The 69,732-nt window shown below is 48.7% G+C and overlaps 4 protein-coding genes across 6 annotated transcripts in view; all 4 read right to left on the minus strand.

The window, feature by feature from the left end:
• Window positions 1-5,298: 5,298 nt before the first annotated feature.
• GPR174 (G protein-coupled receptor 174) lies at window positions 5,299-6,279 on the minus strand. The gene has a single exon (XM_030967747.1). The coding sequence runs from the start codon at window positions 6,274-6,276 to the stop codon at window positions 5,299-5,301; it is 978 nt and encodes a 325-aa protein (XP_030823607.1). The 5' UTR covers window positions 6,277-6,279.
• Window positions 6,280-15,949: 9,670 nt separating this feature from the next.
• Window positions 15,950-21,475, minus strand: LOC115914821 (putative P2Y purinoceptor 10). Of its 2 annotated transcripts, none has more exons than XM_030967600.1 (2): window positions 21,241-21,475; window positions 15,950-18,096 (listed from the first exon to the last, which is right to left on the minus strand). In XM_030967600.1, exon 2 carries the CDS (start codon window positions 18,044-18,046, stop codon window positions 16,931-16,933), a length of 1,116 nt encoding a protein of 371 aa, XP_030823460.1. In that variant the 5' UTR covers window positions 18,047-18,096; window positions 21,241-21,475; the 3' UTR covers window positions 15,950-16,930. The 2 variants fall into 2 exon arrangements, with proteins under 2 accessions (XP_030823460.1, XP_030823461.1); XM_030967601.1 differs by having other exon boundaries at window positions 15,950-18,151; window positions 21,241-21,273.
• A 5,642-nt stretch (window positions 21,476-27,117) lies between these two features.
• LOC115914906 (putative P2Y purinoceptor 10) lies at window positions 27,118-28,140 on the minus strand. Its single transcript, XM_030967752.1, has one exon. The coding sequence runs from the start codon at window positions 28,138-28,140 to the stop codon at window positions 27,118-27,120; it is 1,023 nt and encodes a 340-aa protein (XP_030823612.1).
• Window positions 28,141-57,875: 29,735 nt separating this feature from the next.
• Window positions 57,876-69,732, minus strand: part of LPAR4 (lysophosphatidic acid receptor 4) — a 16,954-nt gene continuing 5,097 nt past the window's right edge. For both annotated transcript variants that reach the window (XM_030967707.1, XM_030967708.1), the window contains exon 2: window positions 57,876-64,674. In XM_030967707.1, the coding sequence (XP_030823567.1) occupies window positions 63,475-64,521 (1,047 nt within the window). In that variant the 5' untranslated portion in view covers window positions 64,522-64,674 and the 3' untranslated portion in view covers window positions 57,876-63,474. The remainder of the gene's footprint in view (window positions 64,675-69,732) is intronic.

The raw sequence follows: 69,732 nt of genomic DNA on the forward strand, positions 1-69,732 counted from the left end.
TACAATATGGATAATTACAGTAACATTATTGCATTAACATTATTTCTTCATTATGAGTATATATTTGTGATATTACCTAGGCAATAGGATGGGTGTATTTCCTGTCTTGAGAATAATTAGAGGCTCTCCACCTCCCACTCCACCTCCCAAGGAAATTATTTCTTATAGTTTAACTATTCTGTTTACTTGAATGTATTTTCTCTCTTTTTGTGCTGTGACAGCCCTGAATTCCACCTTAACAGATGTGAGAGTGAATTTCCTGTTCTGCAGATTCATTCTCACTGTGCGTGGTGGTTTGTGTCTTGCAGAAATGTTTGGGCTCTCTTGAGCTGTTCCATTTTAGGGCTTGTTGATGTTTGGAGCTGTTGTGGGCTAAATCCATGGGTGGACACCTGATTCTGGAACAAGGAACTTCCTTCCCACAAACCTAATCCCTTGTTGGTGTGGAACCCAGAGCTTTTATTCTGGACTGAAAACATCAGCATATGGGATTCATCAGGAATGGATCCATGGATGGAGGAGGTTTAGATGGGATGTTGGGAAGAAATCCTGCCCTGTGAGGGTTGTGAGGCCCTGGCACAGGGTGCCCAGTGAAGCTGTGGCTGCCCCTGGATCCCTGGAAATGTCCAAGGCCAGGCTGGATGGGACTTGGAGCAGCCTGGGACAGTGGAAGGTGTCCCTGCCCATGACAGGAGGTGGAATGAGATCACCTTAAAGGTCCCTTCCCACCCAAGGCATTCCATGGTTCTATGGACAAACCCACACCTTCCACCTGATGCCCCAAAATCCCTTGGGAGGGAAGGGCTGTGGAGGCTCTTTGGTTCTGTGGGTGATGATCTCAGTGCTCACTTGGTGATAAGTAATTCACTCCTTTGGATTCTCTGCCCTTGGTTGTTGTCGCTTCTGTCATCTCATGTTCTCAGCCCCTTGCACTAATTAATCCTTAATTTTTTTAAAAAATAAGAGTGAGGTAGAAGCCCCACTTCAGACCACACTTCCCTTACCGGTGTGTGTTGTCACCCAGCCTGAAGCTGGAAGCAGTTACAGCTTTGCCTCCTCATCTCATGACCAAAAAAACCCCAAACAGGCGGGAGGATCAGACTTTCACACACCCGGGGCCGACACTTCCGTGTGAGCTGAGCAGAGCTGCTGCTGCTCCCTCCCGTGAGCAGCCCGGGGGCACAGGAAGGGCTCTGTGCTCATCAGATCCGTCTGTGAGCTGCCTTCCCTCAGCTCCCTCAGCTCCCTGCTGCTCAGGGGTCACAGGGCACTGCTGCATCCCTGGAAGATGCTCCAAAGCCACCATGTGCTGCTCAGGGCTCACAGGGCACTGCTGCATCCCTGGAGGATGCTCCAAAGCCACGGCTCCTCCTTTCCCCCCATCTCCAAGGGTTTGCCCTGGTGAGGCTGTGCTGGTGCAGGTGCTGAGCACAGCCTGCCCTGCATTGCTGCCTGCTGGGGCATTTCTCAGGCCCTGTTTTTCTCCTTGATTGAGGGAAAACCAAATTTGTGACTGCCTGAGGAAAAAGTGAGCTGCCCTCTGAGGCAATGACATTACTGCATTTTTTTCTCTATTATTTTGTTCTCATGGTTTTACATAACCAGATCTTTTTTCTAAATCAGATATTTGGCCACAGCTGTAGATGGTGTCGATCAAATTCTCAGAGTTTATCACCCCAAAGGCTGCAGCTCCTCTGCCCTGATTTAACTGGCAGCATGTACCAGGCACTGCCCTGATGGATTTAGCTTATTTTTGGTCATGATGTTTATCAAAACATCTCTGACAAGATTTTAGCTTTTTTTTTTTTTGTGCTGGATGGGGTGGGCTCATATTTGGGTCACTCTCTGGAGGTTGTTTTTAATTATTGAGGTCTGAGGAACAGAGTCCAGCAGTGCCAGGGGTGCTCTGTGTGTGCCTTTACACCCCATGAGCTGGGGCTGAGGCTCATTTTTAACAGCAAAGTGAAAAAGGAAGTTAAAAGTGCAGTAAAATGTGTCAAAGCTGCCTTAACCCCAGCAGGAAAATCTAACGAGTTACAGAGAAACGGGGACTCTGCTCAGGATGTTGAGCAACCATGTGACAAAACAGCAAATAAAACAGTGCTGGTAAAGGAGAAGATGTGTGAGAGGACAAAAATTCTGCTTCGGAAGGAGAAGCTGTAAATCAGCCCTTTCCATGGCAAAAGGAGATCTCTGGGATTCCATGGATGGCTCATGGTGGCGGCAGAGGATGAGGAGGGTGCTGGAAATGTTGGAGGACACAGGGCAGGAGGTGGCTGGGGGCTCTGAGCTCTGTGAGATGTCACCTGCCCCGAGGCTGGGGCACAAATCCTGCAGAGGAGGAGGAGGAAAGGGCAGGAGGGAGGGACACCCAAAGGTGCCACCATGGGGTGGCTCAAAGCAGCAATGACATGGAGCTAAACCAGGGAATTCATCAGCACCAGAACTCGGGGGCTGTTGGGGGTTCAGGCTGGTGGGAAGGGAAGGGAAGGGAAGGGAAGGGAAGGGAAGGGAAGGGAAGGGAAGGGAAGGGAAGGGAAGGGAAGGGAAGGGAAGGGAAGGGAAGGGAAGGGAAGGGAAGGGAAGGGAAGGGAAGGGAAGGGAAGGGAAGGGAAGGGAAGGGAAGGGAAGGGGAAGGGGGGGGGCTGTGCCAGCTGTGACATGCGAGGGCAGCTCTGAGTCTCAGCATGCGCAGAAAAAGCCCCAGGGCAGCCGCTGGGTCTCTTTTCACGGTGCCCAGGGGGGATGAGAGGTTTTGATGAGAGGTTTTGATGAGAGGTTTTGATGAGAGGTTTTGATGAGAGGTTTTGCAGCTGCTGCTGGGCAGGGAGCCCGGGGGAGGCGATGGAAACGGGGCAGGGTTGGAGCAGACCCAGAACTCTGCTCCCCCGACCCTGCACCCTCAGCCACCTTGTGCCAGGTGTGAGGAAGGCTCCCAAAACGCTCACTGCTCATTCTGAACAGATCAAGCTCCCTCAAAGCGCCCCCGAGGCTGCACTCTTGCCACAATGGCTTTCCTTTGGCCCAAGGGAATTAAAGCTGATTCTGTGCCCAAAAGCCACTGGCACTTCAGCCCAGAGCCAGCCTGGTGAGGGCATGGGCAGAGAGCTCAGGGCTTTGCTGCTCAGTGATAACAACCAGAGGAAACCCTTCCTGCAGAATAAAGGGGATATTCTGGGGTTTGGGCACTTTTGTTCTCAGTTACTTTCTCATTCAGATTCCCATTCCAGTGCTGCCGACCAGATTATTCAGATTATTTTAGAATATTCTGAGCTGGAAGGGACTCCTAAGGATCATTGAGTCCAGCTTGTGGATCCTGAGACACTAAAAATACAGGGGCATGGCAAAAATACCCACGGCATGAAAATCCACCTCCTGCTAATCTAAGGAACATCTTCATTGTGCAGTTGTTGGTGGCAGCATCCCCAGGGGCTGTGAGATCTCAGTGTGGCCCCAGCAGAGGCCACCTGGAGCAGAGGTGCCCTGGGGGAGGGCAGGAGGTGTCCCCTGAATTGATCTCGTGTCCCCAACCCCGACCATTGCACTTCCTGTAAAAAGAGATAATGAACACTCATTTGAATAAGGGGCAGGGGGGAAGGTGCTGCTGCACCCCACAGGATTTTCTGGGTGGAAAACTTCAGCTGCTTGAGGTTTCTGAGTCTGAACAATTTCTGAACTTCTGACACCACTTTATGTAACAACTTTTTCCCCTCAGGGGCTAAAAGTGACTCTGGGGGGGTTGGACAGGGCCACCCTGGTCCCTTCTCATGGTGGCCAGAAGGGACAGGGATGGGCTGGATTCCTGCAGCTGGAGGAATTCCCATTATCCTGGGAAGCCTGGCCCTTGACTTTCCTCCCCAGTGCAACAAGAAGAGTCAAATAATTTCAGAAAACCATCTAAAATGTTCTGCAGGTGCTCAAGAGGCATCAAATCCAGGTGCTGCCACATGTTCATGCGTGATGGTGATGCAGGGGAGAGAAGGAGTCAGGAATTACATGTTAAAAAATTTTTAGAAATGATTGTTTTATTATATACAACAGGAAATATAAAAATAAATAATTTTTTTGTCACTGTGAATGTGGTTTCCACGAATTATCAGTGCTTGCTCAGCCACCAGGCACTGGCTCAGATTCCTGTAGGGAAGAGGTGGTGGAGTTTTCTTTTATTATATGAAAAAGTTTTTGAAAAGAAAACAAACTTGTGTTCTGACACTCTCTGGGCTTCACATCATTTTCCTACAATGTGTATTTCCCTTATATAAATTATAAAACAACATTTGCATAAATAAAAAATGATACTGTCACAGAAAAATAACATTTTACAAGAAGGTGCAAATGAAGCCTGAAGTCACTTTGGTTTGAATTTAAAGCAAATATTAAAACAACATCCACCTTTGAGCCTTTATTAAAAATCTCTCATGGCACCTTTGACTTTGCTTCCAAGGAGTTCCCATTACAGCAAACTTTGGAAAGGTTTGGATCCTCTGTTGGAATCCTTCTGCTGTTAATGGGGAGTGGATGTGATGCCTGTGGGTCTGTTATCAGTGAAAGGGAAATAATTTGCCCCATTTTTGGTGAAAAGAGGACCTGAAAGGCTTGATGGACACCTGGTTTGAATAAATTCCCTCCAAGCACAGCCGCATGGTTCAAACCCGAGGCATGGCTCTAACCCTTGTTTTGCACCCAAAGATGGGAACTGATGGCAGAAAAATAGTGTGTGGAAGCTTCCCTGGCTGTGTGATTTGGGGTGATGGCATCTGCTACTCCCCCAAATGAGGCTTCATTAATTATTTAAATGGGAAGTCCTTTGGGGCCACCTTCTGCTACTCACTCCATGCTCAGCATGGCTGGAGCAGGCTCTGGGCACTCTCTGGAGGATCAGCCTCTGATGAATTGTCTTGTGCTTCAGAAACAGAGGATATTGTGGCATCCAGTGATTTTTAGGATCAAATTCTTTCTGCACAGCAAGACCCGAGAATCTTTGCTGTTTCTTGCTGACCAGGACGTGGCTGGGTGATGCCATGGGGGACAGAGGGGCACGGGGCACCTCTCCCATGGGTCCATGACCTCCTGCTGCCCAGCTGAGGAATGGAAATGCTCCTATTTCTATTCAGTGAAAATGTGCACCTGAAGTATTAAATCAACACATTTGTGGTCAGGTTTGTGTATTTTTGAGGGTGGGAGTTTGTTTATTCCAACCCTCAGCGAAAGCAGAAGTTTGAGTTGTTGTTCTCAGTGTCCTGAGGGAAAAACTTGTGGCAAAGGCCGAAATGTAACGAATATTGGGAGTGCTGGGAATCAGTATTCTGTGGTGTCCTCCCCAAGCACATCCCTGGAGTGCCTCCTGCTGTAGCTGAGGTGCTGGAGCTGGATGCTGTCCTGCAGGTCCTGCCTGGAGAGGCGTCTCCTGAACTCATCTGTGGTGAAGTAGTAGATGATGGGATCCACGCAGGAGTTGAGGCTGGCGAGGCACAAAGCCACGGCGTGGAACACCGAGATGTGCACGCAGCCCTCCTGGATCTGCCCCGTTTTCACAAAGAAATCCAGAGGGAAGCTGATGTGGTAAGGTCCAAAGCAGATCAGGAACACCAGGGCGCAGGTGAGGATCATCTTTAAAGCCTTCTTCTTCTCGCCCAGGTCCCGGGAAGCAGAGTGCCTCTCTTTTAGTGATAAGATTGTCTTCCAGGAGCAGTACAGGATGATGAGCAGGGGGGTCACAAACCCCACCAACTCCCCTATGGTCATCAGCGTGATGGAAGTGGGGAGGTCGAGTTTCTTGATGGGAAGATCCACAAAACAGGCGTTTTTATCCTCCTGGTGCTGCATCCTGAGGAGAGGGAAAGGCAGGCAGCCCACGCAGACCACGACCCAGCCCACGATGCTGATGTAGACATCACAGACACGCCTGCAGTCACTGAATTTGAAGGGGTGCATGAGGAACAGGTACCTCCTCACGCTGATGCACACCAAGAAGTAGATGCTGGCGTACATATTGACGTACTTCAGGTAGAAGCAGAGCATGCAGAGACCTCCTCCAAACTCCCACGTGCCCGTCAGGTAGTAAAAAATCCTCAGGGGCAAGGACAGCACCTGTGACAAGTCAGCAATGGCTAAATTGATCATGAATATCACGGCCCTTTTAGTCTCTTTCATGTAGCCATAGAAGACCCACAAGGCCAGGGTGTTCCCGATGAGCCCGGGGATCAGGATCACCGTGTAGGTGACGGCGTAGTAGGGCTTGAGGTCTGTCTCACTGCAGTTGGAGCTGCTGTTCATGGTTGTGCTCCGGCTCCGTGCTCAGCCCCGGCATCATCACGCGTCCATCCCGCCTGTCCTGCAGCCAGGGGGGCTCAGGATCCAAAGGGAACAGCCCAGCCCTGGAACCCCTGGGGGAGGCTGCGCTCACCGGCTCATCATGGGGAGTTTGGCACGGGGGGAGTTAATTCCAGTGCCCTGCTCATTGGTCAGAGCTCGCTGGGGTCACCTGCGGGGTGGGCAGGAGGGATCCACACCGGGAAAAGCATCGCTGTGCCCAAGTGGACGATTCCTCACCAGAGCTGGGTGTCTGTCACCTTTTGGGAGGCATTTCAGCCTCTTCTCTCAGCGCAGGAGTTCAACAGCTGATGTGGCCCCACGGCTGGAAGACAGAAAGGTGCAGTTGGAGTGTGACGCTGTTCACAGGGGTTTTTGGATGAGGGAAGAGACGAGGAACTGACTCCATGTTTCAGAAGGCTTGATTTATTATTTTATGATATCTATTACATTAAAACTATACTAAAATAATAGAAGAAAGGATTTCATCAGAAGGCTAGCTAAGAATAGAATAGGCAAGAATGATAACAAAGGTTCTGTCTCGGACTCTCTGTCCGAGCCAGCTGGGCTGTGATTGTCCATTAATTAGAAACATCCAGCATGGGCCAATCAAAGATCCACCTGTTGCATTCCACAGCAGCAGATAATCAATGTTTACATTTTGTTCCTGAGGCCTCTCAGCTTCTCAGGAGGAAAAATCCTAAGGAAAGGATTTTTCATAAAAGATGTCTACGACAGCTGGAGCATTGCTGGAACACAGGGGAGGAACAGAGCAAGAGTTATGGGAAAAGCTGGAGCATCTCTCCAGCAGAAACCTGTGTGGCTTTGCTCTTGTGCTGCCCAGCAAGCACCATGCCCTGTCCAGTGGAGGTGCAGAACCACCAAGGAATAAATAGAAATTGTGTTCATTTTCTGCTACAAACCTGGGGGTGTTGCTCCTCCTGTGTCCCAGCACATGGTCAGTGCCAGACCTGCCTCCTTCCCTGGGGATATTCTCACCTCCCAAAAACTCCTGAGGGGAACACTCCCCTGGCTTCCCAGGAAAGCCCTCAGAACATTCCCACCCTCCCCAGCTGCAGGTGCAGAAGGAAATCTGCTCCTGGTGTAACCCACGTGCTCACAAACTTCTCCCTTAGTGCAGCCACCGCCGCTGTGTCATGGGGTGGAAGTGCCAGGTCAGTGGCTTTCACCAAACCAGGGCCAACTTTTAAAAATAGGGTCAAAACCAGGTTCATGTTTTTAAAAATAGGACATAAACCATCCTTTGCAGAACTACCTGCATTTGATCCCATTTGACTTCCTCACAGCTGCTTTTTCTAAGCCTGTCCTTACCCATTGTGCACATTGGGGGCTGTTGGTAACACCAGAGCTGGTACTAAGGAGGCTGGAGGTGGATTTTATTTAAAATTGCAAGCCAAACAAGCGATGTTATCTGAATGTGTCAGACACAAAAAACCTCAGCCAGATCTGATAAATCTAGAGGAAATTCGGATCTCTGCCCAAACTGTCTCAGGTTTGCCTTTGGCTTCCACATGAAGAATTATCCTGCAGGTCTAAGTGGGAGAAGTTTGTAGGTACCAACCCAGATGCCAAAGGCACATTTACTTAATTTAAAATGTTTGAATGTTTTTAATTTAATTTTTTTAATTTTTAATTTTAAAGGTTAAATGACATTTGCTGCAGTACCTGCTGGTTTTTTTCCAGTGCTTAGGTAAAAAATGTGAACACCTATTTAATAATGGTCAACACTTGCTGGTGTGATGATACTGAAACTTTGAAGTAGTTTTGGGTGGAAGCAGAAAATCTGCCATAAAAGGAAACATGCCTATTTTTGTATTTTCTCTCACCAAGGAGACCGAGATATCTTCCTTCCTTCCTTTTAAAGAGGGAGCATCTAACTCAAGCAGTGGGGTAAAATGGCTTGTGAAATGATCCTGTTATGCTCCAGAAGTGGCAATTAACAATATTTTTATTTTAACAATTTTTCTTATCAATTTAAACCAGCTTGTCTCTCCTCTCCTGTTGGCAGGGGCTCCACTGAGGAAGACTCGATCCAACTCCTTTTCCCCAGCTGCATTCCCAGGTGGGAAAATCCACCTTAACTCCATCCCTGGGCCTTGGGACACACAGAGGGAAGGACAAAGTGCACTCCCAGCCCTTCCACACGTGCACATCTTATTTTTCCTGCTGCCCCTCAGCTCCTGCCCTTCTCCATCCCCATCACACAGCAACTTTCCTGCAACTCCATTCCCTGTCCCCTCCAGCCTGGCCCTGGGACAGGGAGGCATTTGCAGGACTTTCTGCCTCTCCCTGTGGCACAAGGGGTCCCCAGGGCTCAGCTGAAGGTGGGGAGCAGAGAGGGGGCTCAGCCAGGGCACCCAGAGGCACTCTCAGGGCTGGGGAGGGGGTGTAAAAACTCAGCAATGTGAGAAACAGCGCTTTGGAAATCCCAAGCAGCAACATCACAGAGTTCAGCCCCATGTGCTGTGTAAAAAACCAGCAGGATACTAAAAAAAATCTCCAGAAAGAGGAAATTTGGGTTTGCATGCTCTGTGCTTGCTTCCCCCTCACTGTGAGGGGGTGGGTGAGAGACTCTCCACAGCCACAGCCTCCTTCTCCCCTTGAACAGCTTTTCCCCCTGATTTTTCCATGGGTGCCCCCCAAATCAGCCACATTGGGGCACTGGATGAAGATTTGTGCCTAATGAGTCAGAGCAGCAGGTAAGAGTTGCAGGCAGCCTAAAATCAGTGTGTTAGAGCTGGGTACATCCTGGGTAAAGCATTTTCCATGTGCTGGAGGACAGCTGGGTATCCATCTGCTCCATGAGAACCCCTGCAGGAGCTGTGGGAGCAGCCCCTTACCCTGCTCACAGCTGGGCTCTGCCCCTCAGCTGAGCCTCAGCAGAAATCATCAACCCTCAGCAGTGCTCGGGCTCCTCACCTGAGGCTGCCTAGGGGTGTCCAATCCTGGTTAGCAAATCCTGGGGGTTTAACCCACAGCAGCTCCTAACCCCAGCTGGGTGGGGAGAGGCTTTGGGAGCAGCTCCTGGCTGGGCTGGGTTTGGGGGTGCTCTCCCTGCTGCTGCCTCGTGCCTGGAGCCCTCTCAGAGCTGGGATCTGCCAACACCTCCTGCTCCTGCCCAGAGCCAGGTGATGGATCAGCCTGGATGGATCCTCCACCTCCTGCTCCTGCCCAGAGCCAGGTGATGGATCAGCCTGGATGGATCCTCCCCCAAGCCCTGCCCTTGCTGCTGGCCCAGGTGAGCTGGGGGTGCTCAGTCCCCTCGTGTTCAGGATGAGGATGTGTTTTAAGAACACAGAAAGCCTGTGATGGGGGTGACAGGGGCACAGCAGCAGCACCCTGGTGTCCCCTGATCACTTACCCTCCTGGGGGAGCTGGGCTGGGCTGTGCCTGGCACCTCTCTTGTGTTTTTCCTTCTTCTCCTCCACAACCTAAAATAAAAGCAGAACATGCACAGGGGAAACATCAAATGGAAATTCAGTTTCCTGTGAGAGTGAAGGCAGGGTGAGGGTGGCTCTGTCCCCCCTAAGGGGCTCTGTGGGGAGGGCAGAGCTGGCCCAGGGGTGGCCTGGGCTTCTCCCAGTGCCCGCTTTGTTCTCTGGCCTGCCTTGGCAGGAAGCAGAATTTACAAGGTATGAACCGAAAATAGAAATGCTAAAACCAGAAACTGAATGTTGTATGGAGTTGGGGTTTTTGTTCTTTTAACAAATGACAGAAGGCCTTCTCTGCCTTGAAGTAGTTTCCTGATAGATATTTGGGATTTATCTCTCCATCAGAGCGATATTCCCCCTTGCTGTGCTAACTAAATTCCAAGAATATGAAGGGAAAAAAATAAATGCTCTGGTTTAATGCCATGTGAGATACTCTGCTTTTGCCTTTTAATCCTTTGCAAAAGCTCTTGTCCTCCTTTGTTAATATTTATCCTGGTTAAGAAGGGAAAATAACCGGGAGCAGCAGTGCTGTGTGTCAGCCTAATCCCCCACCCTCCTTGTGCCTTCCTGGCACACTCTGATATCCTTGAGAGACGTTTCTGGCACCAAAGTTGTGAATTATCCCCCCAAACCATCAGCACTCAGCCCCTAGGGTTGCACAGCCATGTCCCTGTGCTGTGATAACCCCGTACTCTTCCTCCCTGGTTCTTGCAGTCAAATGGAAATTGGCCCATGGAAAATCAGTGTGGAACTACTTGTGAGGAACAGAGCACTTGGGAAAACTCATGGGACAAACAGAGAGAGACAAACCCAAGGAAAGTGTGGGAATTGGGTCAGTTATCCCTGTGCAGGGGGGATGGGGCTGCGTGGCCTGGAGGGCCCCTTACAGACCAGTCCCATCCCAGGGGCTGCTGGGTTAGCAGAGGCTGAGAATCGCTGGAGTTGGGGTTAATCCTTAAATTCAGCTGCTCACTCAGTGATAGCAGAAAATACAGCTTGAACCTCCAAGGCTGGGTGTTTTAGTTTCAGCCATCCCCCTGCTCTCACTCGGATGCTCAGAGCATCCCATGGGCACACACAGGAGCTCTTCAATAAATGAAGATTATCTCTTCAATAAATAAATATAGCTGGGCTTTGCATCTCCTCCCTTCTACCTATTTACTCTGGGACTTACACCAGCTCTGTGGTGAAGGCAGGACCCCCCTGGCTGTCCCTGGGCTGTCCTATCCTGGCACAGCCTCACCAAATCTCCGGCACAACAACCAAAAAAAGCCTAACTGAACCCCCCCAGCGTGACCCGAAGGAAACCGGGACAGAGGAATCCCAGCCCTACCTTTGCTGGCCCGGAGGCTGTCCCGGCGCGTCCCCGCGGGGCTGCAGATGTCCCCACGGCGGGTCCCTCCCTCGCCGTGCAAAGCAAAAGCGCAACTGGCGGGGAGCGGCTGCGCCCTGGGGAGCGGCACGGGCACGGCGGGGCCCCGCTCCGGGCTGTCCCTGCCCCGGTCCTGCCGGGCATCACCCGCGGTCCTCCTCCCCCCGTGCTTTCCACAGGTGTTTGCGAGGGTGCTGCTGCTCTCGGGGTGGTTTTGGAGCTGCCGCTGCGAGGTTGGTGTCACCCCAGCGGCTGTTTCTGCTGGCAGGGATGGGGTCAGAGCCCTAACTCAGCTCTGGGGACAGGGACCTGCTGCCAGGGATGGGGTCAGAGCCCTAACCCAGCTCTGGGGACAGGGAGCTGCTGGCAGAGCCCCTCTGGGACAGGCACAGAGCTGAGGCTGAGGGAATGAGGATTCATCCATTATTTTCCTTCCCCAGCTTTCTGGGCAAGGCTCCTTCCTTCTCACCTGGGTGTTTGCACCCCTGTGCTGCAGTCCCTGCCCCCAGGGATTTGGGGGGATTTAGGGTCCCCTCGAAGCTGATCCTGGGCACATTTGGGCTCCCTAAAAGCAGCGACTTCTCCGCGGTCATTATTATCTCAATCAGGGGATTCCTTCAGCTCTTACGGAGCAAACAGGGTGAGAGCCCAGGGCTGTTCTTTCCCAAACGTGCCACGAACCGGTGTCACCTAGGGCCACATTGCCGGGCCGCCGCGGTCCCCGGGCATCGGCAGAGGGCAGAGTTGGCTGCGCTGTGAGTTTGAGCAGCAGCACTTCCCTGCTTATCCAGCGGAGGACTCCAGCCCAAGGAACATCAACCAGAATTCTTGTTAAGGGAGCAATGATTCGGTGGGTTAATTTGAAAAAGTGACTTTGCAAATTATTTCCAGAGAAGTTCTGCAGAGATTTTTTAATTTGCGACTTTTTAATTTGCATTTATTAATTTTTCTTACACATCTTCCCAGGAGAACAGCGCATATATATATATATATATATATATATATATATATATATATATATTATATTACACCTACCCAAAGCATCGTTGTTTTACTCGTATCACAATTCCAGCTTGGGGTTTGTAGCTCTCTACACTCCTTTTTATGGTGGTTTACAGATTAATGGCTCTTGCACCCTTGCAGGGTGACAGTTTGTCACCATGTGATGACAAACACCCTCTCCAAGGCTCTGTGGATGACATCTCCCAAAAATGCAGCTGTGTGCCTGTTCCAGCAGCTGATGCTTCTGCTGGTTAAAGCTTCCAACTTTATTCTGAAGCTGCTGATGACTTGATGGGCTTTAATTAACGTGGGAGCCAGAGCTTTCAGCACTGAGGGATCTTCTCTGCAGATTTGTGCCTGTGGTGCAGGGCTGGGTTCTGGACTGCTGTTTTTGGGCTGGCAACAGTGGGGGTTGGGGTTTAGTGCTGAAGGGGGTTCTGTGGAGCTGGGGTGTCACTGAGCCCTCAGAGGAGGATGCTGCCTCAGCTCACATCAGTTCTGGGGCGGTTCCCTAATTTCAGCAGGATCTGGGATGTGAAACCTTCCCAGCACCTCCCACCAGCTGCCTCTGCCATGCTGTCATTCATTTCCTCTCCCTCTCCCCTAAACTCTGTGATGTGACACCCTGGGGTCCCCAGGCTCTCCACCAGCATTCCCCTGTGTGCCCCTGGCACTCCTTGCCTCCCACAAGGATTGAGGGGGATGGTTTGGAGGTGACTTTAATAGACAATAAAATTGAGGCCAGTCTCAGGAATCACCAGTCCCTTGTGGCTGAGCAGTACCTGGGCTTGGGGATGGGCTCCTTTGCTTTTCCCACTGCAGCAGGTGATGGATTCTCTGCTTCACTGCCATTTCTACAGCACTCAGCCTGGTTATGGAAGGCAGAGCCTGAGCTCAGGGCAGGGAGTGGATGTAGGGTACTGAGGGAGGGTTTGTCTCAAAACAACCTTGCAGGGCACCCCAAATCCTGTTTTGCTGGTGCCACACTCTGTGTGCATTGCCACCAGCATCCATCCCATTTCCCATCACTCCAGGAGTGTTCATGGGCTGTGGGGTGGGAATTGAGGGTGTCTTTGCCAGCAGGCAAGTGCCAGTCTCTGAGTTCTGCTGTCCCCAGGGAAAACCCTGGCTGGACCTTCCAATCCTGCTGCAGTTGAGGCCAACAAAAATCAGGAGGTCTTGGAGCTGGGCATCAAATCACAAAGCAATTATTGTAGAGCATAAAATAACATTTTAAATTTCTATTTTTCTCTTGTATTGATTATATATTTTTTTTCTTTACTTACATTTGTATCTTACAAGAATTGGAAGTTCTCAGTATATCTCAGTTTGTGCTTCACGACCTTGCAGGAGCTCCTCAGAGAGAACAGGCTGAGGCCTTTCTGATCTGCACTGCCTGTCTTTAATAGCAATAATTCCTGGGAAGAGGTTGTCTGCCTGCTCTCCACACGGCTGGGGCTGTCCCAGGGGAAAGGAGCGTGTCTGGAAAGGGGGAGCAGGCGCAGGTCCATGGATGCAGCTCCCAGCACCAGCAGGGCTCACGTGGAGCCAGGGATGCAGCCGTGCTGCTGACACCAGGCTGAGGGCTAAAAACTGCTGGGCTTCCCTGCCCTGTGTGCCTGCAGCAGGGAATTCTCTTGAAAAACCAAAAAATCCCTGCAAAAGGAGCAGGGCCAGGCGATGGCGTGGCAGAGTCTGCCGGGAAGGATGTGCTGGCTGTGCCGGGATGAGGCTTTGGCTGCTCCCTGGAATGCTGAGGGCCCTCCCAGTGCTGAACCCTGCCATGGCATCCGCACAGAATTCCCAAATCCTCTCCCCCATGCCCTGAACAGGACCCTGGAGCAGGGGAGAGGTGATGGACACACCTGGGGCTGTCACACGGTGCTGTCCCACCACACCCCAAACTTGGGCTTTGCAGGGTGTCGCTGGCTGAGCACACGAACCAAAAAATTGGATTGGGGTCTGATGAAATCATGGCTGTCTGTAAAACAGCTCCCTGGCTTGGAGAACCACTCCCTGGCTCGCCTGGGTTTGAAGCAGCAAAATTCTCCTTGAGTGTGTTGGAGCTGTGCTCAGGGCTGGAGCTGTTGGTGTTTGTTCCCCTGCCAGGGACAGCACTTCCCCTCTCCAGCACGAGGTGGGTGGGTGGAGAAGCTGCCCCTTGCCAGCAGTGGTGCCAAAAGTCAGGAGAGGCTCGATTGTGAGGGCTCCACAGAGGCTGAGTGGTTTTCCAGAGGCAAAGTCACTTTGGGGCTGGACTGGGAGCGTGTGGTCATGGAGGGAGGATAAAGGTATTTTTAGCTAGGAGAAAAGCAGCTCTTCTCCCTCCCTGTGGGGCCCTAAAAAGTGCCGTGCAAGGGATAGCTTGGATACTCCCAAGTACTGCATAATTTTAGGGATATGTAAGTGTAGGTTTTGATGGGATTTTGGGAAAAAATTCTTCCCTGTGAGGGTGGGGAGGCCCTGGCACAGGTTGCTCAGAGCAGCTGTGACTGCCCCTGGATCCCTGCAAGTGTCCAAGGCAGGTTGAATGGGACTTGGAGCACCCTGGGCTAGTGGAAGGTGTCCCTGCCCATGGCAGGGGTGGGATGAGCTTTAAGGTCCCTCTCAACCCACACCATTTCATGATGAACCTACAGCTGATAAAGCAGGAATCTGGCAGACATTGGAAGAGCAGGAAGCACCAGTTTGTACTGGAAAAGGATGTTCCTTCAGGAATTGATTCACAGAAAACCCAGCAAAATCCTTGCTACCCAGGGTGTCCCACCCTTCAAGGGATTTTTCTGCTGCTTGAGGCAGGCACAGCCTGAGGGAGGGTTTGCTCTTGAGTCTCCATGTGACATCAGGGAGAGTTTTGGGTTTGTTCTTTCCTGTTCTCTGTTTGGAAGGGGCAAGCTGTGTTGCAGAAATGTCAGAAAAGCAATCTGAAAACAAACTGGCAAAGTCCCAGTGGGAACTGGAGCTCCTGGGAAACCTGGAGCTGGTGCTGCCAGTAAAGTTGGAGCAACAATCCAGGATTTGCTGTTGCTCAGGAGGGGCTTATAAATGACCTGTCCGTGGTCATTCGGGGCCACCTGGATGTCCAGCCCAGCTCCTCTGGGCTGTGCCATTCCCAAAACAGCCAGGAAAAGCCGCAGTGCTGGTGAAGATCCTGCTGGTGTGGCTTGTCCTGTCAGTGGGAGCTGCCCTGAGCCAGTCCCGGCATCGGTGAGGTTTTATTGGATTTCCTGTTTTGCCTCCACACTCTGCTGGGTTTGGGCCATCTGAAACAGCGTTTTTCCAGCCCTGAAAGCTCTTTTTTTCCCCCCCAAGCAAACAAGGAAAACATGGCCTTTTGTTATTTATGTTTTTTTGTGAGAGGAGGAGGAGATTTGGGACAGAATGAGCCCCAGGGCAGCGGCTTTTCTGCCTGTTCCCGGAGTTTTCTGCCTGTCTCTGGCACACTTTAAGTACCAAAGCAAATTCCTCCAGTTTGTCTGGATCTCCCATCTGGTCTCCCCCATCCAGCCTCAGCACCCATTGTGTGCTTCCCAGAAACGCTGCATGGGGTGGAAATGTGCATCCAATCATGGGAAAAGCTGGTTTCTATCAACCCCTCTCTGCCTACGTTTACTTAAAAAATTCCCTGGGGGTTTTCAGGGAGGAGGAGACCTCAGAACCCCTGCACTGCTCACTCTTCGAGGCTTCTCCGAGCCCCAGACTTGGGTGTCCCCCCCAAATTGTGTCACTGCTCTGAGAAGAGATGTGGAGCATAATGAGAATATTTCCAAGCACTTAAAATAATACTCCTGAAGCTTGAATACACATTGGGATCATTTTATTTCCTCAGAGTTTGAAGCTTTCAGGGCGTACTGGAGTCAGTTTTGTAAATTTTCTCAGTACCCACTGAAGGTTGGGATGGTTTTTGGTGTTCAAAGCAAAACTGAAAGTTTGGATAACATCTTCATGTGCAACTACACACGTCAGTAACATGACAAATAACACAAGACTCCCAAGAACAACACAAGAGACACCAATGACAAGTCCCTGTTTTTGCAGCTCACACCAGAGCTCTGTGAGTTAGTGTGCCCTGGGAGGTGTCACAGCTCCCTCTTTGCTTGTGGCATATCTATCATAATTTGTCTTCCAGATATTGATCCCCCATAATCAACCAAGCACCTGCAGCTCCCAGGAGCCAGGTGGATCCTTCTGCTCAGCTCTGGGTGCCTTTTCCAGCAGCATGAGCTGAGCCCAGTTTGTTGAGCTCTCTCTTATAACACTGATGTGATATAGGTTAATACTCTGTTTGGTTACAGTCTTGCAGTCCAGATTAGGCTGCATTGGACCCAGGTGATGGATTTTTGTAGTGGAAAAGGTTCAGTTTACATGGAGATAATGAACTATCCTGATCCAGAGCCCTGTGTGAGCATGGTGGATGCTCCAGGTGATGGTGGCTGTAGGTACCCAGGATCAGGGCTGAAATCCCCAGAGCTGTGCCAAGGCTGAGCCTCTCACTCATAGCTCAGGGTTCAGAAGGATTCCCAAAATGGCAAATCTGCAGAAGCACTGAAACACCTGAAATGAGGCACCTGAACCCACTGCAGTCCAGCCATTGGCATCAACAGTGGCTTTTGAGGGGATGGAAGCCAAAAGTCCCCAGCAGCAACAGCGCAACCAGAAAATCTTTTGGCACCACAATGTCCTCATGGATCAGGTCCTGCCATCTGCGGCACACAGGGACAATTCCAGGCAGATTTGGAGAGCAGAGCAGTCCTCACCGCAGCTCTGAGAAGCCCCTGCATGGACAGGGCTCTCACGAGATGGACTCCAGCAGCAGCTCATCGGGGGGCACAGTGGGGATGTCCATGCTGTTTATTTGGCCAAAGAACTTGGGAAGAGACCAGAACTTGAGGCGGGGGAGATTCCTCTTCCTGACGCGGATGTCGTGGGCGGTGTCGGTGCCGGAGGCGCTGCAGCGGCGGGGCGGGAGCCGCGTCCTCAGGGCCACGCAGCCGTGGCGCAGCAGCTGCGCCTGGAACTCAGAGGTCATGAAGTAGTAGAGGACGGGGTCCAGGCAGCAGTTGAGGCTGGCTAGGCACAGGGAGATGGGGTGGAAGCGCAGCGTGCTCCGGTGCAGGGCGCAGTCCCGGATGACGTTCTCGATCACCATCATGAAGAAGGGGAAGTTGATGTGGTAGGGGGTGAAGCAGATGAAGAAGACGGCAGCGCACATGAGGACCATCCTCAGGGCCTTCTGCTTCTCTCCAGCGTCCTGCAGCGCTGTGGGGCCCTCCCGCAGGGAATGCCACATCCTCCACGTGCACCAGGCGATGGTGCCAAAGGGGATGATGAAGCCAAACAGCTCTGCCACCGTCACCAGCGTGATGGCGGCCCCAGGGCTGAGCTGCTTCACACCCAGGTCCGAGAAGCAGCTGTTGATGGAGTTGGACAGGGCTGGGCTCCTGACAATGATGAGGGGCAGGCAGGCAGCCCCCACCAAGAGCCAGACCAGGGCGCTGATGGCCACATCATAGCGGCGCTTCCAGCCCTTGGCTCGGAATGGGTGCAGCAGGAACAGGTACCGCTGGATGCTGATGCAGCTGAGGAAGCAGATGCTGGCGTACATGTTGAGGTACTTCAGGTAGAAGCACACCTGGCACAGGAAGCTCCCAAAGGGCCAGGTGTGGTTGATGTAGTAGTAGGTGCGCAGGGGCAGTGAGAGGACGTGGGCCAGGTCAGCCACAGCCAGGTTGATCATGAAGATGACGGCTTTGCTCTTCCTGCTGAGGAACCGGCACAGGACCCACAGGGCAGCGCTGTTGGCCAGGAGCCCTGGGATGAAGATGAGGGTGTAGGTGGTGGCGTAGAGAGTGGACTGGAAGGACATCTGGGGGTCGGAACAGTTCCTGGAGGACCCGTTGCTCTCCATCCTGGCCGGGTCTCTTTGCTCATGGGGCGGTCAGAGCAGGGGCAGGGATCCTGGAGTGGGTGAAAAGATGCTGTAAAGCCAAAATCTCTCCATGGAGTAAGTGTGCTTTAGGACAGAAGAGTCAGTTGTGTGCAAGTCAGTGTGTGTGGGGAAAGGTAAACCCACTCCCAGGAAGCGATTCCAGGCATCAGGCATCCTCCACCCTCTCCTGCAGAGGTGCTCTGTGGGATCTCGTGAGATGCCTCAATTCCAGTGAATACCCTGAGCTCTGTAACATCCATCTCTTAATTGCCAGAGAGCTTCTGCAGCTCCCAGTGTTTTCCAGAACCACTTTTATTTTATCAAGTTTCCCATCACACTCTGTCAAATTGGTGCTCTACATCTACAAGCAATTTCAGCTGGACTGGAAATAAATAGGCATTTGAAATGGATTTAGGCACTGTCTTTGCAGATCCATGCAAGGATCTAATGTGAATCGGCAGCAAAGGCAATAATTAACATCCCCAGGCAGTGAGGCCAGAGGAGAGCTGCAGACAGATCCATCAGCTCTGGCTCCAGAGTTAAGGCTGGATTTATAAGTTAATAACTGGCCAAACACACGCCAGTTGCTCTGCTGGCCCTGCTAACTCAATTCCGGCACTCCCGGCACATTGTGCAGGCATCGTGCTGGAGCAGCAGGAATTATCCCTCAGCAGCAGGAATTATCCCTCAGCAACTGCTCAGGACATGCAGGGAGATAAATACAACTCCTTTCTAGTTAAAGTAGAAATTCTTCTCCTCCATTTACCCATGCCAGCTCACCCAGTGCTGAGGGGATTTATTAGCAGGTCATGGGGAGTTCAGGTGCTCCTGCTGCTCTCTGGAGAGGTGATGGATTTTGCCATTCGTGAGCAGATCCCATGGGAAAGAATCTGTTCTTTTGGGAAGAAGGGGTTTGGCAGCAGCAGGATGCAAACCCAGGGACTGCAGCATCATCTGTAACAAGTGGCATTTTCCCTTTGGAAATGAATCCTGTGAGAGGTGGGCAGCCTGCCCTGCCCTTCCCTGCCTGGAGCTGGGGCTGGCAGAGCCCTCAGCACCTCCTGTCCCTGTCACCCAACCCCTCATCAGCAGTAATTAATTAAGAAGCAGCCACAGTGCTGTTTCCCAGAGCCTGGTGTTTGTCACAGGGATGGATTTCCAGTAGCAAATCCATCCCAATGCTTCAAGTTACAGGATGAAGTCTTCTCCATCCTGCTCTTCCTCACCTGGGCAGCTCTTTGGTGGGGTTACCATGTTTTCAGGATCAGGAGGAAATAATAATTTTAGATATTTTATATTTTATATGCAGATAAATATCTAAAATACAGCCCTGGCCTCTCGGCTGGCTGCCCCCCAGCCTCACCTCTGATGTCAGCAGGGTCAGTGCTCCCACCCTGCTTTCCAAACTGAGCCTTTCCCAATCTGCCTTCCTGCTTTTCCTTGTTTTTCCAGTGGAACTGGGGCTGCTGAGTGAGGGCACCTCTCAGCTGCCGACTGTGCCAGAGGTTTGTGATTGCTCCACTGAGTTGGGAAAGGCAGGGGAGAGTGGACATCTGTGCTGAGGGAATACTGGGAAACAGCTCCTTGGTCCTTGCAGGATCCCTGTGCTCCTCACCTGCCCAAAAATCCTTCAGGGACTTGTGCCCTTTGCACTCAGTCTGTTTAACACAGCCAAAGGGATGGCAGGACTTGTCTTCACTTCCCTGCAGAAAATAGAGAGGGAAAACTGCCAGGGAGCGTGGGGGATGCAGCTGTTCCCAGCTCTGGCACAGCTGTCCAGTGACAGAGGTGGCACTTGGTGTGGGCTCATGGAAAGGGTCACAGAGCTCCAGGTGTCCCTGACACACAACTCAGCCCAAATCCTACACCTCTTCCATGGGGAGCCTCCCTGCTGCTTTTCTCCAGGTTTTTGACTTTTCCTGGCAGCACAGGAGTGCCTGTTCCTGGTGGGAGGGCTGGCTGGCACTCCTGGTACCCCACACAGCTTTGGAGGGCACTGGCAGGAAAGCAGCAGAGATCTCCACCCTGGGCGGGGATCAGGCCAGGCTTTTTCACTACAACAATTCCTGGGAAGGTGGAGTTGTACATTTTTCATTGTTTTCCAGTTTTCTCTTTGCCCCATGTCCCTCCAGCTTCCCCCTGCCTTGCGGGGGGTGTCAGGACAGAGATGCTCCTGTGGGCTCTGTCTGGAGTTTGGTTCAGTGCCTTTATAAATCTTCTATAAAATATTCCTGCCATTCTTTGATTATTTTCCTGTTTTATCCACGCATGGATTTAAACACAGTCAGGAGCAGGGAGTGTTTTTTTTGGCAAGGCTGAGTTTTAATCAGCTGAAACTCCACGAGGGAGCCCAATATCAGTGCCCGAGGAGCCAGAGCACCGACTGTGGACGCAGCCCCGCCATTCATTAAACATCAAATAACTGCAATTAATTAGGAGGCCAAGGCAGCTCTTAGAGCACTCGGGGCTGATTTTTGGAGTGCTCCTGGAGGCGAATGTGGCTGGAAACCGCCCGGCTCCTGTGAATCAGCCCGGGCCCCACCCAGCCCCACACCACCGGGGTGTTCCTGCATTTGCTGCTCCCGATCCATTGGCAAACTCGTCCTCATCTTTTCCATGGGCTGCTCGGACAGCCCAGGCTAAAGCTGAACTCCAGGCATGGCTGGGGAGAGCCCTCTGAGCTAGGGGATGGGGGCAGAGCTGCCTCCCTTCAGTGCTGGGATGCTGGAGGGAAAAGCAGGCTTGGGGAAAAAAAAATTAAAAATAATAATAAATCCACTTATGGCTTAAAAAGAGGTCTTGGTTGAAGTAGCGGAGTTTTCTGGCTCTGGGGTTGTAAGCAACAATTTTGTTTGTTTCATCTAGGCACTAAAAGGAAATGCGTAAATAGAGCTGGTTGCTGATGGCAGCCTCTGTCAGTAAGGACAAAATTGAGGTTTTTTTGGCTAAAACGCCTTCTCCCCATGTCCTCCCCCACACCACAGCCTGTCCCAGGCACCGACTCCCTTCACCCACCCTCGAAGACCAATTTGTGGGCACGGCAGAAGCGGCTGAGAATGTCGCACCAGCTCCTGCCCGATAACCATCTCTTGAAGAACTACAAAGACATGATAAAGTTGCTAAAACTGCGCCAGTTTCAGTGTTCTGAAGAAAAGATCAGAAATGCCACTCACCTTGCTGTGCTTCCCATGCTCCGGGGAGGTCATAGCCGTGCTAGGGAGCAGCAGCAGCCAGCGTCCTGCTTTTATTTCCCACTGCTTTTCTCAGCAATCCCAGCGCCTCCTCGTTTAACTTCCACATGGTTTCGGAGCGCTGGAATCCTGCCGGCATCTGCAGCCCGGTCCGGTGGCTGCAGAACAGGAAATCCTGTATTTTGTTTCTCTTCTCCACACCAAATGTGTGCAGTTAATAACGTGAAAGCCGCTGGGAAGGCGATGACGTCGTTTGGTGACAGTGCCCTGGGATGGAGACCTCGGATTTCTGTCCCCGCAGGGCACAGGGGCTGTGGAAGGGGATGGTGCCCTTCCCTCCGGCTGCTCCTGCTCCTCTCCACGGTCACTTTGCCCGGGAAGAGCTGTAAAATACAGGAGCAGACTCCCAATAAGTGCTCGCTGAAGGAAAACCGAGCACTCTGCCAGTGTAAGTTACTGGAAGGGAGTAATTTTCCCTCATTTTCTTGGAAGCTTGGTTAGCCTCAGACTATCAAGGCTGCAGGCTAAAGCTGGAGGGTTTGGACTTTATTCCTGACATAATGTGATGGTTTAAGGTGGAGATTTCCCCCCAAAATACTGTTGTTTAAAAAACCCATAATGTGCATCATTCCCAATCTTTTCCTTTAATTCCTTTAATTCCCTTCCTATATATATATATGCACATATAGAGCGTTTTCAGCTGTTTTTCTGCCGGCTGAGCGTGACTTCCTTTCTGCATGGCCAAAGAAGTGGTGTAACTTCATGGTGTGACTTCTTCTGAGCTGCCTCTTTTCCAGCTGAGCAGTTTTACCTGATATCCAGGGTCACAGCTCACGGCTCAGGGCTTGTACAGATAATTTGGCTGTTGGCAACTTTCCCTTCCTGGAGGTAGCATAAAAATAGAAATATTCCTACCCTATTTTTTGTAAATGGTTCTGTAACCTCACTAAATTAATGTGAACAGAACTGTGGAGGAGAGATGAAAGGAGGAAGATCTTATCAACCTGTTACCAGCTCAGGGGCTGGGGTCAGGAGTGCACCAGAGCTGTGGCACCCACTCAGCTGCCAGGTCTCCTTGTGCCCAAAAATCACAGAATCTGAGAGTGATTTGGATTGGGGACCTTAAAGACTCTCTGATTCCAACACTCCTGCCATGGGCAGGGACACCTCCCACTACCCCAGGTTGTTCCAAGCCCTGTCCAGCCTTGGACACTTCCAGGGATGGGGCAGCCCCAGCTTCTCTGGGCACCCTAAATCCCCATGGTTCTCATTTCAGAGGATTTGAGAGATGCAAGAACTGTTTGTCATTGCCAGTTTTCTTCCTGTGCATCTCTTCCAGCAGCTGGTGCTGATCCTGGGAAGAAGGAGAAGCCCTCGTGTGTTTGTGGAGCATTCAGAGAGCACAGAAGGGAGGCTGGCACTGTGCCCTGTGTCCCTTTCCAGAGGGCAGAGGTTAATCCCAAAGTGAAGGGGCTGTTTTATCAGGATATCCTGCCTGGGACATCCTATTTCTGTGTCTGCAGCAGCATATCCAGCCATCCCTGAGCCCTATTTTTAGGTGTGGGTTTTTTTTTTTCCAGCTGTGCTGCTGGGGAGGGAGAGATCAGTGGATGTCAGACCCAAGCAAGGGCTTTGTAACCAAGCTGAGCCCTTCCTCTGCTCCTTGGCAGATTTTGGAGAGCTTTTACAGAGGATCACAACATTCCTGGCTATGAAAAACTGAGGGATTGACAAACCTCAGTCCTCATCCTTCCACACACATGGATCAACCTCTCCATTCTTCTTTCAACTTGAACATGTTTTTGTTTAGCATTTCTGTTTCTCTGGCTCATCCCCAACGTGCCTTTCACACTTGGCAACGTTCTGCTTTCAAAGGCAGAAGACACAAAGGAACTTTTAAAATAACTTTTTAAATAACTGTGAGACTTTATCTAAGGCCTCCAGATAAAGGTCTCTTCTCCTGCAGCCTGGTATCCTGCGGGCAGGGGGCCAAATGCAGATGATCAGCATCTCTCAAGCGCTCAGCATTGAGAATATCTGACAGGATGCACCTGAAGGATGTATGAAAAGCAGGGGGAGGAGGAGGTTTGTTCACACAAAGCAGCTTCACCCTTGTGCAGGGAGCTGAGCAGGGCTGGGTGAGCCCCCAGCTCATTGTCCCTCTTGCTGTCACACAGACTTCTCTGCAGGGACAGCATTTGGGAAGCTCTGATTCATTTTACAGCAAATCATTGTCAATGCCTCCCTTACTTTTTGGGCTAAGCCTTTGTCTAATCCACAAACCCAGCATTTTTGGTTAAAATGTACCAGTCATCCCCAAAATCTTTTAAGTGCGATGAAGTGGTTTCATGTTTTTGAGCTGTGGGGATGTTATCCTGCATTTCCAGCATATTTTTTTTTTTCCGTGGGCAGAGAGCTGGTAATTTCATTTAAGGGAAGCAAGAGGTACTGCAAGATTCTGCAGCTCAGAACATGAAGCTGCAGAAAGCCTTTAAATCTCTCAGGAGTTTTTTCCAAATATGTTTGTCCTCATGCACAGGAGAGCCCTTTCAAGCCGGATGGGAGGTACCAGACATCTGCTCCTGGTTAGGATGCACTGCAGAAAAACACATTTGCTTTTTGCTAAAAGGTGAATGGCTCATGTTCTAGAGGAAAAGAAATGTGTTTACCCAGGGCTGTGCCTTAGGCACAGGCCAGTGCAGGTGGCTTGGAGACATCACCACATCTCCATCCTGAGCAGTTCCCTTCAGAAGATGCTCCAGCTCCAGAAGACCTTCTGATCCCTCTTTCATACCCCTGTGGAGCTGTACCAAATCTCTTGATTTGGTTCAATTCTGCCTTTCTGTGGCATGTCTGTTAAAACAGCTTTTCTGTGTGTGCCCAAGAAGGAAGTCTCTTTCTACTCGTGAGTCTGAGCAGCAGGACCAGCACAAGAGATAATCCAGGAGCAACATCATGAAATTATATTTCCTCTTGTCAAAATAATAAACATGTTTTTTGGTCACAGGAAATGGGGTGAATTACAGGAACCTGAGCCAGGCTTGTTGTGCCTCTGATTGTGTGAGGCAAAGCAGCTCCTGCAGCCCAGGTCCTGGGTCAGATCCAGCACCAGCCAGCTGGGAAGGCAGCTGGAGCAGTCTCATCCTCACTGGAATGCCTGTTTTCTTCTCTTGAGATGCGCCCTGAGGTTTTGGAGGCCTGAACTAAAGGGTTTGGATATCACACGTGGGATTTTTAAGGCCAAATGGGTCATCTTAGACTTTCAGAAACTGCAAGTTTTCCCTGATCTCTCTCTGCTCTGAGCTGTTGCTCTCTGGGCTGGCCCATCCTGACTGACTTTCCCTGGTGGTTTAAACCCATCTGGCAGCTGAACCCCACAGAGGTGGTTTAGCTCTACCCCAGCCAAAACCAGGGCACTTTCCCCCACACCAGAAGAGACTTTCAGTCAGAGTTATCTGATCCCCTGCACACCACAGGATTGAAAGTGGTGAATGTGACTCTTCCTCACAGGTTGGGGCTGCAGTATGGAAAAGGAGCATTTTGGGGAACCTGAGGGAGTTCAGAGGGTAAGTGAGGCAGGAAAATGTGGGGAGCTGAGGTGCTTGGGGAATGCCATCATGGAGATGGAGAATGTTATCTCTGATGGAGACACCAAATCCTTGCTAAGGTTATGGGCAGGAGAGCACTGTCACTCCTGGACACAGAGCAGCTGTAGCAGGTATTCCCATGCCTTGCCCATCTCCCACTACCTGGGACACTTTCCCATCCTTAAAATACTTCTAATAGAAGTGTGGTAGATTCAAAACTTAAATAAATAACCACCATTCAGAGTAAAAACAAGCAACAAATCAGTTAAGAATAATAAAAGTTGTGCTCCTTCACTTGAACTCTGATCCCAGGAGGAGCTGATCCCATGCAGTTTTCCAGGTACCAGCGATAACTACAAAACTCAGCTGATGTTTGCAAAATAGCTTTTATTTTTTTTTTTGAGCATCAGTTCTCGGGAAGTAAAACCCACAGAAGGAGCTACAGAGTTCCCGTAAGTGCCCTCGGCTTGTTTTCACAGGCTGATCAAGGGAGACGGGTGCGAAAGTGAAGGGACAGGAAACAGCTCCCAGTCACGCTGAGGCTGAGCAAGGTCTATAAAAATCCTCCAAACAAGCACTGAAACTGAACTCTCCTTCTCTGACAACTTTATACGGAGTGTAGCTTATGAGAGACTGCTGAACTGACAACAATGTGCAAACATTTATTGTGTCAGTGACATCAGAGAGAACATTTCCATCGACCCCAGTGCATCCTACTCAGCCCAAAATCATCTTCTCACACCTGGGAGGAGAACTATGACAGCTTGTTGTGTTTAATTAGTGCTGTTGCCTTTTAGAGGGAAATGGTTGTTTAAACCCTGATTCTTGGCTTTCCTCCAGATCCTTTTTTTTTAAATTTATTTTGTAAAACAGAGAAGTGGGAAAACACAATATACAGAAAATATTTGGCTGACTTACATTTACTCACTGGAATTGAATGGTTGGAGTTAAAATACACATAGCAAGTGTTTCTGGTATTTTTTCTGGTTTTGTAGCAGCTGTTGCAAGACTGTACAAATTGTTCACATTCTTTTGAAAATATACTGATTTCCAAAGGCAATAAATTGGTGACTATTCAGCCAAATCCATGCCCAGGTATCATGAGATACCCTTGAAGTTACAGAGTGTGTAGACTCGGCTGAAGAGCTGTAACTAATTAAAAATAATGGGTAAATGAATCCTTCCTTGTCACTGCTTTGCATAGCTACCTAAAAATGTAAACATTAGGATCATGACAAGACCTGGTGGAAAAAAAGAATCACATTAGTTTATGAACTTAACTTCTGGTCTATCAGTGAAATCACCTTGGCAAGGACTCTTCCCTTTTTTAAAAGATGCATCAACTGAACAGGTTGAGCTGAGATTTTTTTGGGGCAGATTCATCTCAGGTACCTCTGGACCACACACAGAAGGGAGTAAGAACCTGAGTGGTACCACCAGCACCATCAAACCCACCTGCACTGACCCCAGGACCACCATGGTCCTGCCTCAAGGGGTCCAAAGGCAAAAGCCACCTGCCCATGTCCACCTTGCCAGCTTGGAGAGGAAGAAAGTTACCTGGAGCAAGGGAAGGTGCCACTCTTTGGATGTTTGAGGAGAATTTGTCTCACAGAGGGTCTTGCACCAGCTGCAGGTGCAAGTTCTGGGATGTGTCAGCAATTAGGGAGCAAACAGAGCTGGGTGAGGAGGGAAAGGAGGAACAGAGCAGGAGAGTGTGTGTGGAAAGGGGGAGCAGAGGTCACTGGTGACCAGTGGGATGCACCAAACCCAGGAGCACATGGAAACCACCTTCACCTGTCCACAGCCCCCACTGCACAAACCACAATGTCCTTTGGTTGCTACTGGCCAGTTTTGGGTTCTGGTGTGGTTTTCCCAGAGAAGATCCTTAGCAGATGTCAGTGTATGAATGTGGGATTGTCTCTGGCTTGATCACAGAGCCTGCAACTGGGAAAATAGAGGAAAAGCCTGGGACTTTTCCACCATTTCCCAGTATAAGTTTTTTCACTCTCTCCTGTGTATTTTGTAGTCCAGTGAGGCCAGGTGTGGGCGGCACAGGGAGGGGGACAGTCACATCAATTGAGCCACTCACCAGATTCTAACACAGCAGTCTTAGACAAGGTTTTATCTTCTATATACTGAAAAAATTCCACTACCACAAAATTCCTTTGGACAAACCTGCAGGATCTTCCACAACAGAGTTGGTAATGGGGTATCCCAGACCAGTCTCAGATTTCACACGAAATACCTTAGCTTCTTCCAAGCAGCTTTCTTGTCATTCCCTCATCGACGAGGCGCTCTCTTTGCTCATGAGCCGGCTCCGGATGGCCATGCTGCTGTGCCTGGAAATCTGTTCCTGGAACTCAGAAGTCATGAAGAAATAGATGATGGGATCCAAGCAACAGTCGAAGCTGGCGAGGCTCAGGCAGAAGGGCTGGGTGTAGAGCGTGATGGTGCTCAGGAAGCAGTCTGTGATGACATTCTCCTTCACCAACATGTAGAAGAAGAAGTTGATGTGGTAGGGAGCAAAACACACACAGAACACAACAGCACACATGGAAACCATCCTGAGGGCCTTCCTCCTCTCCCCGCTGTTTTCCTCTGGGACATGGAAGCCCCGGATGGAGTTTCTTGTTTTCCATGTGCAGAATAAGATGATGACGAGCGGGCCCACGAAGCCCAGGAGCTCAGCAGCGCCAGTCATCAGCACCGTGCCCACCTTGCTGTCGATCGGCTTCACCTGCAGGTCAGCAAAGCAGCTGGTGGTGTTGGCACCCAGCCCGTGGCTCCTCATGATGGGGAAGGGCACACAGAGGGCACCCACAACGAGCCAGACCAGGGCGCTGATGGCCACGTCATAGCGGCGCTTCCAGCCCTTGGCTTGGAAGGGGTGGTACAGGAAGAAGTAGCGCTGGATGCTGATGCAGGTGAGGAAGCAGATACTGGCATACATGTTGAGGTACTTCAGGTAGAAGCAGAGCAAGCACAGGACATCCCCAAATGGCCAGATGTGGTTGATGTAGTAGTAGATGCGCAGGGGCAGCGAGAGGACGTGGGCCAGGTCAGCCACAGCCAGGTTGATCATGAAGATGACGGCTTTGCTCTTCCTGCTGAGGAACCGGCACAGGACCCACAGGGCAGCACTGTTGGCCAGGAGCCCTGGGATGAAGATGAGGGTGTAGGTGGTGGCATAGAGGCTGCTCTTGAAGGGGATGTCCTGATGGGAGCAGCTCTGGTTGCTCTGGGTCATGACTGGGTTGCTGGAAGAGGCTGTGATGGTGTAGGGTGAGTGGATCATTCCTGTGGAGACAAAAATGGGATGTGAAGGCAAAGGTTCTGCAAGAGTTGTCAGTGCTCATGTCTGCATTTCCCATTTGGCTGTTCAGCACAAAGCAGAGGTTTGGGAATGTTGTCTGCATGAAACATCCTGGAATCATGTTCAGAGCTGCCCTGTCAGAGATCCCACTCTTCCCTCTAGCTGGGAGACCATTCCTGGTGTGTCAGTCCCAGGAGCACAAATGAAGCTGTGCCACACTGATCATGGGGCAGCAGGAAAAGCTGCCCATCGTTTGGCCATCTCCTCAAGGTCTCCTGTGGTTTGGTCTCTGAGAGCAAGGCAGGAATACATGGATGAAAGTGGCATATCCCAGCCTCCATCACGGTCATGGCCCAGCGCTCAGAGTGTGGGTGCCAAGCACTGAATCGTGGAATGGTTTGGGTTGGAAAGGACCCTAAAGCCCATCCAGTCCCACCCCCTGCTATGGGCAGGGATGCCTTCCACTATCCCAAGCTGCTCCAAGCCCCATCCAGCCTGGCCTTGAGCACTTCCAGGGATATGTTGGGCTATATTGGGCATTACGTGAGGGACAGGCCTCCAAGCCCTTCAGAGGACCTCATGGACCCACTTTTCCTGGCATTACGGGCACAAACCACATGCAAAAGGGTAGCAGGGAATGAACTTGGAAAATGTGACTGTTGTGAACACAGCCGGTGCTCCTGAAGTGTTCTGTTAATGTATTTAAGCTGATGGAACACACAGAGACCTGGTCACGCCACCAGCTTCTATTTCTCATCACCATGGCAGCCTCAGTCTGACTCTTTTTTCCATCAGATAATTTTACTTTTTCGGTACTGCCAATTTCTGCCTCTCAGCCATCAGCAAGATGCCACGTGTTGAACTGTTGGGCCACTTTTCTCTTGCCAGCTTTTGTAACCAGGACCAGTAAGTTTGGCAACTCTTCCTCAGCAAGGCAACACAGGCAGGAATTGGGGTTTATTGGGGGTTTCCTCCCAGGTTTATAATTCTCACTACAGTGATTCCCTCCCATGTTGACTATAACGGTTAAAGTTGAAAATCAGCTTCATATGGCACTGCAGACACTGATTCACTCCTCTGACTCATTTCCTGCAAGGGGCATTCGCCAGAAAAACTGTCTCTGTAGGTAGAAATTAGTAACTCCTACTCTGTTGCTGAAGCTTTTTCCTTCGTGTTACCAAAAGAGTTTAGAGCTCTCACTGACACAGAGCACAAATTGCTGGGTTTTCAGTCTCTTAATCATTGTGGTGCTTACATTTGGCAGTTCTGTCCAGGCTGCCATGGAAGGGTTGGGATTCAGTCCCCAAAATGCCCAGACATGGCAAGGTCCCACATGGGACATGGGCAGTGAGCAGGACCTTGTAACCCCAAACAGATTCTTGCATTTCTTTCTCAGCTTCTCTCTCACATTCCCACAGCCTTCAAAAAGCAAGGTCTATGTGTTTATCTCCTGAAGCAGCCTCAACTTCAGCAGCTCCAACTGCTCTGAGCATCAGGAAAGTGCTAGTTTTGGGAAGCTCTCTGGCTCATCCTCTTCCTTCACCAAGATGCTGGATCCCAAAGCCCTCAGAGATACTGGATCCCAGGCCCTCAGAGCTGCTGGATCCCAGCCCTCAGACCTACTGGATCCCAGCCCTCAGACCTACTGGATCCCACACCCTCAGAGCTGCTGGATCCCAGCCCTCAGACCTACTGGATCCCAGCCCTCAGAGCTGCTGGATCCCAGCCCTCAGAGCTGCTGAATCCCAGCCCTCAGAGCTGCTGGATCCCAGGCCTCATTGCTGCTGGATCCCAGCCCTCAGACCTGCTGGATCCCAGGCCTCAGAGCTGCTGGATCCCAGCCCTCAGAGCTGCTGGATCCCAAAGCCCTCATTGCTGCTGGATCCCAAAGCCCTCAGAGATACTGGATCCCAGGCCCTCAGAGCTGCTGGATCCCGGCCCTCAGACCTACTGGATCCCAGCCCTCAGACCTACTGGATCCCAGCCCTCAGAGCTGCTGGATCCCAGGCCCTCAGAGCTGCTGGATCTCAGGCCCTCATTGCTGCTGGATCCCAGGCCCTCAGAGCTGCTGGATCTCAGGCCCTCATTGCTGCTGGATCCCAAAGCCCTCAGAGATACTGGATCCCAGGCCCTCAGAGCTGCTGAATCCCAGCCCTCAGAGCTGCTGGATCCCAGGCCTCATTGCTGCTGGATCCCAGGCCTCAGAGCTGCTGGATCCCAGCCCTCAGAGCTGCTGGATCCCAAAGCCCTCATTGCTGCTGAATCCCAAAGCCCTCAGAGCTGCTGGATCCCAGGCCCTCAAAGCTGCTGGATTTCAGCCCCCAGAGCTGCTGGATCCCAGCCCTCAGAGCTGCTGGATCCCAAAGCCCTCATTGCTGCTGAATCCCAAAACCCTCAGAGCTGCTGGATCCCAGGCCCTCAAAGCTGCTGGATTTCAGCCCTCAGAGCTGCTGGATCCCAGCCCTCAGAGCTGCTGGATCCCAGGGTCTCAGAGCTGCTTTTGTCCCTCCAGCTCCATCCCAATCCCCTCCCCACACACAGCTCTGCTCCATGTTCCCCATCCCAGGACACCGCAGCCTTGCTCCTGCCAGGAGGCCAAAACAGGCCCATGAGGAGGGAAGAGGGACGAAGTGCGACAGAAAGACAGAAAAGAGATTCATCTGGCTCCTGGATTTATCTCCCCTGAGAAGCAGCAATGGAGGCCTCCTGCTCTCCATCTCAGAGTTACCAGGACAGGGAGTGAACAGGGACTGGAGCTGAGCACGGGGCTGTTCCTCCCTTCAGAGTGGAGGATGCAGGTTACATCCCATTTCCTGGGAGAGCTGGGAATTTCTGCTGCTCAGGAGGTTTCATCCCTTTCCAGCTGCTGTCCACGGCCTTGTCTCTGGTAAAATCACACCCACTGCACCTTCTGTCCCTTCAGGTCACCTCTCCCTTTGCCAAGAAACCACTTTCCAAGTCCTCACATGCCTGGTTTTCCTTGGATATCAAAGCTGGAAGGTCTGGCCTGATGCTCCTCCAGACACAGCTGGTGGGTGACCATTAAAACCACACAGGATTAGGTACAACTGCAAAATGTTCTATTTTAAAGATACTTTTATAATCGATTATCTAATTAAATGCTGGCCAATGTGTGCTTGTTCTTCAGTCCAATGAGTGACAGCAGCCAATTTGCTTATCAAGGTCCTTAAATACAGCTAGATCTTATTTAATGCCTTCCAACCCAGAATATTCTGTGATTTTGTGACGTAGATCTCATGTGACACTAAGGACAATTGGGGTGATGGGGTGATGATCTGCTGACTCAAACTGGGCTCTGACCAGAGGTTTTAGGGCAAACTGCTGCATCCAGCATGTGTCCCTGGAACACAAGGGTGATGCTGAGGGTGCACACTCCATCCCAGACCTCAGCTTGGCTTCCTAGTGGGACAAACCCAGCCCAGAGCATGGAGAGCTTCCCCCTCCTCCATCACCTTCATCTGCTAATTGTCCACAAGGTGTCAGAGTTCATTCAAATCTCATTTCTTGGCTCTCTTTAAGCTATTTTTCTCACCCCCAAATGTTGTCTGAATGGCAGCAGCGGGAGCTCTCATGAGTCCACCTTGCCATCATTTAGGAGGAACACAAACTGAAAATATCCAGTGTTGCTGAATAACTGATATTAGGAAAAAATTGCTCCCAGGAGTGGGCCTGGTTGTTGGTGTCATTTCTGGTGATCTTTAAAGGTCTTTTCCAACCTAAATGATTCTATATCATTCAATTTGCAAGTAGAAGAATCCTGAAAAGCTGCACTTTGGTGGAGATCGTGGAGCTGTGGTGAGCCTTGGAGCCAAGAGGTTATAAAACCTGTCCTGCAGGTGATGTCCCAGCCCCACCACCCCAGCAGATCTAACTCAGAGACTGGGAACAGGAGGTGGGTGCCCTGGAGTCAGAAAATCTCTCTGTGCATTCAGGGAACTCAGGGTCTGAGCAGGGTGACCTGGCTGGCAGTGCACACAATTAATACATTACCACAATTAATATGCATGGGGTGGTGTCTGCTGCCTCATCAGCAGGGCCTTTCTGAGGATTAAGAATTTCATTACAAAACCATAAAAACATAACAAGATTAAACCATCTTTTTAATCAAAATGCACCCAGACACAGTGCACCACAAAATGTCTGCATTTCTGCCTTTCCTCTCTCTTGGGCTCAGACTGAGGCTTAATCCCATACCAACCCCTTCTCTTCCCACTTGTGCACAAAAGCAGACACTTGAGATACCACTGAGGGGCCTAAAATTACATCTCCAAAGTCCTTCACTGCATGGTGGGTGTGCAGCAGGGGCTGCAGAAAACTGAAATCTCCAGTGGATTTTATAAGTGCTCATTTACATCCTGCAGAGAGGTGGCTCCCACTACAATATTGCTTTCGAAAAGGATTTTTTTTTAAACAGTATCAAATAAACACACTGAGATCCAACCAGTATTTTTTATGTTTTTATGAGATTCTGCATCCCTGATGCTGTTGCAATAAGGATATAAGAAGAGAGCATTTTATTACTGGAAACTAAGCATAGCATTCCTAGGCAAAAGATGTTCATCTGGATAGGCTGAGAAGCACAGGGATGTCATTCCAGAGCCCTGTACCTGTCTGAGGTGCCCATCAGAGCCAGGTTAATTGATTTGATTGGGGCACAAACATCTCCACACTCTGCCCTCAGTGCACAGCCATGACACCAAAGTGAAACCTCTGTACTCGGAGTGGAACATTTTACAGTTAAAGGTGCTTTTTTGGGTTCTCTTTCACAGAAGAAAAGCAGGCCTGGGCTGTCTGCTGTATTTTCGTTTTGCAGTAATGGTGGAGCTCCTTCCTGCTGCTCCAGCAGAGACAGCAACAGCCCCCTCAGGGCCCTGGCTCCAGGCTGGGCAAGAGCTGTCCCACGGATGCGCTTCCCTCATGGAAGGAATTCCCATGGCTTGATGATGCTGGCACTGGGGCCAAAGTCCCTGCACTTTTACTTGACACCAAAATATGCTCTTGAAAAAAACCCTACTGTCCCTGCACATCTCCTGCCTCAACCTGCTGAGGAATCCCCTCCTGCAGATCCTGACATCCTGACTCACCTTGTGTGAGATTCCCTCTTGATCCACGTGCAGAAATCTTGGATTCAGGGGCCACCCACTCTAAGTCCTGTCTGTGACCACCCCGTGGGCTGTTTGCTGGGCTCCCAGCAGAGCTGAGCTGCTGGTGCAAGCGAAAGCAAAGTCAACAGAAAAGCACCTTTTGCAAAGTACAGCTGCAAACCTGCAGACCATGAAGTCAACTTTAAAACCTTCAGCCCATGAAGTTTAAAACCTTCAGCCCATGAAGTCAAGTTTTAATCCAGACTACAGCCTGAATTAGGAATTAAAACCACCTCACGATTCTCATTAGCAAAAGCAAGTCCAAGCAATCCTGCTATTTTTGTCATCATGTGTCCCTTCACTATTATCAATTTCCTCCTGCTGCTGCTCACTCGCAGAGCCTCAGATGGCACAAAGATGGGCAGCACATGGATTTTATTTTATGGCAATATAAATCCCCGTTGGAAAAAACAGATTTGCGTTTTACCCTTACTGTCAACCATCACTTTAAAATAAAATATATTCCCAGAGGAATCAGGCAAGAGACAGAAATTATCCGTGTTAATGACACTGGAGAAGAGTTGGAGCACCACTAATTGCCCACGCCTGACATTTGTTTTTGCAGGCACAGCAGCCGCTGTTTGAACTCCTCCATGTGTTCACCCAGAGCATTGGCACACAAGGAGAGCAGCGGCTGCTGCTGCTGCTGCTGCTGCTGCTGCTGCAGGGGCTCCAAGTGCCACAAAGCTCCTCCTGGCAAGAACCATCCCCTAAGGAAAAGCCCGAGGAAAGAAAGGGATGTTTCTGCAGGAAGCAGCACGGTTCTAGATCCCAGGGAGAGGGTTTGAAGCAGCCTTACCTTGGCAGGCAGAGTCGTGCTCAGCGCAGCCGAGTGCTCAGGAGGAAGTGAAATGTCCCCTGCACCACTGTTTACACCAGCAAGGGAACCTGGGTGACATCACGACGTGCCACAAAAGGTGCTGCTTTTGCCGGTGCTCAGCTGTGGCTCCAGCCCTGCTCCCAGCCCTGCCAGCTCAGCCCTGGTCAGCTGTCCCCACAATGACCCCAGAATGGGGTTACGTGCCTTTGTCCCAGGTGTTTTCTGTCCTGTGGCTCTGCTGGGTTGGCTCAGCACCCACTGGGAAAATTCCAAGTGGAGTTGGGTGCAGGGCACCCCTTCCTCCTCTCCAACTCTTCCTTCCCTCCAGCTCTTCCTCCTCTCCAACTCTTCCTGCCCTCCAACTCTTCCTCCTCTCCAAGCACAGCTCTGAGCAGACCATGGAAATGCTCCGAGGTTTCTGCCCGCTCCTGCCTGGCAGCTCAGTCCTGCTGTCCCCTCCTGCCCCTGGGGCTGAGGACCTGCTGGGTGCTCTGCTCCAGCTCAATCCTCCTGCAGATGAGGTCTGACTTCCCAATGGCTTTTTTTAGCACAATGTGAGCCATGCCTGACATTTCTCCTGAACTAAATAAGTCCCCAGCTCGGTTTACACTCGCTGGATCTCCCTGCCAAGGGTGGCACTTCTGACATTGCTTCAAGGAATGGGCACAGATGCAGCCTCACCTTATCCCAGGGGATAAATACATGGCTGGGGCTACAGCTTTACCCCTTGGAGGATCTCACTGTTTGGATTTTCAGAAAGCCACCAGGAATCTGCCCTGCTTGTCCTCTCTGGGATCTGGCTCTCAGCACTCGACCGTCACCAGTTGAACTCTGCTCTGCTGTGGTCTGAGTGTGTGGAATCAAACATCACAGCAGCTCCTACCTGACGTGGGGACAATGTAAGTGTTGATGTCTGACAGCTCAGAAACCTCAGAAACCCAAAACTGATGGCTCATTCAGGTAATCCCACGCTGTGCTTTCCAGACAGTTTCGTTTCCATCACTTGTCAAAGCAGGTTGGTAGAAGTTGGGAGCTTGCCAGGTGTTTATTTTAATATTATTTATATGGACCTTGTGAAAAGCAATAGTGAGGTTTTGGCCAGTGCTGGAATGTTTATCAGCACATCCTGTTTAGCTGATTTTTTTTTTTCCTCAGCAACAGAAACATATTTATTGGAATTTATCCAATCACAAAATTGTCTTTCCCATAAAATCACTGCACTCTGCAGCCTGGCAAGCTGAGAATTTGGGAACAGCAATTCCCTGACTGACCCCACCAGCTTCTGTGGAAAACAAACATTCACTCAATCACAGAATCATGGATGGTTTGGAAGGGAAAGGAATTTAAAGCTTTTCTTGTTCCACCCCCTGCCGTGGATAGGGACACCTTCAACAATCCCAGGCTGCTCCAAGCCTTGTCCAACCTGGCCTTGGGCACTTCCAGGGATCCAGGGGCAGCCACAGCTTCTCTGGGCACCCTGTGCCAGGGCACCACCACCCTCATTATCAGCTCTTGTGCAGATGCTCTTCTCTGCATGAATCTCCATCTAGGACAGGCTTGACTGATCTGAGCAAAAGTCACAATCCTTGTACAAAAAGGAGAGGGAAAAAGATGCAGCTGCTGTTCCTGCCTTTCCCCATGGCCATAAATTGCTCTGGTTTGGGGCAGGTTATTACATGAGAGTTTTAGGACCACATAGGAAATTTAAAAGCGCACCTGCAGAATATACTGCTGAATATTCATTGCACCTGCAGAATATACTGCTGAATTTCTTCTCCCTTAAATAAGTACAGTTGCAGAGGATCTGAACCCTGTTTACTGGGGTGGTTTATCAGTTATCCTGCAGACAAGGGCTCAGGAAGTGGCTTTTTCTGCTGATAAACCAGAACTGCCTGGAGATTTTGCAGACAGTTATGCTGGGTCCGACGGAATTTCCCTACAGAGCTCTTTGCTGTCATTCTGAGGGTAAAACTTTGGTTTGTGCAGCATAAAGGCTCTTCCTCCTCTTGGTTATGGCTTCCCAGAAATATTCATTACCATAATTACCTGGATTAAAGGAGAGTTTGGATCCTGCAAGGCCACCTGCACTTTGGTGCCATCATCATGTGACGGATAATTGAGCAATACCATGGTTTTAACCCAAAAAATAGCTCCAGCTTTGCCCGTCTGCTGTTCAGAGGCTGGGTTTGATGTGCAATGATCCCAAATAGAAGTTTCCATGCCTTTTCCATGCTTCTGTTTCCTTTCCAAGTTTTTTCCCCAAATCCAAAATTAAGTGGCTGCTCTGTGGTTTAGTCCATTGAACTGTAACTGGTTTTTTAGAGGTTTTCCACATCTATAAGGGGAGAAATCAAATAAGGAAAAAACCCTCCCATAAAACAAATTACAGCCCTTCAGTGGGTACCAGAGGAAAAGCAGCTGCATTTCTAAATTATTATTGAGACAAATATGTAATTTATTAAAATGTATTGTTTGGTATATAGAAAACATTATTATAGTACATTGTGTAGTATTATTAATATAGCAATATTCATAATAGTGCATAATTATTAAAATTTTTCTAAAATCACAGAAACCCAGGATATTTGGATGGGAAGTGACCTCAAAGTCCATTCAGCTCCACCCCCTGCCATGGGCAGAGACGCCTTCCATGATCCCAAGCTGCTCCAAGCCCCATCCAACCTGGCCTTGGACACTTCCAAGGATAGGGCATTCAATAAATAATAATAATATTGGATGGAGCAGCCAATAAATAACATCAAGATTTAGATTTCATGTCAATTTTTTTTTGCTGTCAAGTCAAGCCTTTGGAGTGTGGAAAAGCAGATATTCAACAAAAGATCACACCAAGAAATTTATCTAAGTTTGGTCAAAAGTTGTACTCTGACAATGAGAAAATAAATAATTGTCTCCTGATTCAGTGATTCTTCCTACGGAGAATATAAAGGATTAATTAAGGGAGAGTGAAATGTATATGTGGAGGTTAAATTACATAACGATGTTGTTTACTCTAATATATCAGATAACAGAAAGACGAACAGAGAATGACAAACATTTCAAAAATCTTCCCTTTTATTTCCGGTTTTGGGCTTCAAGCTGATAATAATTTTTTTTTCTTGCAACAAAAAGGAGCAGGAGGCACATGGAAAAAGTCAGAACGGGCTGTTCTGTGAGAAATAACTTCTAATTACCTGCATTTTCTGGCCCCTGAAACATCATTGCTCATTAGTGCTTGTGCCTCTCTGCTCTTACAGAGCTTCAATTGCAGCACGTCGTTAACGATTTCCTCCGCCCCCAGTACAGACACACACGTTCCTCCTGTCCAAAAGAGAGGCTGATCCTGTTCCAAAGAAATGGATTTTTAATTCAAACCAGCTCTTTTCCTAACAGAGCTGCCCAGTAGCCATGTCTCAGCCCATCCCTGTGTCCCACAACAGCCGTTCCCTTCCGTGGGTGCTTGGAATGGGGATAAGGAACGAGCTGAAAACACACACCAAGGGTTTCTACAGGAACAAAAATATTCCCCCCTGACAGCAGAAAGAGAAAGATCTTGGAATGCTGGTGGCCAAACCCTTGGAAGCTCGCCCTGGTTTTATTCAGAGCAGCTTGAATCCCTGGAGCTGGAGGAGAGTCTGAGGAGCCTTTCCAGTGGGAGAGCCAGGACTGGCCAGTGCTGGCCACAAGGATTTGCTCATCAAAACCATTGCTCTTTGTCAGAGTCATTTACTTCCTAATTCTGGGTCTTTTGCAGAAACTAAAAAGCAGAAAATGTGTCTTCCCCTCTAACCAAGCAGAGCCTCTGAGAAGTATTTTCCATGCAGCTGATGCTAAAAATAATCATTGGTTTTCTTTGCTGAAAACTCTTCATCTCTTGCAGCTCAGAATCCCTTGACAGACAGATTCCAGCAGCCTTTTTGGAGGGGATAAATGAAAATTTTGAAGGAGAGGAACCTGGGGAGGAAAATGAACTCTAAGTTTTGCCTGTGGTGGTTTTAATTTCTTTGCCCAGTTTAATTTCTTTGCAAAAGTTCTGTTCCCAAGGGGGTCTTTGTAGTGGTGAGTTCCCCTGGAGCAGCTGCCACAAGCTGGCACATGAAATTCCTTTTCCTTACGTGCACAGGGAATTGAGTGCATTGTTTGTGTTCCTTCTTGGAGCTTTATGCTAAAGCCATTGCTCTCGTTTTCCTGGGGGAGAATCATCAGCACAATCTGGTGAGGTACAGTTAAATGTAAAGGTTATAATTTGTTAATTTAGAGCTTCCTGCAAAAAGAGCTGCTGGTGTTGGAACATCAGCCTCAGGGAACCAAGTCAGCCTGGAAGTATCTCCTGGAACTCTGTCACCTCTCACCCACAGGTGACTCACTGCTCTGTAGAGGCAGGACAAGTCTGAGAGTCACAGTGTGAGCTTGGACACATCCCAGACCATCCTGGGATCCCATGATCCAAAAGCCAGTGTCCCAAATATTGTCTGTGACACTGGTGCAGCCTCCCTATGAAGGCTACAAAGAGAAGGGTGAGAGTTTTCGTGAGAACTGGAAGACAAACCTAATGAACTCCGTGGGGAATTCCCAAGACCAGAAAACCCCCTCCCAACAAATATCACAACCCCAGTCATGTTCTTCATCACATTTTCTTCATGAGGCTCTGCTTCCCCTTTCACTTCATCTGGAAACAGCACCAAAGACTCCAGCAAAAAGAGAATTTGATTGCATTTAAAATTAGGAGACTTTTAGATGAGATACTGGGGAGAAATCCTTCCCTGTGAGGGTGGGGAGGCCCTGGCCCAGGGTGCCTGGAGAAGCTGTGGCTGCCCCAAACATGGAGGTGTTCAAGGCCAGGCTGGACTCATTCTTTTCAGGTTTTTCATGGAATCACAGGACTGTTTGGGCTGGAGGAGACCTTAAATCTCATCTCATCTCATTCCAACCCCCTGCCATGAGCAGGGACACCTTCCAGGTGTCCACCTAGACTAGGTTGCTCAAATCCCTGTCCAACCTGGATTTGGGAGCAATCAGGTGCTCTGTAGGACATGTGTGGGGTGTGTTAAAACATGAACACAGGCTTCAGCCTGGGCTTAAGATATAAATCTGGTCAGAGAAAAAAATTAATTCTGCACCATTGACAACTGACAGCAAGAAATCAACAGCAGCAGTTGTACCTCAGGTCTGCTCTGGGTGCTCCTGGCTGGGGAAGGACTCCAAGGAAAATGATTCCTGGGAGAAAACAGCCTTGTGAAACATTTTATAATTTCAATAAGATTAGAAAGACTGGCAGCGTGTACAAATCACAACAGCTACGGCCCAGATTTCACTGGCTGATTGGAATAATGAAAAGCCATGAGATGGCTTTGCTCTCTCACTGCTTCCCAGGATTCTAAAAAAGCAGGACAAAGTCCTGGGAACTGGTTTGATTTCCCTGTCTAACAGCAGAGATGCAGTGATGTGTGCAAATGTTGATGGAACAGCTTGATTTTAGCTCTTCCTGAGAAACCTTAGCTCAGCATCATCTGCTTGGGGTTTTTTTCTTTATAAAGCTGTGTTGTCAGCTCTTGGTCCTGCTCCAAGTGCCTGGATGTGCCTGGATTCTGCTGAAACTGAGCCCCACCAGTCACAAACTCCAACTTTTTGCCTTTAGAGCTACAGCTGAAGACCTTCAGTTCAGCAAGTTCTCAGCAACAGCAAAGGAGAACAGGGAAGGAGCTGTGCCACCCCACAAGGTGGATTTGTCTCCTGGAGCTGGTGGCAGGAGCAGAGCAGGAACCAGCAGCTCCTGGAGCCTTCTTCCCATTTTGGAGCATGCTGTCCTTTGCTCACATCCCACAAGGATGTAAATCCAGCTGAGCGTTGGAAAGGATGAGTAAGTCTTTACTCTTACAAGAGTTCCTTTGGATAGAGGAGTCAAGATTTCCTTGGCAGCCAAAATTCATTGGCCCTGTTGGATTTTGCTTCTTGTTTTGACGGTTTCTCCAGTAGCTCTGTGTTTAGGTTCACTCCTTGTTTCTATTTTCTCTTTCAAATCTGTCTTTCACTCCTCAGTTTTCACCGACACCTGGGGAGGAAATGCAGCACAATCATGTCTAAGTTGTGTTTGCAGCATCCCAGTCTTGCAGAAAGAATCCTTCAGATTCTGAGATCAAACAACAGTTAAGCTACACTCTATTTCTCCAGTGTTTTTCCTTAATGTTTAGATTTTTAATTTCATTTTCTATCCATAATGTTGATTACATCAAACTACCAATTCCTTGGATAGTATTTCCAAACAGGGGGTATCAGTTGTTATAAGGGATTTACTCTAGATGGATATTTCTAACCATGTATTCCAAGACTCAGGAGTTGGGAGAAGGAATATTTGCTGCCTTTGAGTCAGTCTGAATTGATTTCTCCCATATTCCAGCTGTACTCAGAGAGGGCAAGCACAGCTTCCAGTTCCACTCCCCTTGAACCAGTACCACAACTTTACTGGAGTAATATCCAAACCTTAACTGCCAAAATCCCATTTTTTTAGGGACATTTCCTGCAGGCACATCCCACAAACAATTTGCAGTTTAGCTGAGATATCTCCTCAAGGTACCAGATCCCAGGAGTCCTCTCTCCTGGAAAAAAACAAATATCCCACCAACTTCCAATGGGTTTTCATTGGATTGGAATTCTCAAATCTTGCTGCTTTTAAATGAGAACCTCTGAGAATCCATTTGGGAGATTGAGAAGAGGCATTTGGGATTGGGATAACTCCTCCACCTTTAAGATCTGTTGAGAAAATGGAGCACAGGGGGAGGCTCCACACATAAAACATCCCATTGAGAAGTGTGAGAGAAAAACCATTCAGAATTGGCTTCTTAAATCAACTAATTTTAGACTAAAAGCAAAGTTCCTTCTTTCCCTTCCTTCCTGAAATCAGTGGAAAAATCCACAACAGTCCTATGATTCCCTCATAAATCAGGCCATAGGTAATCCCAGTTGGCACTGGGCTCTGACTAGGAAATTATAATCATCTGTGAATTAGAACTGGACTTTTCCCTTTCTCATTTCAGGCTGAGTTTTTGGGGTTTGAGTTTTTGTTTGGGTCTGGTTTGGTTTTTTTGCTTGCTCAGTTTACATAAAATTTGGGGTTAAGTTTTTTCCTTTCTTGTCGTCATAAGCAGAACCCAAGTGTTTCCCAGACTCGTCAGTAACTCTCAGGTTCCTCTTCCACCTTGATATCAGCTCCATCTCTGCTTTTCCCAGGGTGTCTCATCATTTTGTGTCTGGATAAGAAACCTTTGTAGCCACCACTTGACCAAACACCTCGTCTGGAAGAGCTGCAGCTCATAAATTCATTGTGCAATCATTTTATTCTAAGAATTATTGTACAGGTGGAGGAGAAAAAAAAAAGGAAATGGTTGGTTTGTGGTCGAGACATCAGTGAAATTGTGTAACGGTATCAAGACGCAAAGATCAGCTCTGCTAATTCCTTTTTCTTCCTTTCTTTCTAGCTGGAAGGAGAACTGAAGTCTGGAAGAAGCACTGGGCAGTCGCTGGATCAGGGATTTTGAATTAGCCTCATTAGCATGCATTAATTAGATTTCTGCAGAGCCGGAGACAGCAGGCTTCAGGAAAACGATATCCTGCCTTTTGTCAGCAGCCTCACAGATGCCCCGGAGGAAGGGGAGCTGTGCCTTCCACGGGGACAGCAGCTCTGGGCAGGAGGGACATTCCAGAGGCAGCACCAGAGGCTGAGCAGCTGCACCAGCTGGGGATGCTCAGACACCCCAGAAGGCAAGAAGTGCTGGAAGAGGTGTAGGAAAGGGATAATCCTGTCCTGAGCAGTCCTGGGCTGGCAGGTGGCAGCAGGGACACGGTGTCACCACAGCCCCTGAGCAGTGACAGACACAGGGTCAGGTGCAAGTGCAGTCAGATGGAAGCTGCAGGCAGGAAATGCCCATTATTTGCTGGTGAGTTATTTTCTCTTGCCAAAACAACTCTTAAGAATCCTAAGTCCTTTGTTCAGCTTCAGCCTGAGTGTCTGGGAATGTCCTTGCTGAGGGAGAGGTCACCAGGGAATTCAGCAAAGGATTTCCCATAGAGGTGTCCAAAGACAGTTTGGAGGGGAAAATGCTTTTTTCTAAATAAGAGAATAAACACAGGCAGAAGCTGTTGAGACTGGCACAGGGGCCTGCCTGAATTCCCTGGGGTTTCCCATTCCTTCAGGAAATACTCCCTTTGGAGTGACAAGTTGGGGATTCTGTCCCTTTATATAAATTTGGCCATTCCTCCCCACTGCTCATCCTGACTGGAGTGTGACTGCCTTGGTCAGAACCCAAACCAGCCCTGGTGTGCTGGGTAATCCCATGGGATACAAACCCCACATCCCATGGGATCCAAATCCCACAAATCCTTGTGCTGCAGAACCTTTGAACCTCAGAGTGTTCAGCCCTGAGCAGGGGCTGCAGGAGCACACTGAGTAGGAGGTGTGGGGACATTTCTGCAGCTTTGAGAGCATTTCTGCAGCTCAGAGCCTGTTCTGGTTTCGTGCAGCTGTGGCTAAACTGTCATTAGCTCTCCAGGTCTGCGGGCCACTGAGCTGTGACAGAAGTGTTTGTGCATTAGATAAAGATTCTGATTAATTATCTGAGCACCTCGTGGCCTTTCATGAGCTCAGCCTGCCCAGAAAGGCTGTGGGGTGAGCTCTGTTTCACAGATAGAACCAAGAAACAGCAAGGACTAAGATACTTCTTAATTCTTCTTCTGATTTCTCATGTAGGGCTTGCTCCCTTTGTCCCCTGTCACTGTTGGTTTGGCTCTGTCTGTCCTGATGAGAGCCCTCCCTGAGGCCATGGGCCAGACCACAGCCCCCAGAACATCCTCACGGATTTTAGGGTCTTTTAACCTTCTTAAGGACCACAGCAGTCCCAAATTCCTCCCTCTGGAACAGCAGCAGGTTCTCAATCTGTTCTCTGTTCCACCCAGAGAGGGAAGCAGGGATGGATCTGAGAGCTCTCCCAAACTTCAGTCCCTGGCCCCATCCCCAGGCACCTCCTGCCCTGGGCTTGGGGGAGCCCAGCTGGGACCTGCAGGAGGGCAAGGACCACAGGACACATTCCCAGCCTGGAATCAGCACTCAGGGTGAGCTGGGACCTGCTGGAGGGCAGATCCTGGACCAGGACCAGTCCTGCACCCACAGGACACATTCCCTGCCTGGAATCAGCACTCAGAGTGGTGGTGAGGAGAGGAAAGAAGCCTCAACTGTGCAGATGGAACAGGGGTTTGCAGGAAAAGGAAGGATTTTTAGGGGGTTGCTGGAAGGAAGGAAATTTGTGTGAGAGAGACTCAGTGACTCCTTGTGGAAAAGTCTGGAAGCTGCAGAACTCCCCAATCTCCCCATAGGGACAGCCAGCGGCTGTTTCATATAAACCTTTGCAACCTCAGCCTCACCTAGGGCTCCCCACAGCTGCTCACTGTTCTATTTTAAGCTCAGCCTGGATCCTTTATCCCTTTCCTTGCCCTGGACACACTCAGCTCTCACCCTGCCTCCAGTACAGACCCTTCAGCAGGCAAAATTTCCCTTTGGGATGAGCCCTTGGATGCACATTGTAATTTATTTCCAGGCTGGGTTTTGATCCTGGCTCTTGGGGAAAGTTTTGTAGCCTTGTCTCCAATCCTGGCTCTGTTTCCTTGAATTCTGGAATTCCTGGACCCTGGGCTGCGCTTGTCCTGGCTGGGATTGTTGAGGGGCTGAGCTGTCCCTCCAGGAGAGTTTCAGGGAGGGCTGAGGGTGTTCCCTGTGCTGGGGCTATCCCCGGATCCCAGGTTCCTGCTCTTTTGGGATCATCCACCCTCCTGCTCAGCCCAAGGCTGCACCCAAATCCCTGAGGGTGCCTGGAGCTGCTGCCTCCCAGAGAAAGTGCTTGGAGCAGATAATGGATTCCAAGGTGTTAGAGGGGGAAATTTTAGGATTTGGGGTGGGTGCAGGGCTTGACAAGGTGTTGGTACTTCCCACCTGTTCCCAGGGAAGAGGAAAATATCTTAAGATTTCAGCTCCTCAACTTCCCTTTCCATGAGCTGCCAAAATCCTTTTTGGGCTCTCACCTAGCACATTTGGCATGAAAGTCAAAGCAGGGCCCCTTCTCCTTCAATCTGGGGCCTATTCTATTTTTTTCCTTTCAAGCATGAAACCCCCAATAATGAGGTGATGTGGCTCTCCCTTCTTCCCTGCCACCCATTTCTTGCTTCCCTGGAGTTCATCCCAAATTCAGACAATTGTATTTCCAGGGTAAATAATTTCTCTGACAATGATTTTTAGCTTCTTGGGCTGACTTGATGTTTTCAGTTTATTTTTCAGCTCCAAGCTCTGCCTAAATAGAGTTTCCCATGCTGAAAATGTGCCTTCAGAGCAGGAAGGAACTTCACTTTGTGAAGATTTATGGCCCTTTTAACCTCATTATGGGACTATTTGTAACAATCAGCTTCAGTTCCACTTGAGATAGTAAAATTTCTGTAAGCCCTTATTTGCCTCAGGCTGGAAGGTATCAGCTACTGAAAAGCAATGAAATGAAGGAATTTATCCACATAAAACATTGCAAATGTGCTGTTAAAAGCTGGATCCTGCCTTGAGTTTTTAATGCAGAAGCCTAAGAATGTGGAGTTGGGAATAAAGTGGAGGTGGAGAAGAAATAGAAGAAAATGTTAATTATTAAAAATACCAAAACCAATCAAATAATCACAAAAAACCCTCTACTTGAAGTAGTTTTAAATGAACTTTTAATGTCTTCTAGCTGAAATGAACACAAGATGAAAAGGTGCAGGGAAAGAGAAGTTGTTACTGAGAAGATTTGAGAGGAGGAAAAGATGTTTTATTGAAACAAGGAACCTGATGAAATTTTGATACAAAGCACTTTCACCACTTTTGGTCTGACACTTTTCCATCCAACCTGAATTTATTTTAGCAGCAAATACAAACCTAGGAGGGTTTAAGGAAAGATTTCCCTCAGCAAGTGCTTCATTTTTCCCTTTTTCCTTCTTATCTGCAGCTGCTGGTTTATCTTTAATTAAAAATAGATTTAGAGGTGTGCTGAGCATGGGATCCTTTCCGACCCAGGAGAGTCCATGACACAATTCATTTCCCAGAACTTATCTGGGACATCCAATGGCATTATCAATGCTTTCAATTTAGAATTAAATAATTTTCCAAATGGTGTGAAAGTGGTGAGGAGACAGAGTTTTGTTCTGTAAACCTCTAGGGAGAAATAACTTTGCTTTGCAGGCAGTTTAACAGGTGGTTTTGGTGTGTTGGTTTGGGGGGTTTTTTTTCGTAATTTTAACCACTTCTTCAAAGCTGTGTCTGCTTTGAAGGTCAGTGTCCATGGGAAATGGGATGAATTTCAGTCTGTGTCTGCCATGGATGCTCCTGATTTACTGTGGAATTATGAAGATAGCAAAAGTTCAGCCTTTTTATATCCCTAAACTGTTTATAATTGTTTGAAAAATCTGTTATAATGACCAAAGGAGCTTGGGTTCCCTTTGAGGGCAAGGACAGTCTGGATAAAGGGATTCTTGAGGAGAATCACTAAAAACAGCACCTGTATTTTTAGGGGTTTCACATCAATTCCCAGAATTTCTGCCTCTGGGATTGGGCTCTGCTGTCTCAGTGCCAGGGGTTGACTCTGAATTGCAGCTTTGAACAAATTTGAGATCTGTGAGCAATTTCTCATGGGAGGGGGAAGATGGAAAATGGGCCCAGCTGGGGCTTGCTCCACACCTGAGCCTCACCCTCAGCTCAGAACCAGATGGGGACTACAGAAGAGGAGTTTGTGTGATGAGTGGTTTAATAATTGCATTTAAGGTAGCTCTGGGTGTTTTTGTACTCTGACCATCTTCCTGTGGATTCTCTCGGTGCCATTTGAGGGGTGGGTTTTCTCCACACCCTGAGGAAGTACAGCAGTGTTGGTGGGGGGAAATTTTCTTTCTGTAGGGATATTTTGGAGCTTATTTGGATAAACAGAGCTGCCAGGAGCAATAAACCCACAGCAAACCCTGCTGCCAGGGAGGAGCTGATTTTACAGGACGGGCTGAAGGAGCTGCACAGCAGAGCTGTTACTTTGAGCTGCTTAAAAGTTCTTTTTCTTGCCTGGAGGGTTTTGCTCTGGCTGTGGGATGGCAGCAGGTGCCTCAGCACTGCATGTGCCAGGTCACAGTGGGAATAATGGAAAACAAAACTTTGGCAGGCTGAAAGTGTCGGAGGACAGGAAAGCCTGGAGGAGAGAAACTCCAGGGAGATCTCAGAGCCCCTTCCAGTGCCTGAGAGAGCTCCAAGAGAGCTGGAGAGGGACTGGGGACAGGGGAACGAGGGACAGGACAAAGGGGAATGGCTCTAAGCTGAAGAAGGGCAGGATTAGGTGGGACATTGGGAAGGAATTCCTGCCTGTGAGGGGGACAAGGCTCTGGCACAGGGTGCCCAGAGAAGCTGTGGCTGCCCCTGGATCCCTGGAAGTGTCCCAGACCAGGCTGGACAGGGCTTGGAGCAGCCTGGGATAGGGGAAGGTGTCCCTGCCATGGCATTGAGAGAGCTTTGAGGTCCCTTCATCCCAAACCATTCCAGGATTGTCTAATTCCAATCCTTTCCTTTGCAGTAGCTTGGAAGAGATAAGGAAGGATTTATTCCCCGTGCCAAAATCTGTCCCTTTCCCTTAGAAAAATGCAACCCATCCCTTATTTTTCCCCCTTTAATTAATTTGTGCCCTTATCCCTGACACTGCTGAGCTTCCTCCTGGGGCTGTGGCTGTTTGAATCCCAGTGGGATTTGGGCAGGCTGGGGCTTCCCCTGGCAGATAACTCAGATCTGGCTCTGCCTGACACTGCCTGCAGCTCTGGGCACTGCAGTGGCAAAACCCACTCCTGGCACAGGAATAACAAACCTTTCATCAAAGGAATCTGTCAGTGTGGAATAAAGAAGATGTCCCAGGGGAACAGGACCCTCAAAGCAGCTGGAGAGGGAGAAATGTGAATAAATGGCAGAGGATTTGCAGCATCTCAGGCTGCCTTGGATAAGCAGCTTTTGCATGAGCTGGTTTTGAAGAGCCCTCATGATTTTTTTTTCCCTTATCTTTCCTCTACTTACAGGGCTCATGTGGATGCTTTTCCTGCAAAATACCCTCAGGTTTTTGGGGTTTTTTTCTGTCAGGGGATGAATTTACGGCAGGCAGCTCTTTCTGTGTTTTCCTGGTTCCCGTGAGCTCCAAGGAGATTTTTTGTGTTCCGCGGCTGCCCTCTGGTGCTCTCTAAACCCGGAGCAGGTCCCTGGCTGTCACTCTGCACATTTTCATAGGCATTTCATAGCCTGCAGCTACCGAGGGCTTGTTTCATGTTGCTTCTCTCGTGCCATTCCTACATTTGAAAGTATAATTTAGGGCTTTAATGGACAGCCCCGAATGAAGACACCATTTTATTATAACAGATCTTTTTTTTTTTTTTGCTAAAATGTGGTTTCTTAGAACTACATTTGTGTTCTTCACTAAATGCCTCGCAGTTTCTGTACCCCTTTCCTTCTGATTTAACATTTCTTTTTCAATTCTGTCATCTTTTTTATACATATAGCACTTTTGTGATGCACTGTACTTCACACAGGAAAAAACCCCACAAGAAGTGGCCCTTTTCTTTAATTATGCAGCAATTAAAACTCTGTTCCCTTGAGTGGGATGATGCTTTCGGTCCAGAAAGCCAAGCAATCAAATTAATGAGTTTGGGAGCACCTTGGATTTGCCCTTTCAAGGTGACTGAAATGAGAGGCAAAAAGCCTGTGAAATTCAAGGCTTAAAAGTGAGATTTTTGTCCCTGAGTGCACATATTCACCTAACTGTGAATAAATAATATTTTTCAGGAGAAGAGTGGAAAAATAAACTCTGTAAAGAGCATATTTCTGCTTTTCTAAGCCCCAGAGAAGAACTGATGGTGTGGATGGAATTATTTATCACTGGAGAAAGCTCTCCTTGTGCTCAGAACCCAAATCATGACATGGGTAAAATTGAGAAGCATCTTTTAGCACCTTCAGGGGTCAGACTTTTACAAAAAATGGCTTAAAAAAGAAAAGGTCAGCGGGGTTTTGAGAGCTGTCCTTTGGGAAAGGGAGCAGGGATTTGTGCCTGCCTTGGGGAGGGTCCTGAAAACCCCAGGATGCTGAAATCCAGGTCTCAGCCCAGCACCTTCCACCCTGAAAAGGTTAATTAATGAACCCAAGTCCTAATGACAGTGAGGGCAGAGCTCCCAGTCCCTCCCAGCCTGTGGAGTTTATTGACACAGAATTCCTGCAGCAGGAGCAGCACAGGGGACAAAGCACTTGTGCCTGCTGGGAATTGAGGCAAACAAAGCCCCAGCGCTCCCACAGAGCCCTGGCCACCTTCCAGGCCCCTGGTGGGGAAAAAATATCAATTGAAACTCGCCAAAACCTCCTTTCTGGCATTGCTAAAAGGGGTCTCAAAGAGTCCTGGTTTCTAAGGTTCAATGTTAATGTCTTGTTTCAGTCTGTAATCTGTGAATTAAATGTGCTGCACTTTGGAGAACAGGAGTTTGATTTGCAGCAAAGCACAGAACATATCCCTGAAAAATCCCTGCTTTTTCCAAGGCTGGGACTGGTGTCCCCCTCACCTGCAGGAGGGAGAGGGGAAAATCAGAATCTCTGAGTAGTGGAATTCTGACTTGTCACCTCCCGAAGCTTTGCTGAGCAGAAGGGAGGAGAAAACCCTTGGAGAGGGGGACTGGCAGGAGCTGGGGTGAGGGAGCAGCCCCTTCTCCCTGGGAACGCCTCCCTGGTGCTGCTGAGCCTCAGAGCTGCAGGGAGATGAGGTTTGGGTGGGAGTGCAGGGTCAGTCACCCACCCAGCCATCCTTGGCTGTCAGAGCTCTCCTGATGGATCTGGATGGATTCTGAGAGTTTGGAGCTGGGACAGCTCTGGGACTGCACAAGAACCAGGCCCAGGAAGTCTCCAGGAGAAGGGTTATGCAGAAAATGGGATCTGGGGATGCTACCTGGGCCCTGAGCCATTCCAGAGCAGCTCAGATTAAACCAGCAGCTGCCTTCCCCAGCAATCTGCTCTGTGCAGTCTGGGCTCTCAATCACTCTAAGGAGTAGAGGTGTTGTAAACTTGTAGTAGCAGCAGCTCAGCAGTGTTCTGCTCCTCAGAGCTGTGCCAGGCTCTCACTGTCTCATGCCTGGCAATTATTCAGAGATTGTGTGGGTGACAAGCTGTGCTGGGAGGTTCTGCCTGCCCCCTTAGCCCCACAGCCCCCCAAAAGCAGTTTTTGCTGAGCTTTTGGCGCAGGCACTGGTGTTGTTTTGATTGCTGCCCCGTTACCCCAGCTCAGTCATTTCTGCAGCAGGGAGCAGGATGGGCTGCTGGGCTGTGGGTGCTTTTTGGGCTGAGAAATGTCTGTGTGGGAGGTGATATCATCAGTGACTCTGGACCTGCAGCCTCTGCCCTTTGCGTGGGGCCTGCGAGAGGCAGTTTCAGCCTCTGATAGATGGGCTGACTGTGGCAAAGTGACTCATGCTGGTTTAATTTATTTTGCATTTTATGCGTTGTTTAGGGTTTTTCTTCCCTATCTGTCCTACATCACCTTCCTCTTCTGCCCTGTTAGATTTGTTTTCTAGCCAGCTCTGTCCTTCCCTCTAGTTCTTAGAGGCTTCCTTTTGATTTATCTCCATTTTTACCCTTCATGTCTTTCCCCCGGTTGTCTGCACATCCTCTTTTCATCTCTCTCCATTTTTCTTTGCATCCTCCATTCCCTTGGGATCACAGAAGGACTTTGAACTGTCTCCTCTATTTTTTAATTAGGCAAAGCCTTCAGCCCAGCTTGGCTGATCCCACCCTCTGATTTTCCCCCAGGGTATCACATTTAACTGGTAAAACCATGCTCAGGGCAGGTTGAGGAGATGTTTGGGGAGCAGCAGGTGCCAGGGAAGATCCAGATGGATTTCCAGAGGCAGGTGGATGCTGGAAAGGCAGAACCAGGGCTGCTCATACCTTTGAAAGTGTCGCAGGGCTCTGTGAGCAGGACCTGCCTGGAGTGGGTGACATCCCTGTGCCCCAGGGCACAAACACAGGTTCCTGATGAACTGTTCCTTCCCAGGGTCCCAGGAAGTGTTGGAATGGCCCTCCAGCCTGATCCTGGCTGCAGTGCAAGGAGCATCATCTGCCCAAAGATCCCTGCTCACATCCCAGTCCCTGTGTGCCCTTGGAGCCCAGGTAAGGAGCCAGAGCCCCTGGCTGAGCATGCAGAGCTCCCTTCTGGCTGTGCCATGCTGGAGTTGCTCATGGAAGCTGAAAGAAAGGATGGTTCCTGTTCCAGAGTCTTACCTGAGATGGGAGAATTTGCATTTCTGTTTGTTGTGGTGTCTCCTGAGCCATCCCACAGGCATCAGAGAAATGATGGAGGGACACAAGAGTGAGTTGAGTTATCCCTGGGCCCTGTACCAGGTATTTTAACTTCAGTTCTCACTTGAAATGTGCACCAGAGCATCAAAGCCCAAAGATAAACACTGAGAGTGCCTAGAAATCACATTTTTGCTATTTTGAAATAATTTCAGAGCTTTTGTCTGGAGCTCCAACACCAAATCCAATGTGGCAGTGCTGGTTTGACATCTCGAGACAAGGCAGGCTGAAGGTTGTGGCTGAATCAGTGGCCACCCAACGTGACCCAGGGCACAGCTGGGTGTTCACAGCCTCCTTCCCACTGCTGGGCTTTTGAGCTGGGTTTTTGGAGGGGAAGAACAACACTGTCACCACTGTGTCCATGAGAACCCCTGTGCAGGTGCAGGGCTGGTTTGGCACTCCACGTGTCCAGAATGCAGGAATCTGCAACTCTGGGGTTCTGGTTTGGTTGCACTGCTCTGTGTCTGGGGGGTTGTTGGTGTTTTAAGGAAAATTGTCTGCATCGTTGCCATGGTTTGGGGGGAACCTGGAATGTGGGGAAGGGTTGGGATGAGCCCTGAGCCTGCACTTGTGACAGCTCAGGGCCCCTCAGCAGAGACCCCCGAGGCTGCTCCATCCCTCTGGATTTGGGGGTGGCTGCAGGGGGCTCTGCACAGCCCCTGAAGGCTCTGCTGGGCTCACATCTGTCCTGTGGCACAGCTCTGAGGCCACTGCTGGGCTGTGTTCAAGCCAAATCAATTTGGGCAGCCGTGTGGGTTGGTTTTCTCCTTTTCTGTGTATTTCTTTTCTCCTTTTCTGTGTACTTCTTTTCTCCTTTTCTGCGTATTTCTTTTCTCCTTTTCTGCATATTTCTAAACAACCAGTACGAATTCCAGTCCTCCAATTAACAGAGAAAATCTAGATTATTTAAAGGGAAATTAGGTTTTTGTCAGCAATGTGCCCTGGCCTTTCCTCTGTCCATCAGTGTGACTACAAACAATAACTGCTTTAACATCAGGGACTACAGCAGCAAAGATTAATTAAAAGTATTTCTGCAAGATTCCTTAGAAAATAAATCCTCATTTGCTCTCTTGCCCTGCATCTTCACCTGCATCTTTCCATTTCCATTCCTCCTCTTGCATTAGGAAGCACAATTGTTAAGTGATGTGTGGATCTGCAGGCAGTGGGAGCAGACCAAGAATTTGCAGCTCCTAAAAGGAAGGATTTTCACATTGGATTTTCACCTTAGAAGGGTTTTTACTTGTAGCCCAAGCTCAAAAAGAAGTTGTTCTTGGGTGTTTGGCAGGAGCTTTGCTGCAGAAGTCAGTAATCAGGTATTTAAATAATGCCCTTTCCCCTTTGCCAGCTTTTCCTGCTTAAAAAGAGTTGCTATGGGAATTCCAACTTGCCATAGGATTAGAGTTTGACTATGAATCAAGAAACAAAGGGAACTGGATGAAAAGTCTTTTTTATCTGAATACACATCTTCAGCAGTGATCACTTGTAATCGAAATTCCTGCCTGATTTCCTGCTGGAGACACCAGGCTGGCTGCAGGACAAGCAGAGCTCACAGAAGTGATTTCTGGTCGCTATGGAGCTGGGAATAAACAGCCTTTTTCTTAGGATGGCCTCCAAAACACCACTGGGGCTTGCTGGCTAACACACAGCTCAACCCCTGAATTATTTGCATCCCTTTGTGTTTCAATTCATCCTGGGTTTCATTAGTTAAAATGTTGATTTTTCATGTGGGGATGGAGCTTCCTTCCTTTTTCAGGAGAAGAAATCTGCAATTGCCACCAGCTTTTTTTATTTTTTATTATAAAAAACACTTGTTTTTAGCCAATGTGGAATGTTGGGGTGCTGAGCTCCAGTATTACAAAAATACCTGGGCAGGTGGAGGTTTGGGAAGAACAAAATGATGAAAAAAACCAGTGAAATAACTGAGGAGGGAGGATTTTTTTTTTCCCCCCGGTGAGACTGCAGCTGGGCTCTGCTGCTCCATGCAGAGCAAGATGTGACCTTGAGCTGCCCAATCTTCCTGGATGTGATAAACCCCCCTTAGGGGGCTTAGAGGGTGTTACAAAGCTGAGCCACAGCTTTCACCAGCTCCAGGAGGTGCCTGCAGGCTTCTCCCAGAGCCCAAAAAACGAGCTGAATTCTCCCTGGGAATGCATCCTTCAAACTGGGACAGGCTCAGCTCGTCCAGTGCGTGTCACTGATCCAGACAGACACCAGGCTCTGGCTCTGGGCTTTATCCAGAGCTTATTGCAAAAAGGAAAAGGAGATAGGGGGAAAAAAAGGAGTAAAAATATGCTTGTTATGTTTTCCTAAGAGAGCGCTGTGGAATAGGATCTTTCACTTCAAACCCTGCAAGGAAAGGAAGTAAATTTGATCTCTGCTCCTTGCCTAGAGCCCTTAGGTTGCTTTCTGGAGCAGTCAAGTGAGACAAAGCCAGGAAAAATAGATCCTGTTGAAGCCATTGGTCTGTCCCTGCTCCAGCTGCAAGTGCCTGTTCAGCCTCAGCAGAGCAGATTTTCCTGCTGGAGCTGTGAAACTGAGCTGCTTTCATGGGGAAGTGCTTTAAATCTCCCATGTTATCCATTTCCCCCCTGAAATACTGAGCAGAAGAGCAAAGGGAAAGAGCAGCCCAGGGGAGGTGTGAGAATCCTGCTGCTGGAAAGGTCCCTGTTTGCCCTGAGCCCTCGTGGTGCTGACTGGGATTTCCTGTTTGGGGCAGGGGCAGAGCTCTGGGGTGATCTCTGGTACCAGATAAATGTTCTGTTCTCATCTCTGAGGGTGAGGCAGCACTCAGGGAGCTCTGCAGGACTCAGGGGAGAGCACAGGCTGCTGCTTGCCTGGTGGGAAGCATTAGGCACATCCCCATGGAGCAGAGGATGTGTTCCCCTTGTAGGATCCCAGGGGATTAATGGGGTCTTAAAGCCCACCCTGTTCCATGGGCAGGGACACCTCCACAGCCCAGGCTGCTCCAAGGCCTGTCCAGCCTGGGAGCATCCAGGGAGCACCTTGGGCTGGGATTGGGGTTTCAGCAGCTCTCAGTTCCCAAACAGCTCCTGTCAGAGTGGAAACTCTTGGATTGTCCCTAAGTACAGACAGAGATGTGAAGATTGCACAGAGCTCCCACATGCAAGATGAGATCCTGAGCTCAAGGGTAATTCAGCTCTTGCACACACCACAGGTTTCTCTGCCTAATCAGGATTTTTTCCATCTCTCTGCAATTTAGATCCACTTGTAGCACTCCCCTTGTACCAGGCTGTCCTTTTTGAGCCGTGGTACTTCGGTGTGTCCTTTCCTGTGAGTATTCCCGTGGCTGGCTGTCCTGCAGCACATTTCTTGGGGCCAGGCTCCATGGGATCCCTGCCAACTCTAATCTGCAGCTCAAGTGACTTGGCACCCAATTCCCACAAAGCCCCTTGGCATCCTGCACCTCCAAACACATCCCAGATACTCAGATTTATCTTTCCCTGATTAGGGCTCATCTGTTGGGGAGTTTCTGCAGATGTTTCTTTATTTAAACCCTGCTGGATGAAGGGAAGGAAGGAGAGAGAGACCCCTGAGGAGGAAGGAGAGGTTTCACAGCATCCTTTACTCTGCAGCAATCCCAATTCCAGGAATACATGTCCATTGCTCATAATTATTTTTGTCTCATTTGTTCTTCCCTCCTACTCCTCCCTCCAAAAAAAAAAAATCCCAAACAGGAATTCCCTGCTTCCTCCTTTCCTAATGAAATCTCCCTGCCTATAACCAAGGAGGTCTATCCATGTGGTCAAACCGTGGTTGGATCAGCTCAGCAGGAAATTTGGTAGGAAAATGCAGCTTCAGCAGCTTAGCAGGGTTTATTTTTAGGGGTTGAACTCCGGGATGCAAAGTGCCAGACTCCCATTGTTGTCAGATGGCTCCTGTCCCACCAGGCTGGGTCAAACCTGTGACTCACAGCAGAGGGGGATTGGCTTTGCAAACCTCCTGGGATTTTTTTTTTCCTCCCCTAGTCTCAGATGTTGACGATAAAACCTCCAGTTTAAGACAATAAAACTTGTTTGCAGAACAAGCTCGCAGATTTTTCTGATTAAAACAAGTCCTGTTTGTAATCAAAACCCCATTGCAGTGTTTGAAAAGCACCTGAGGTTTTGGGGCTGGGGGCTCCTGCAGATGTTGGGGCTGCTCTGTTTGAGGCTGGCCAGGTGTGAGCCAAGCTCTGAGTGGAAACTACAGGGCTGTGTGAGCTCAGCCCTGTTCCCTGGCCAGAAATCCTGGATTTATTAAACCTGGAGCTGTGCTGAGGCAGGATCAGGTTCAGGTGTGAGCTGCTGGGCACCTGGCCAGCTTGGCAAGTGGAGGTGACCTTTGTGGAAGATTCAGGCCCATGAGTGATTTGGGGAAATTTATGATCTAATTCTGACACACAGCCTCCCTCCTCTCCCTCAGCCTTCATCCTTCCAAATCATGGACTTGTTTAGGTTGGAAAAGACACCTGAGATGGAGTCCAAACATTAACCCAGCACGACCATAAAGCATGGTCCCAAATCCTCACCTTCCTTTGTGGGACAAGCTACTCCTCCTAGAATCCCATGAATTAATTCCTGGAAATGCTCATGGAGTTATCCTGGACTCCTTCCTGCTTCCCTTTCTGCCCTTGTGGCTCTTCCAGCACTGTGTGGGATCAGCATAGGATGTGATTCCAGGCCATCATCCATAGGGATGGGAAAACCTTACAGCATTTCTGGGGAAGTTTTGGGAACAGACAAATGCAGGTGTGATTTAAAATCCCTGAAAACCCAAAGTGCTCTGCAGTTTTAACATCAGTCCCAGTCTGGCTCAAGGCTGTGGCAAATCAAGGACTTCTCAGGAATTCAGGCATTTATTCTCACTGTTGGACAGGGGTTATCCTGATTATTTTTTTTCCTCTTTGCCTTGTGACTGATTCCCTCAGTCTGCCCTGCTATGTCTACCAGGAATCCAGAGATAACTGTCCCTCCTCAGCTGCTGGCTCCCCATAACTAAAGGATGTTTTTAGCAGTTTTTTTTCATTTCTTTCCCAAGGGCATGGTGCTCTATTAGTGGAAAGACTCTGCTGTTGTGAGAGCTGTAGTGCAAACCCAAACAAGTTCTGCTGATGAAACAAAAATGGGAGTAAGGGGTGAAATCATGTGGGAATCACCCTTTAATTCTGATTTAAACCATGGGTCTCCAAGGTTGAGGTGGCTTTGAAGTGCTGGTGGTGCCAGCCAGGCAGTTTCAATGTTCAGGAGTTGTATTTAAGATTTCATGTGGAAATACAAGTCCACCTTCAGCACTCCCCTGGTGTTTGTCCTGGAGAGGCTCTGTGGGGCTGCAAAGTTGGCTTAGGAGTTCCCCTTGTCCTCCCTCCATGGGCACCTTCTCTGTGCCAGCACAGGGATAGATGGGATAAAGCTGTTCCCAGGAACCTGGTTAAAAGATCCAGGATTTAAAAAAAACCCCTCATTTTGGGGGAGGTGCTGGAAATTAGAATTCTGTTTAATTTTAATTTAGTTTGCAAAGATCTGGGGGATAATGTACCTTCCCATGCAGGTGTTGTACAGCTCAAGGCAATATGGAGAGGAAAAAATGACGCAGCCTCCCAAATCAATGTCAATGTCCTCCCCTACCCCCCACAAAAAAGAGAAGGACAAATGTCCTGTGAGCCCAGGATTTATGAAGTATGAATGAAGGAGTTGTGTTTACAGGGGGAATTGGAGGATAAATACTTGGGAAGTAGTGGCTGTGGCAGGACAGTGTTTTACAGGTGTCCCCTCATCCTCAATCCTGCCTGTGACCCCTCACTGCTCTGCCAGTTTGGAATGATGAGGTAATGGGTGGAAAAAGACAGGAATCTGAACTGCCAAAACCTCACTTTTTTGCTGAAATTATGACAAATTTCCCCAATATTCTCCTTTCTCTTGGATCAGGATGCTTCCACCATTCATGTCATCTCTCACAAGTGGGAATGGGGTTGGAAAATGCCAAACTACTCTCCTGAGCAACCCTGAGGGAAGGAGCTCTTTAAATGAAGTCATTTGCAATGCAAAATCTGGAGGTGAGTGCAGGAATTTCAGTGGGATCCTTTGGGCCCCTGTCTGTGGCCTCCAGCTGTCCCTGTGCCAGGGGGAAAACAGCAGCCCTAGGCCAGAAAGAGAAAATTCCTCCTCCAGGTATTCCAGGATGTGATTGTTGGACTTAGGACTGAAATTTGTCCTTTAATAAACCTGAACCTTTTTCCTGCCCAAAACCTGAAAATGAGGCAAGGTCTCAAATCCCTTCCTGGGCCTGTCAGGTAGTTCCAGGCCAGGCTTAATCCTGGTTTTAAGAGGAATTTTTGCCCATGTGCTGGAAATTTGGGTTCTGATGGCTCCGTGGTTGTGTGAGCAAATCTCAGCTCCACTGTGACCTCGAGCTCTGAGTGGTGCTGATCATGTTATAAATACCAAAATATTCCCTGGAGCTGCACAATCAACACTTGGCCCTGCTGGGTTATGGCCTGGGTTTGTCCCAGGCCTTATTTTGGGGGGTTTTCTTTAGTCCAGGTTTTCAGTGTGTAATGGGCAGTTACAGAGCAGCCAGAATTTATCATGTTGATAATGCCACAGTGCTACTCAAACAGGTTAATTTTTTTCTTTGTGTGACCTATGTAAAATTTGTAAATGATTTCCCAAGACTCTTTATCTATGCAGCAGGAGATCTGAGACACTTCTTTCACAGCACTTCCCTCAGCTCCCTAATGCAGCTAATATTGATTTAGGATATAAAATAACACCTCCCCTGGGGATCAGCTGCTAATTCAGTGTCATCCATGAGGTTCTCAGACTCCCTGAGTAAGATTTCAACCCTCCCTGGTGCTAAGAGGGTTTTTGTTCCATGGCACTTGCAGGGATAACACACAAGGCCAGCTTTGGAAGCAGCACAGCCCTTCCAGTGGTCAAAAGATGTTTTTAAGGTTAATTTTATTCTGCTAGCAGTGTGTCATCCTGTGCAGAAAAGATGAGAACTTGGGGAAATAAATTAAAATAGGTTCAGTGCAACTGCTTTGGTTTTTTCATGTGTTGTGGTCTTAGGAGTGATCTAGGGACTGAGTTCCAAGAAAGTATTCCATGACTGCAGAGGTGATTTGGGTTAATGATGGAAGAAATTGGGGGATTTGTACAAACCAAGAAAAAGGAAAGACCAGTTTCCATGCTGAGGGTTTCCAGGAAAATCTCTGTGTGTGCTGGATGTACCCAGGATTTGAGAGGGCTACAGAGAAAGTGAAATTTAAATATTATTCCAGCTAACACTGTGTATTTATGTAAGTCAGGGTAAATGAGAACACTCACACATTCTGTTTTTCCAGAAAAATCTTTCCTTTTTCATTATCCACACACATCCACAGAGATACAGAAAAGAGCAAACAGTGCAAAACATGGGCGTTGGTCACTTCTATACAATATTTACATTGCTCAAATCCCTCAGGCAGGGAAAAGCCAGCCCAGGGTTTTCTTAGGGACTGGACAGTTTTCTTGGAAAACATATGCCAAGTGATCCCAAAAAGAAACCACCCCACTCCTTGCTTGTCCCAGTGGTTTAGGGGTGTGAAGGTCCTGGTATTTTGCATGGAAATTAAATTTAAGAATTAAAATCAAGGACAGCCAGCAGTGTTAAATGTTAGTTTTATGTGATGTTAAAGTGTTAGTTTGAAGTGATGCTTTCCAGAGCAAAAAAACAGGAACAGCTCCATGTTTTGCTGTGAAATGTGAACATTTTATAGGGCTTAAAATCCCTGTCTTAAATCATGGAATGGTTTAAGCTGGAATTGGCCTTAAAGACCATGGGCAGGGACACCTCCCACTATCCCAGGTTTCTCCAAGCCCCATCCAGCCTGGCCTTGGACACTTCAGGGATTTCGCATTGGGCAGAATGAGCCTTTAACACACCCAGGTCCTGACAGAACAAACAGGAAAGGGAGAATATTCCCATGGCTGGATTCTGTACCCAGAGAAAAGGAGCTTTGACCACTCTTGTGGGAAGCAACGATGTTTTGGGCAATCTTCCTCACTTGCTTGAGCCTCCCACAAACCTGATTTTCTCCAAGCGGCATCTCCACGGCACAGAATTTCAGGGAGATACAGGAGATGTGTACAAATATCACAACAGGATGAGAGGGAATGGCCCCAAGTTGTGCCAGGGGAGGTTTAGATTGGATATCAGGAAAAATTCTTTCACAGAAAGGGTTGTCAAGCATTGAAACAGTGAAGTGGTGGAGTGTCCATCCCTGGAAGTGCTCAGAAAATGTCTGGATGTAGCACCTGGGGACATGGGTTTGTGGTGAACGTGGTGGAGCTGGGTTGATGGTTGGACTCGATGATCTTGGAGGTCTTTCAACATTAATTCCATGATTCTAGGGGTGATTTATGGTCCTTGGAGTGCCAGAGGGCACACACAGAACTCAGACCAGCCTGGGCTCTGGGGTCAGCCTAGGGGCAGCATTCAGAAATAAAAATTACAGCTTTCCTGGAATTACAGCAAAAACAAGGCTTGGGCAGCTAATCCATGGAGAACAACTCTGCCTCTTTCTTCAATTAATGCTGAGCACCAAAACCTGCTTAGTGAAGTGAGGGCTGCTTTGTTCCTGTTCCCAAATCCTGCCCCAGGAGCTCTGTGGACACAGCAAAGCTTTGGGGTGCTGAGGGCTCCCTGTGGCCAGCAGGTCCCACCACAGGACACTTACACAGGACAATGTCCTGCCTGTGGACAGCAAACCTTCCCACTGGGAATGGCATGGGGTATCTTGGGGAGCTCTGCAGGGCCACAGCTTTAGAGAAGGCTCTCAGAGGTGCTGTGTCTCTCTGGCACAGGGAAATTCCTTCTGGGTCATCCATGTGTTTTTCTGGGTCAGGAGTGGATCCTCCCTCCCTCATCCACAGAGAACAACCAAAAAAAACTTCCCAGGGTTAGTTTTAGAGGGATTTCAAGGCTGGATCGATGCAGGGAGCAGGGATAGGAGGAGCAGAGCCTGCCTGGCTGATGTGCACATGCAGCACAGGAACCTTCTCGCCCTTTGGCTCATCCAAGAGCTAATCCATGACTTTTATACGTGACTTGTGCTGCCTCTTTGCCCTTGTGGCTCACAGATGTGGCTCTGGGTAGTTTGCACTGATTGTGCAAAGCTGGTGGAGATTTGCACAAGATTTACCCAAGGCCTGGCACCTTTCATCCATTGTAGGGCCGTGGTGGCACCAAGAGGAGCTTCTTGGGACTGTAGAACAAAGCCCTGCTTCCCCCTGTGGATTGGCACAGAATTTCACCAGGTGTGGGCACCCCAGGGTGGGTTTGGGCTGGGCAGAGGGCCCAGGAGCCTTTTGGAGCTGCAGCTTTTCCAGCTGGGCAATGGGTTGCAAAGCTGGTGCGTGAATGTTGCAGGAGGACTGGGGAATAGGAACAGGGAGCTGGCTGGGAGCAAGGAAATCCATGATTAATGTTTGTTTAGGATCTCTGGGTCCTGTCTGAGCCTCTAAAGGCAGTGACTTTTAATTAAATTGATTTTGTTTTTAAACTTGAAGTTGTGGCGTTGTCTTTGCTGACAGCAGCCCTTTGTGGGGGGAGGAGCACTCAGCTGCCCCTCAGCCAGAAAAGCTGGGAATCCACTTTTCTGCCACCCTCTCCTCCCAGCTTGGCTTTGCTGACATCTGAAAAATGACTTTTCCTCTCTCTGAATGCATAATTGGTTATTTATCCACAAACCATGGAGTGTGTACTCAGTGTACCTGACCTAGAAAAGCCAGATTAGTCAAGACCTGTCCCAGCAGATGTGAGTGTCAGTCATCATGTGATCTCCATATAATTTATGAGGACTTAAATTACAAAATAATGGATCTTTTCAGTTGGCATTTTGGCACAGGATGATAGGATTACATTTTATGTGAGAATATCCACCGCAGCTCTTGCCCCATAAAACTGCAAACAGAAATTTGTAAGCATTGGCACTGGTTTGGTTCCCAAAAAGACACTCATTATGCTGGGATTACAGGCAGGCCATGGATGTGGGGCCTGGAGCTTGTCCAGTCCCAGGCAGTTCTTTCCCTTCTCTCTTTCACCATTTCCTTCAGAAGCCCAGACAGTGGTTTCTAGCCTGGATTTTTCTTTCTTCCCTTGGATTTTACCAGAAAAATCAGGTCTGTGGAGCTCACCCAGAGCAGAAGGTGTCTCAGGACTTTGGAAATGAGAGGTTCTGCAGCCACCAGACATGAGAACAGCCCTGTCCCACAAAGCTCCCAAACCCCACAAACTCTGGAATCACTTCTTGCTTTGCAAGAGTAAAGCAGCAGCTTTAAAATAAGATTTCCAAGCTGGCAGTTGGATGTTGCCTGCTGAGAACAAGCTGAGTGTAAACAGGTTTCTCATCTCTGTAAATCTGCATTAAGCAGGGCTTTTCCTCAGAGAAGAGCATTTTCTTATGTTCCAAATAATTTTCTTGCAAGTAGGAAGATGTTTTCAGGCACAGGGTGGGATTCTTGGGGCTGTCCTGTGCAGGGCCAGGAGTTGCACTTCCATGATCCTTGTGGGTCACTTCCAGCTCGGGATATTCTGTGGTTCTAAATGCACCCTTCCGTATTTTACTGAATCCTTCTTATTCTTGCTCCTTCTCTCACCCCTAGAAATGAAGTTCGTTAATGAATTCTTCCTGCTCTTTTTCCTTCCCTCTCTCATCCCTAAAAATGCAGCTTGTGTCTCATAAGTCCAGTTCCTGGCAGGGTTTGGGATGGGGGGCCCCATTTCTCACAGAGTTTGGGGTGTGTCAGAGCTGCTGATGGTTCTCTGCCATGGGATGAAGGATTTGCTCCTCAGGGAGAGCCCTGCCTGGCAAATCCCTCTCTTTCCTTTTGATCTGAAGGGAGCAACTTCTCTGAAATGCACACATTTCATGGCATGGGTTGAGATGGGCTGATCAGCCAAAGGAAATATGGATTTTAAAATTCCCTGTGAAGACTTTGGGTCCAGTAGGAAAGGGGCACAGGCAGGAAAAGTGACAAGGCACTGGTTAAATGGAAATTTTGCTGCTTCCTAAAGCCCAGCTCATCCCTTAGGCTGGAGGTAAACCTTTCCCAGCTGCTGATAAATTCCCTGTCACTGCCTATCCCTTGTCCTGCCACACTGACCTCATTCCACCAACTTTTGTCAACGATCTCTCCCTGTTTTCACATTCTTCTGCTCCAAAGTGCAATTGTCTGTGGGCTTAATCTCCAGAAAAGCTTCCCAGGCCAGAGCTGTGTGCAAGTTTCCAGTAAATATTGCTGTAACTCAGAGCTGAAATAGAATATTTTTGGCTGCTCTCATGCTCTCTGTGTATAATGAGTTGATCATATGCTTTTCTCCAATAACTGACATTTTAAGGCTGAAATAGAATCATTTTTGGGGTCTCTCAACCTTGGTTAGCCACTGACTTCTTTATTCAAAGTGAATGCAGTGCTAAATAAATATTCCCTTGGAAGCATTAACATTTTACAACTGAACTCTTCTCACACTTAAACCTCTGTTGCTTTAAATGATCACATTTGAGGTGCTGCTCTTGTATCTCACGAGGCTTCATCAGAGAGACTTAAAATAGAGTTGAGTGGAAAACATCTGCTCAATTAATAATTTGTCTCTTTTTTGGCAATAATTCCCTAAAAGTAGCTTTGCCATGGTAATGTAGATTGCTGAGCTAACAAGTTGTAACTTTATATTTTTTCAAATGAAATTGTTCTCCTCATTTCTGTTTCTTACACTTAAGCATGAACCAGCCTGGGAAGGGCTGTAGAGCTTCAAACACGAGCCAAGAGCTGGAGAAAGGAACCAGGTGGTAAAATGCAACACATACAAATAATTAATTTTCCATATATTTCTGTAATCTATAAAAAGAAAGGTAATAAATTAATTGGAAAACAAGACAATATTGCTGTAACCAGCTAAGAAAAGAGTGCAGCAAACTGGTTTTGGAGTTACCTTGAGGCCCTAAATACCCATTAAACAATCACAGATCCTCCTTTAATTGGGTGCTGTGACACTTCTTGTCCATATTTCGGTGGGATCAGCACTCCTGGGCCCTCGGCTGCCTCAGCTTCTGTATGGGAGCTTTGCCCTTGGAAGAACTCTGGGGTTTCAGGCCCTTCTCCTGCTGACTTTTCAGTCCAGCCCTTCCCAGAAATAGTCATAAAATCCCCTGGGATATAAAAACCCAGGTGCAACAAATCATTAATGAGCCCTTTACTCCTTCCCAGAGGTGGCATAAAAAATAATCAAATAAATTAAATGACAGCTTAATCTGATAAAAATGAAACTTCATCTTTCAAAACTGTAGTAATAATTATCTTTTTTTTCTTATTATCTTTTCTGTCACCAAGCCAGTCTTTTTGCCTAACTACTAAACAATTATTTACACTTCAAACCTCTCCATAAATTCCAGTCTCTAGGAAAACCAGGCTCTGCACTCTGGCAGTGGAGTAAGGAAAAGCCACAAGCTTTTATTATGCCTTTGTAAGCAAACATACATATTGTGGGAAGTTACTGAGTTAACATATGAGGATGCACCTGCAGAAGGCAGAAATATTGGCAGGAATCTCTAAAAAAATGAAATTTTTTCTTTCCCAACTGGTCCCATGTCAACTGCTGAGGGGGAAAATGCCAAATGTTGGCATCTTCTGGTTAAAGAAGCTGTTCTGCTCCCTCCTGAGTTGATGCATGTGTTGTAGCCTGTCCATAATCTCCAAAGGGAGATCCATTGAGATTTTCACACTTTGTGTTCACCTGTGGAACGTGATGGGACCATCCCAGTGCAAGGATCTGTCATCCCCCAGCAGCTTTTCTTCATTAACCCCATGTGTGAGCCCCCATTTTCTGGAGCTGCTCGTTGCCACGTGGTGTTAATCAGGAGTTAATGGGGGGTAACTCCCTGTGTAAACATCTCCCTAGAAATGGGATTCAGATGTGGGATCTCCTCCGTTGGTGATGGCCTGGTCACTGATCTCATCCTGCGGCGCCGGCAGCGCTGTCTTTGTGAGCGGCATCTCTGTCTTGAAGAGAGAATCCATTTTGATCTGGGTTTTGATGTTGAAGGACTTCTGGAAGGACTCGGAGGTGAAGTAGTAGATGAAGGGGTCGAAGCAGCAGTTGAGGGTGGCGATGCACAACGTGATGGGATACATGGTCCTGGCAAACCTCTCCAGGGAGCAGTTGGCGATGGCCTGGGAGCGCACGAGCGCGTACAGGAACAGGATGGAGTTGTAAGGGACAAAGCACACGACGAAAATGGCCACGTGCACGATGATCATCTTCAGCACCTTCTCCTTGTTCGTCCCAATCTGGGACAGGGTGGCCGGCTTCCGTAAAGTCCGGAGAACCAGCGAGGAGCACGTGAGGTTGAGCAGCAGAGGGATGATGAACCCCACCACCTCAATAAATATGGTGATCTTGGACAGGTAGGTTTTCCAGATCCTTTTGGAGAACCCTTCAAAACAGGTGGTGCTGGTGTTGGACACGTTGGTGGTGGAGAAGAGCGAGGCTGAAATTCCGCCGCTGAGGACCAGGATCCAAACACCGGCGCAGACAATGGCGGAATTCCTCCGGGTGCGGATGGTGCGGGAGCGGAAGGGATACACGATGGCCAGGAAGCGATCCACGCTGATGCAGGTCAGGAACAGCATGCTCCCGTAGATGTTGGTGAGGAATGCCGTGCCCGAGATCTTGCACAGGCTGTCCCCAAAGGGCCAGTGCCTGTTGAAGTTGTAGAAAATCTTAAAGGGCAAAGTGAAGACAAAAAGCAAGTCTGAAACTGCCAGGTTGGTCATGAAAATGGCTGTCTCACTCCGCATCTTCATCCGGAAGAGGAAGACGAAGAGGGAGGCGCAGTTTGTGATCAAGCCAAGGATGAAGACCACGCTGTACACGGCTCCATACAGGTTGTACTTGAAGGAATCATCTGTCAGGCAGGTATGGTTGTTGCTGTGGTTTCCCATGCCAAGTCTGGGATGGGTTTCCAAAGGCCTTCAAAGTCTACTTCAGTGACATCCATAAAATAAGGCAGGGAGCTCGTCCCTTCCCGAAGGAACACATTCCAGGCAGGTGGCTGGACTCCTTCCTACCACATCTCCCTCATGAATCCCTTCATCCTAAAGGAGAGAGAGAGAACTGCCATCAGTCCTGAACCAAAGTGGCTGTGCAAGAGAAATTCCCAAATTAATGGATGTGCAAACAAGAGCAGGAATTAGTTTTCAAGCGAGTCTTTACAAATTCTGCTAGTATTGAGTTTCTTCCCAGTTGGAGATGGAATTTACTGAATTTGGCCTTTCCTTTTCTTCCACCCATCCCTCATCCTCCTGTTTGAAGGAGAGTGATTGTTCTGAGCAATCAGGTCTATGGAAGGTGTCCCTGTCCATGGCAGGGGTTGGAACAAGAGGGGCTTTAAGGTCCTTTCCAACCCAAACAATTCTGTGATAATTCCAACATTCCCCTTGGAAAGGTTTTTCTTTAAAATCTGAGATGGAATTGGCCCAGTATGTTTGGAAAGAAATTGAACAGAATGAAGCATCTGAAATTTTGCCCTAAACCTGTAACAGAGGAGAAAAGCAGAAAGTTGTAGTGTTTGCTTTAAACTGTGCACAAAGGTGAGTTCTATGGATTTTCAAACTTTTTTGATGCAAAAGTATTAAAAAATCCCACCAAAATCTATGATAAAGAAGAGCTGCTTTGCCTTTTTTCCTAATTGAAAATAGGAGCATCCTTATGCATGTTTTCCAAAGTGGAAAACTGTTGAAGCTCAGAAATATTTACCAAAAACACTTCCCAAAGCCATATTTCCCTTTTTTTCCCCGCTTAAAAATGTCTGCAAATATGGTATTACTTCCAAAAGAAATTTTTTTGCAAGTGTAAAACTTTCCCAAGAAAGATTCCTCTAAGCTCTACCAACAGCTGCTTACTCTTGTAAGACTGTCCCAACTCAACAAGCTTTGGAGACATGTGAAGTGAGCATGTTTTTACTTGGACATAGGTGCTTCCTGAACTCCCTGGATCATCTCTCCTGGCTATTTTAAGTATTTTTAATGCCTGTGAGAATAATCCCTTGGAAAGTCTCCTCTAGAAAAGTCCCTCTGGAGCAAGGAGGGTTTGTGAGTTGGATCATGAGCTCAGCACTTCTTGGAAATGTGGAGCAAAGTTGGGTCATGAAGGGAAAGACCTTTTCCTTACAAACTCCAGCCAACCAAATAAGAACTAGTTTGGAATCTCCCTGTAATCTAAGAAATTTAGGAGCTACAACCGGGAGTAATTTGGAGGCGAAACCCTTGTGAAGAGTGGGATCCTTTCCAGGGTGAACCCCTGACAGAGGAGTTTCAGCTCCAAACCTGTTACTGAGTTGTGTTAAAGGTTGCAATGGCAACATATAAACAAATAAAACGGAAAACAAATCATGGCTTGGAGACAATTGGGGATGCAGATTATCAAAATGAGATGTTTTCTGTATGTGTTCCTCCTGGGAGTTCTCGCATGCGAGCTGTCAGCCTTGCTGGTAAAGTGGCAAGTGTTGGGAAAGCTGGGATAGCCACGGCTTTGCTGGGGGAAAAGGGCAAGTTCCTCATCTGGGAATGCCTGGAGAACCACAGGCTTCCCAAAATCTGGTGCTGTGACCCTGGGAGCAGGCAGCACCTCACCTTTGCACCTGGCAAAGTAGCAAGACAGGAGGATGCCCAGATCTACCTTCCCAGATGACTTAATTCTTTGGACATCCAAAAAGATGAATTGGAACTTGGAGGCCTCTCCTGTGGAGATGTTTTTCCTACTAAATTCATGGTTAAATGAATTTATTGGAAAACAAGCTAAAAAACCAAAAAAACCATTTAAATTTATGGGAAGGACAGGAGTAAAATCTCAAATGTGGGATTGAACTCACTTTCTTTGGATCTGTGGTAAAAGGAAAAAAGGAAAGGTCTTGCCTGAAAGTTCAAATGCCTTTAAACACGAGCTAAATTGGATTGGAAAGCTCACATGACCTCCAACGGGAATAGCTGAGCCTTGGCTTAACCTTCAGCCTAAAGCATTAAATCCTTGTCTTGGAGCTCCCTCCCAGTGCAGACATCCCTGTTATCTCCATCAGCAGTTTGTGTTTATGCTGGAATGTGACTCCCTGGCTGTGTGAACCCCAGGTGTTCCACACTCTCCTGGTCCAGGGTCCACCCTGGGGAGATCTCAGAGGGATTGGGTGTCCTTGGGAACCTCACACAGCCTGGGAGCCCAGTGGAAACCCCACTTTCCAACCTGGCCTGGATTTTGGCAGGTCCTCAAGACCCAGGTTTGAAAGGTGCCTTTGGAACTCTCACCTTTGCTCCTGACCGAGTGCTGCCAGCAGCCTGACCCAGATACTCCTCACACAAGAAAAAGGATGCTCCATCACCCGACTCTTTTCTCCCTGCTCTGCTCCAGACAGCCCCAAGGTCAAATCCCATTTTTTTTTTCCAGTGTCTAATCTCTGGGAATTGCCTGCCAGCAATTGTCTAGTTAACTTATGGGCTTTAAAATGCAGCCTGCCTTGTTTACCTATGGAACCCTGAGGTGTTTAAACAAGCTGACAAGTGGCTTTGAAACCCAGCCATGTGCTTTAAATTCTGTAGGACGAGTCCACAGATTGAGTTTTCCAAGTGTAAAATTCCCTTTCCTTCCTTTCCACTATGGATTAAAGCAGTGGGATGCTCCTCATGGACACCACAGTCACCACTGCTGTTGCCTTGCTGGGAAAAAGTAAAGCAATACATTTTTTAAAAACTGAGCAAATATTGGATGACAAAGTAGGGTTTTTTTTCTATTTCAGGCAGGGCAAAGCTTTAAATCCTATATTTCAACTGGGGCCCAGGCCAGGAGGGGATGAATGTTATGGAATAAACCCCCTGTTTAGTGTGATAAAATTCAGAATATTCTCTCTCCTAGCAAGAATGGTTCCAGCAAACCTCCAGCCATCCCTCAGAAAACCCTGTAATTCAGAGTGAGGCTCAGCAGAGTAGCTCCAGGCTTTGCTCTTTTATAGTAAAAATATCCCATCCTCCATGGACTGAAAAGAGAGGAAAACTTGGTGTTACTTCCTATGGTGCCTGAGTATCCTGTTTACAACTCCTGTATTTCCTCCTCCCAGCACCCCAAGACACCTCCAAACTGCCAGACTGCAGCTCCATCCAGAGGAGCTGTTTGTTAGAACAGGAATTACTGCAGGAAAAAAACAACTTTAAAAGCAGCCCTGTCATTCCATTATCCCATTGTTCCTGCTCCACACTGATCCCGTTCTCCACATGTGCAGCAAGCTGAGGTCAGGAAAACACCAGCATGAGGTTTGGGGCTGGCATTTTTGGCATCATCACATTTTCTTTTAGTCATGTGAGATGTCAGATGAGTGGAACTTGATCAGTCTGGACGTGAAGGACACCCTGAGCGTTCATTTGAACTCTGGCTTTGGGAGCTCTGGCACAGCCCTGATGGGAAAACCTCCCAGGGCTGAAGGATCTTTGCTGGATTATCATGGTGTGTACTCAGGTTATCTCTTAAATCTTGAGAAACAAATGTTTATAGGTAGAGAAGGCAAAACCTGCAGGACAGTGGGGTTTGGGGAGGTTTCTCTGGGTTTTCTCCCAGGTTATGGTGCCACTCCTTGTGTTTTGATAGGGTCTCAGCCCCCAGCCCTGGAAATAAATAGGGATTTTCCTGGGGCACAGCAAGAGCTTTATTTCTGCCTTCTCCTGACAAGAAGTCCATTCACTCCAGGGTTTGCAGCTCCCTGCTCCTCACCCCATTGCTACAACACCTGTGGGATGAGTAACTTACTCCCACCATGGAGCTCAGGGTTACAGCTGTATAACAAACTCAACTCTGCAGCTTCTTGGCGTTTATTTCCTTCCTTTGTTCCACTTTCATTAGGCAGAAGGTACAAATAAGGTTTTTTTTTTGTGGGGAGATGTTTGGGGATTTGGCAGATTTTTGCAGAGATGATAATTCTGTTTAAGTCTGTAGGGCTTGGGTTCTTTCAGACTGGTGACTATAGATAAAATAAGATTAAACTGCAATTGTTTGAATAGATAAAATCAAAACTAATTTATATTTTTAAAAAAACAAAACTTTCTTCTATCTGAAAAACTCAACATCTCAGTTCCTGCAATGAAATTTCCACTTACTTCTACTTTCTTTTTTCAGTAAAAGTTGGTTTTGCTCAGGGAGAGCTCTGAGAATGTGAACTGGCAGCAGCTTTAAGAACAAACCTCCAGTCTGGGGCAATCTGGTGGCTGATTTTTCCCTGTTGGAGGCTGCCAGGGCAGGAGCTGGTGCTGCACAGCTATGCTGCCTCGGTTTTCCCAGCAGTGTGGATTTATGAAAGCTGGAGCAGGTGATGCAGGATGTGGCTCCTCCAGAGAAAGGTGTAGGGATGGGAAACAGCTTGGGACACCAATTTTGGGGTTGGGCTCAGCTCGATGAGTGCCTGCGAGTGCTCAGATTCCCAGTTCTCTTCCCGGGTGCGGTGGGAGCAGGGGAAGGCCGGGATTAGAGGGTGGGAAGCGGAGCAGCTGCCTGTAAACAAAGCTCCATTGACGATCCCGAGCGCTGGGAAGGAGAAACGCTTTAATCTCTTTCATTTCCTAATCCTAAGTGATGTATTGGAGAACAGTGGGGAAAGAGCAGACGCAAGTGGGACTTTGAAGTCCACGGAGGTTTGTGGAGCTTCAAAGGGCCATTCTTGCCCGGTTTATCGGAGTGAATGCCCGGCCGGTATGCCGGGGAATGGGGACGTTTGCGGGTGATTAGCCTAAAAAACAGGGCAGGAAGGCTCTTATTCATGGCTTTGACACTTATTGTGCTCAGTGTCACCGGACCTGGCAGTCCCCAGCCCTTGCTGCGGGTGCGACATCACCTCCGGTACCTGTGGGAAGCTGGGGTTGGGAGGGACTCGCTTCAGTCAGGTTTCAGCAGATGGTTTTTCAGAGAAAAACCCCAAACTTGGGGGGCTTGGGGAGGCATCGCCTCTCACTGGGCCGGAGGGAGCGCAGGGATGGGGTGGCAGCGGCTGCTGTCCCCTGGTCTGGGCTGGCCTTGGCTCCTGGGGACCCTCGCACCCCCTCCAAGCTCAGCATCTCCTTTCTGTTGTGCACCAATGCAGCAGGACCCCGATTCAATTCTTCTCCAGGATGGAGCAGGGAAGG

Source organism: Camarhynchus parvulus, chromosome 4A (assembly GCF_901933205.1).
Source record: "Camarhynchus parvulus chromosome 4A, STF_HiC, whole genome shotgun sequence".
In the NCBI taxonomy this organism is placed as follows: Eukaryota; Metazoa; Chordata; class Aves; order Passeriformes; family Thraupidae; genus Camarhynchus; species Camarhynchus parvulus.

Bases quoted from the DNA above. Each gene is read 5' to 3' on its own strand.
- LOC115914906 (XM_030967752.1), bottom strand. From the start codon at position 28,140: ATGATCCACTCACCCTACACCATCACAGCCTCTTCCAGCAACCCAGTC.
- LOC115914821 (XM_030967600.1), bottom strand. From the start codon at position 18,046: ATGGAGAGCAACGGGTCCTCCAGGAACTGTTCCGACCCCCAGATGTCC.
- GPR174 (XM_030967747.1), bottom strand. From the start codon at position 6,276: ATGAACAGCAGCTCCAACTGCAGTGAGACAGACCTCAAGCCCTACTAC.